The sequence below is a fragment of the Aythya marila genome, assembly GCF_965140915.1.
Source record: "Aythya marila genome assembly, chromosome: 1".
Taxonomy (NCBI): Eukaryota; Metazoa; Chordata; class Aves; order Anseriformes; family Anatidae; genus Aythya; species Aythya marila.
The window spans coordinates 82,349,004-82,418,486 of NC_139042.1; the positions used below are offsets into that span (position 1 = coordinate 82,349,004).

The following is a 69,483-nucleotide window of genomic DNA, read 5'->3' on the forward strand; positions in this document are numbered from 1 at the left end:
TTATTAGTTTAGAAAATGAAGTTGATGGTTAACAGAAACATGCATGTATCTTACTTCTTGACTGGGATATTTCACTGTATAATGTCAGAATTGTTTCTTTAGTCTGTCAATGCTTACTTAAATGTTTTCCTTTTTGAGAAACCTCATGAGCACAGATATAACTTCCCTCAGGCTCCTAAAAGAAAAATATTTTTCTATAATGGATCAAAATGCTTTAGCATAATGCAAGCAATGTAACACAATTGAAACTGCAAGTCAACAAAGGAGTGGTTACAATCTCAGCTAGCTTGAAATAAGACCAGTTTTTACAGTAAGAAGTTAAAAAATACATTCCCGGAGTTTTGCTTCAAATTACCAGGTAATAGCAACATATTGTAATATGTTTGGCAGTGCAAAATTTTGCATCCTTATATTAAATTTAGCTCTATAAAATACAGTTTCTTACTGAAATTGTGAAATAGTGGGCTAAGGATACTAAGTATGTGGTTAATTAATTATCTTCATTTGAATTGTTTGGCAAAGAATATGAAAAGTTAGGCTGCAGTGCAAGATAAACTATTCTCCTCATTCAATACATTTAGGTTTGAAAATTATTGATATTTTTTAAAAAATCACAGTTATGACTAAGGTTTAAAAATAAGAAACCTGCTATCAGACTGATTTATCTGAGGACTAACCTAGAGGATACTGGAGAAAAAAGAACACCATCTATCTTCTAACTTACATAAATTTTATTTGTATGTCTGGGCTCTTTTCCCTTAGCAAGGATGTGTCTACTGCAGGTAATAACTATTTGGTGCAGAGGCTTGATGAAAGAGAGAATTTTAGCAGTGGTCACATGAGGTTAGACAGAACAACAAAAGAAATTAAAATACTCCAGAGCTAGCAATCACTAGGCATTGGAGCCCATTCCCACTCTTGTTTTAAAATAAAAATACCTTTGCATCATAGATTTTAGAAAGACTGACAGACCTCAGGAAGTATCATCTACTCTTTGATTGTTTCTCCCAGTTTTCCCCAATCTATACGTTTCTTAATATCAAGAAAAAAATTAATCACTTTCTCTTGTTTCTACATGTACAGCTATACCTACAGCAATAACATCAGTCTGTTTCAATAGGGAATAGCATGTAAAATGTTTGATATTATCTAATGCACAGGAAATCAACAAACATATCTAAATTAGCTGGTTTTGTTTCTGTGACATTTCTGAGCTGCTAAATATTAATTCAGCTTCTGCATGCTCTCTTTCCATATAAAAGCATAGTGATTATTATCACCGACTTTTCCATCAAGAAATAATTAGCCTTGTATTAGGAAGATGGTCTCACTAGAGGCTACCAGTGACCTTGTTCTAAATTTCAGAGTTCCAGCATCTTTTAATAGCTTTGTTAGCATCATAAGAATTTGTATTAAGTTCTAAAACCTGCATTATGAATATAACCCACACAAACATTAGAACATCATAGCTTTAACCGCTGAATTACCCAAAAGCCATATTCTCTGTTGCTTTGTATTCTGTAAAATTCTTACTTACATGCTTTGACTAAATAAAATATGATGGTGACATAAAAATAACAAATTTGTTTCCACTTTCCTCCTGGGAAATTTTAGCCACTACAGCTGGCAAAGCTGATATCATAATAAAGAGCACAAGTACTGGCAGATTTTGAAGGCAATATGAATTTTTAAGCAACATGTTGATTTTGTAAACATCCTGTCTGCTATAATGATTCAGCAAAGTTGGAAAAGATATGAAAAACATGACATCGCACCATCAGATTTTGTTCTGGGCAGACAAGTGTGACAAAATAGGAACTAACCGAATCATTACTGAAATTCTGTACAGAAGACCATCCGTCTTTTTCACAAATCAGGGTAATTCAAATCGAGAACTATTACCTTTTTTACTCTCACAACAGGTTTCTTCTGATGAAGGCCACCCCCATCAGTAAATTACATCTGCTGAACAATATTACATCTCGCCTTCAATGGTCAGATGAAGAGGCCTCACCAGACAGACGGTAAGGAATTTTGCTGTTGTATCCACCTGGCCCAAAGATGAACAAGAACGAGGTGATATACCAGGGGATCTGGGGGCTTAGCACCAGACAAAGCAATGTATTTATCTCCTACAATAAAGCATGAAATTAAATTGCAGCTGTGCAGGTGTTCAGCTCACACACAGCTATGATCCCGCTATGGGAGCAAATGTAGTAGACTTGAGTACAGCAATTAGTCAAAGTCTAAAAAGAGAAGAAAGACTAATTTCTGATTATTCTTCATCTAAATGGCAGATTAACAGGAAAAAAGGTTTGGCTGGGACATGAAAGATCTGCCTGGCTAGAAAGATGGGCACAAAATGTAGGAGATAAGGCAATGGGTTGGAAGAAGCAGAACATCAAGGACAAGTTAAAGAAATTAATACCGCTAGATTAAAACAATGACCAAATTCAAGGACAACTGCACCAACCTGCTGAGTCATACATAATTGATCAGTTGCTATCTTTGGTTTGTATCTGAACAGAAAATAAAAGATGAAGATTTATAAACTGTGGGTGTGAAGAATTTTGAAGTTTGAATCAATATCAAGACACTTATCTTAGTTTCCATGAGTCATAAGGAAAAAAAAATCCTTAACTCTCATAGCTCCAATGTTCAGGAAAAAAAAAAAAAAAAAGACAACTAAGAATGAATGCTTTCTACAGTGAAGATATGAATAAATCTACTAGTTATACCTATCTATCAAGGAGTCAAATATGATCTATATCAAACCTTTCTTTTATTGAATCAGATCGGCTATAGGAACATTTTTCAATCATTTGTGGTCTCCTGCCATGCAAATATTGGACCCATTCAGAGAGAAATTGTCAATAGAAATCAGTGCTGGCACAGGCAGACCACTAAAGTCCTCCAGCTGCTAACTTCTAAATGATGTTTCTCAACACAGTATCAAATCTCAAGTGTTAAAAATAGTATAAACAATTTCTGTTAGGAAATTACACAAAGTATTTTTAAAGCCTTCAGGTATTATTTTACATCCATATGAAGTAAGGCTGTGGACTAGCAATATCTTCTATCCAAGGGTAACAAAGAACCTCAAAAAAGAAACTATAAATATTAAGCTGCCTTATTCAATCAGATCAGGCTGAGCAACACAGGGGGTAGCCCTTTGAAGTGCAGTTCAGTTCTCAAGAGCTGGAGGCTGAAGCTAACAGTGGTGCTTGAAAATCATCTGTCCTGAAAGTGACTTTTGAGAACTGCCAGCCGCCCTGCATCTCCTGTGCCCACCAACCACTGGTGAGGTGGTGGAACATAAATCTTTGTATTATGGTTAGAGTATACAGGAAGATGCTTGCAGCTGACTTGCAAACTGATCATTTATTTTTATTAGGAAAAAAAGAGATGTTCTTTATGTTCCTAACATAGATAAACATTAGGCAAAAAGAAATGTGGTTTTGTTATGGATAGTCCCCAGGCACTCTGACTGACAAGGGGTAGGGGGGATTTGTAGCACTGGGACACCAGTGAGGATTCAGTTTATCTGCTGCCTGGAGGGCTAGGTGGACATGAAGCAGCTGCTCCTTACAGCCCAGTCCCAGAGGCAAAACAGAATGAGTGCTGGTGTAGCCCACTGCTATGCTGTATGCTGAAGCACCTCAGGAGCTGCTTCGCCTTCTGTACTATCAGGGCAGACAGTTACAGCAATAACCTCACCTGCTCCTCCTGTGCAAACCATTCCTGTTAGAACAGCTAAATGCCGTATATGCAGAGGAGAATAAAAGTGCTACAGGCTGTAAGTCTGCTCAACAATAAACCAAAGCCTGCTTTGTCTTCTTCAAAGTGTTATCTCACTGTGACTTACTCAAGCTAAGTGCACTTTTTTCTTAAGGGTTCAAAGCTGCCCTCCAGGTTTTGGGATTCAAAATAGATAGGTCTAATGCTATCATGTGCATTCATTTCAGGTTATGGTGAGCATGAAACAATACCCATTAGAAGGAAACTATTTATTTTGCATTCTGCTGTAGAATAGAGGTTTGTGTACCTAGGGACTTCACAGGTAATTTAAAGCGCAGAAAAGCAGAACAGCTGTTTGGCATCATCTTCCCTTGTGTGCTCCCCTCCTGCACTGACTGAGCTCTTTGTTTTCTGCAGTTTTGATAAATCCATTTGCAAGGACAGAATCCTAATGTTGTAAAAATATCCAAGCACAGGAGCTAAGGCTGAATAGCTACTCTGCAGAAGATGCTTTTTCTCATGTATAAACAGTTGCAGAGGATGCAAAGCCAAACAGCCTAGCAAGCAAGACTATCAGCTAAAATGAGCAGCGGAAGTACAAAACTAATATTCCTACAGAACTGAATTCTAGAATAACATCTAAGCCTCTCAACTTTCTACATTTCCTTTTTTTTTTTTTTTCTTTTTTTTTTTCTTCTTTTCTTTTTTTTTTTTTTCTTTCGTTTTTCTTTTCTTTCTGCTTGTCTCCTTGGAGTCCAACAGCTTCAGAGGACCTTTAGATGTAATTTCAGTTGTAATGTTCCTTATAGAATTTTGATAGAAGACTAAATGCTGAGCACTGATAGCAATTAAGAAAGACCTGTAATTTGTTTTGTCATAGATCAAGCACTAGTAATCAACAATTACTACAATTTTCAACAAAAAGCATGTACTACTACTCTTTGCAGCAGATGAGTCTAATAAAGGCATATTTCTATGAACACTTGTGCTTTTATTTACACTGCTTATATGAACAGTGACTTAAGAACAAATTTCAGTTAAGAGTCAAAATCCCATCTTTTCAGCATATGTTTTTGGTAACCAGGTAAACTAAGGCAAACAAATCATGCAACTTAACAGAATACTTTGATCTCAGTTGAATTTAAATGAAGATTGTTTTGTACTTTAACTGGAACACAGATGATCAAGAAAATTGTAAAACATGCTGCTATTGTTTTCTAGGCATAGCAAGCATCAAAGATTTTTTTTCTTTCTTTCTTTGGGTTTCACTTTAAAGCACCCTGTTTAAAACTCCATGTCTCCATAATTCTCATTACCTGATTTTTTTCCATATACTGAGATTTTTAGATAATAATTCTAGTAAGGTAACCAAAAAGATGGGCACTTGTTGTTCAAACACTCAATAAGCAACGCAATACACATCTCTGAGTGATTCAGTCTGTGTATCTCTCTTGAGCCTCAGATTTCTTCTTTACTCTGATCTTTTTGTTCCCTCCAGCAGCAATATCCAAACCTGCATAAGTGCTGAAAGCAATATCCAAACCTGCATAAGTGCTTAATGGACCACACATTTCATCTTTGTCTATCTGTTTCTTCTTTCATGCATCCTTCTCTGTGCTTGAAGTTCCAAGTAGACTTGGGTGCTCATTCTGCAGACATACATTTGCTCCATGAAAGCACCCCTTCATTTCAGGTTAAGCTACCGCATGAGCTTTTGTAGGATCAGGGCCACAGCAAGGAAGTTCCAGCCTTCCTTTCCTTTGCTTAGCTCATCTCAACACCCAACAACTTAATATCAAATACTTCTCAAAACATACCTAAAAACCCATTTGCTGTCCTCAACTCTTGCCCAACCAAGTCACATTCTGATTGTATTGTCTTCAAACTGTCAAATTCCACATCTTAGCTGGTTTTAGGTCTAAGCCTGAAATGAACTGTGAGAAGTTGCAATTTCCCTGGAGCCCAGCAAACCCCTCTAACATTAGAGCTTTTGAAATCATTAAGACTGATTTTATTTTTAGTTTGCGATGCATCATGTGCCTCGTATGGCAATATCTGAATAATCCCTTATAATCCCTTAGCTACTTCAGTAATAGGCGAAAGTTGAAGAAATCAACAATAAAACATGTTCATAATTAATTTTTTAGATGAAGATATTTGTTATTTCTATAAAAAGATGCTTATGATAATAATCCACTAACTTGACGGTTTCTTCACTCATGTATTATTTAGACATTCTGTTTGGTATTTACTTGCCAAATTACATTTAATCAGTATTATTGTGCTTACAAGGTTATTATTTTTCTGTTTAAAGTTTTGGCATGGACTTAGATACACTTGTGTGATGACTGGTATCTATCCTTTTCCAACATTCTTAGATATCTGCCCTTTTGAGGCCCACCCGTGCCCTCCCATTAGCACACACCTCAGCTGTGACTTCTTAAACTGTGCATTAGACTGCCTTGTCATAACTTCTGGATACTGTGCACTGACCTGACTACAGTATGACGTTTTGCTTTAGTCAATCCTTTATCACTGTATGTGTGTGTGAGGAAGAACAAATTGTAGTAAAAAGCATGTATCAGTATCTCTGCTACCTCCTGAACCATTTTCAAGTGGGAATCTTTAATCATGAATATCATAAAATAGCAAAATGAATTGTCTCCCTTAACACTTTACAGTCTGCAACAGTTTTATTCTGTCAGAATATGTATTTTGCTTTTCAGACACCAGAAAAATATCAAGTGAAATTATGTGAGTGAAAACAGTGGGGCTGGCAGTACTGTAGTTCACTCAAAGTATCTTCCACATTCCAGAAAATTCTAACTTTTGTTTGCTTGCTTGTGATGAGCTTTCCAGTAATAAAATAGACTGGACTCTTTAGTTGCATTCCTTTTTATCTGCACTGCCAATTTCTGTGCAAACTCAATAAAATTACTTTTTCTATTTTATATGGCATACTAAATAAACACTGAAGAAAAATCTAATAATGTTACAAAAACTGTTTATGTACTGGATCCGTTAAGCAGGAGGCACTGTGTCCATTTTACTATGCCTGCTCTCAGTGAGACTATGTCACTACTATAAGAACTCATGTTCTTAACGTATATTGCCCTCTATTTCTTCCAAAGATCACAATTAGAATATATATATATTTTGTATATTTATATTAAATGAATGTTGGTCTTTGGAAAAACTTGACATTTTCAATCAATAAAGTCTAGAATTAACCATATTTGCATTGCTCCTCAATGATTTTCAGCTGAGTATAATAAATTGGGGACCATGGCAGAAGAGCCATAGCCAGATCTGATTATTCCAGGGCTCTGTTGATGATTTCGTTTAGATGCAGGGGACATCCTAGAGTTGTCTATGTCATTGTACAAACTATATTTTGACTGCATGTAGGGCTGAATACATTTTGTGTAATTCTGCTTTTACGTTGGAACAGAATCCTTTCCAAAGTTCTCATAAGGCATCAGTTAGCAGCTCCCACCAAAGTGTAATGGCTTAAGGACAATGGAAAATCTGGAGCTTGTAGGAAAAGCATCTCCAAGCTGAACAACAAAGAAATTCACCACACAGACAATAAGAGAAGCCAGGTATGTATTACTAGCTTTCACTAGTATAGCAAGAGAAGCCAGATACGCATTACTAGTTCTCATGCAATTGGCAGTCTAAGGGACTGTCCAGGGATGGACTCCCATCTTACAAATGTAACAAAATCTAGATTTTGTCTCCCTTTACTTGCTGGCTTGACCTACCCATAACCCTCAGCAATGCTATGCTATTAGTGAAAGTAGGGAAGCAAGAGAAGCAAGAATTTCAGAGCAGAGATGCTTTTCTTCTTGCTGGTATTGGTAAGTAAAGCTCCCAGCAGCAGTTGTGTTAAGGACAGGGTGAAGATGCATGTACAGAACAAAGAAAGAGCTGAAAAATAATGAAAAAGTGACTGAAAAATGGCATTAAACACATTTAAATTCTAGCAAAGGGAAAGCTTGTCTTATATTTTGATTCAAAGCACAGACACAGGCACAGCTCTTGAAAATACAACTTCTACAGAGCTTTCTGTGTCGAAGTGCTGGTTGTGGTTGGTTTTATGAACCTTCCTCAAAACAGTTGTCCCACAGCACAGTCTGTGAACCCACATATGCACTAGAGCTGAAGAATGGATGGAATAAGCATTTGTAGTAGAGAGGCATAATCTTTGAGAGAGAGTAATCTTTGAGAAACTGAGGCCAGTGATACTTTATCTGGAGCATGCAGGGAAAGGCGGACTGGAAGCCACCATCTGCAGAGGGCTCTCCCACCACTGGCGTCTTCATTCCTAAAAAAATCTTTAGAAATAATGGGAAAACTGAGGATATGTTTTTTTTGTTTGTTTGTTCGTTTGTTTTGAGGGGGGGTAGGTTCAATTTCACAGTTTGTATAGGCAAATAAATACATCTTTTCCTTATTGTTTGCCGAATCCATGTACTTGTTTACCTTTGGTGCTTAAACTTGAGTATTTGAACTAGGGAAGGATTCAACCAAAGAATCCAACTTTTATGACGTGACCTCAGGGCACGTCTCACTCCTAGTAAGAGTGAAGGCATGCCTGAGAGCAGCGAGGGATCAAGAGGGGCACAAAATGAGAGAATTTGCGTGATGGCAGGCAGGGAAGTAATGTAATGGTCTGGAGGGTGTTTGGCTGAAAGGCACCCACAACCAGCCTCACACAAAGCTTTATTTGTGTCGTGAAATTTGTGTTAAATGATTTCTGGAGGCACTTTAGTAGTTGAAGTGAACTTTATTACTCCCTCATCAGGGAAACGCTTCCACGATCTCCTCGAACCCCACCACGGCGGAGGTCTGCCGTCCCCCGCCATTTTCTTGATGGCTCTCTGGGAGCTGCGCTTGGGTGGCCTACCCCCAACCTTCAACAGGCAATGTGACGAGACCATGCGAGCACATCACCCTACCCCTTCATGAAAACAAATAAAGACAAGAAATAATAAATAATAAATAATAAATGAATAGCTGAGGTAAATTTAGAGTGGGCGGGACCGGCTGGGGCACAGCCCTCAGCGCTGGGGGGGAGGGGCGGGGGGACGTCCCCCCTCAGGCGGGGCGGGGCGGGGCGGGGCCACGGAAGGGAAGCCCCGCCCACTCGGCAACAGGCCACGCCTATAAAGCACATGGCACCGCCCCCTGCCTTACGCAGGCGCCATCTGGCTCGCGTCTGGCAGCGGCGGGAGGGGCTCGCCGTCACGCCTTCACCCGCCCTTCCTCCGTTGCCCGGAAGAGTCCGTGCGGGCGGCGCAGCCGGTGCGCGAAAGTTCCGGGTCGCCTTTAGTTCCGGGGGGGGGTTCCTCCGTCCGAGCCGCCGCCGCCGCCGCCTCCTCTTCCTCCTCCTCCTCGTCGGGTGCCGCCATGATCCCGATCCCGGTGGTGGTGTGCGTGCTGGGCGGCTGGTGCGCCGTCTACCTGGCGGACACGCTGCTCAAGGTGAGGGCTGCGGGCGCACGGCCGGGCGGGAGCCCCGGGCCTGGCGCAGAGGGTCCCCTTCTTCCCCCTCCCCCCACACCCCGGGGACCCTCCCGCGTTTAATTGATAAATGTGCTCTGCAGAGCCTGTGGTATTTCTGACGGCATTTCTCGGAAATTTGGGTTAAAAGCAATGTACGTCTCTTTCTGGAGGCTCTTAGTGCACTGGAAAAAAATATCAGGGCCCTACGGAGCTGCCTTTCAAATAAATAAGTCATAAGAGGGAACTGTCTATCCTTCAAAGAAATAAATCCTAAAAGAGCATTATCAGCCTCATCTTTTTCCTCCATATGGAGTAGGAAAGGTTTAAAACCAAAATATGCCACTGATATTATATTTAGGAATGTGTAAACCAAGATATGCCATCAGCGTGTCATTATATCCAGGAACGCATGTGTGCACTGCATGAGTTTCTTTTATATAATATATATATAGATATATAGATATATATGTATATGTATTAACGATCGATATCGACGTGAGGCATGGATGGAGTTGATAACTTTGTATCCAAAACAGGACTTGTGATCGTTAAATATGAGGAAAACACCAAAGGAAATGCTCCATCTCTAATTCCTTCGCTTTTTGAAGTTTGCATTGCAGTCCATGAACCGGATCTGCTTCTACCGAGTGCAAATGGGGCTTAGCATTGCTGCAAAGTAACAAATGTTCGTTTTGTCACTGGTGTAAAATCCAGGGAAAAATGTTATAAGGAAAGCTGAGTTTTGGGTGATGAGGGAACTTGAAAGATACTTGGCTCCCCCTGCTGCTAATTGTTATGGAGCTCAGCAAATGATGAAAGCTGTTCTTGTCAAATACTAGTCTGTACGTTTTAATGATGCAAATGACAACAACAACAATAATTTATCTGAAGATTTTTCAAGTTTTATTACACCAAATTTAATACATGTTATGTTGAAAAAGGAAGGGGAATGCCTAGAATGCTCTAGCAGGCAGGAGAGTCCAGGAGTTAAATTTTAACTGTGATGTTTACCTAGAAGTTGACGAAGGTAATTAATCATCAGGAATGATGTGGAAGCTGTTGGGTTTCTGTGAATTTATTGATGGATCTGATGTCAATACATCTCAGTGATAAGTTTCATTGTGAGTACCGCTAACAAAATAGAACTTGGATTAAATAACCAGATTTATATAATCAGGAAACTCATGTTTGTTCTATTGCTAGTATGCTTAATCTCCCACCACACTCATAACCCTAGATTGCTAGCAACTGTAGCAAAAGTTAGTCCCAGCTCAGATCTCCCATTCCGTAAAATTTAAGTACACCAAAACGGCGCACAGAACACGAATTAAAAATATTAGAGTGTTTTAATGTATTTTTTTAAAAATATTTTTGGCAAGAAAAGGATGTGTGCTATAACTTGCAGTTGATGTTTATTCTGTGTAAATTTGTTCAACGTTGAATGTCTCATGCTCAGTTTTCTCTTATACAGTTTTTCTGATTTCCAACATTTTTGGGTGGCAGTCTCAACCCTTTCAAACTCTAGTATGAAAGGAGGAACTGTGCGTATGTCTTTTTGCATAAATAAATTCACGTAATATTGCTTAAATTACAAGATGTATTTGCATTAGCAAATCAGCAAGAAATCAATGTGGGACTTGGAAATGTAAGCCCCTCTTGTTGCTCTTTACTGAAACACTGATACAAAAGTTTCCCAGCGAAGTTCGGGTCTTAAAAAAGGGAATCATGTAGGCAGACCCCTGAATTCCTGCTCCCCAGCATGCTAAATCATCCCATTTCATTCTGCCTGAAGGATCAGGGATGTGAAAAGGGTGGAAGGTTGTCCCTCCTTCTGCTATCAGAAATAAAAGATGCATTAGGCTCATTCAGTCAAGGTTAGCCTTCAGCTTTTAAGGTCAGGAAGCTGAAATGGTTCGGGGCTCTCGAACAGACTTTGTCAGCGCGAAAGAATGTTAAGGGCTCCTGCTTGCTGGCAGATAGTTGTGGAGCTCCCGGAGTATTCAGCAGACATCCATTATTTTGAAAGCTTGCATAAATAAAAAGGGTATTGCTTTTATAGTGAAATTAATATAACAAAGATTACTTAGAGCTCAAGCTAAAGAAGCCAAAGTCTGTGAAGGGGGCTTGAAATGAGATTTAAGGTACCAACATACTTCATACCAGGGCGTGAGGGTGTACCTGGTAACGTGGTGATCCTATTGGGGAAAAAAGGAATGCAGTCATTTACTCCTTTAAATTAAAGGGATGCCATCATTTAATGGTTATGAACACCACTTACTCAACTTTTTTTGAGAAAAATCCCAAAGGAAAATTATTTTTGGTGTCTTTTGGCCAAAGTATTGGTCAGTAATCTTGTTATTTCTCATTAAAAAATGCATATTTGTTTATGCCTTGCTGGTACAGTGGAGCTGTGGTGTGGTTGCAATGAATTGGTGGGATGCATTGGTGGAATTTCTAGGGGAGAAGTTTCTAGATTGATTTTGCATGTGATAAAGATAAGAGCTATTTTTGAAGTGCCAAATTTCTATTTCCAGTTATAATATTTGTGAGTTTTTTGGTGGTGGTGGTTAGTTAGTTGTTGGTTTTGGGGATCCCGTGTGAATAGGATGTTTGTTTCCTTAAGTCCCAAAAGACGAATGTACTTAATGTTGTGCATATTTTTGCTCTTAATTATTCAAGATTATGCGAGGAGGCATTTTCCTTGTTTCCCTGGCTTACGTATGCTTTGTAAAAATGGAATATTCCTTGTGGTCTCTTCTGTTACAGCTAGGCTAGCAAACCCTGATATGGTTGTGGACAACGTAGTGGTGTTGTAGGGTAAGACCAGTGCTGACTAGGGGATGCATTATGATGAGAACTTCTGTGTTTGTCCTCAGCTGACTGAACAAAAATCTTAGTGAAACCAGTAAATTGAAGAAGGAATTCATGCATAAACACATGGGTAGGAAGGATAAAATGGTGTAATAGGTAATAAATGAATGACGAGCAAGTGGCTCTGGCATCGTGGAAGGCCTTTTTAGTGCTTGAATTTTAGTTAATTCAATAAAATGAGAAAGTCTATGGCTGTGCAAGATGAGCTGCTTATTCCCCACCGTTGCTGCGGAAGGAAAGGAGGAATGCTCGGAACTTGGCGAGTTCTAAATTTGTTTCACCAACAGCCAGAAAGTTGTGAAGTTCCTTCTGGGGGGGCAGAGGGGAGCCCCTTGTGAACTGCGCATTCCTGATGTCTTCAGTAGATGCTGCTGCTCACAGGGAAATTCGGGAACAATGCTGTAGTTCAGACAGCTCTGAAGACTTGTCTGGATTATGTCAGACACACTCCTGCCCTGGGAACAGCCCAGAGTCAGAAGGCTCACAGCTCTGGTACGCTTTTCCTCAGCTATGAATTCCTCCTTCACCTCTAAGGAAAGCTGTCCTTCAGCAGGCTTTCTGATGCTAACTTCCACGAAGCAGGTTGAGAGAAGACCAACACCACATACTATAAAATAACAATCGCAAAACTACTTCTCCTGGGCTATAATATTAGATACTACTGTGGTAAACTATTAATTATATAGTCCATAGGTCGCATTCGTTGCAAAGACAAGTTGTGAAGGAAATATTTGGAATTAGCAGGAAGGAGTTCCAACAGTATCTCGAAATGCTGGAAAATGATCGTAGTGAATGAAATCACTGTTGCAATACATGGTGATACTTTTAAAGTCTTTTTGGCTTTTTGATGGTGTGATCAAATATTTCAGAGTCTCTTCAGTCACAGTGTTTGAAAAATAGACCTCATTTTGACCCTTGCTAAACAATACCCACGTTTCTGCTCCACATCTCACCAATGTTAGAAACAAGCCGATGCCAAATGAAAGCCAACAGATTGTGTTTTACTTCGTTGCAGTTTTAAAATCTTTTAACTTTTACGTTTACTAAAATGTAATTGCACATAGAAAAATACCATCAACACTTCATTCCTTAGCCTTCTGACCAGGCAGGTAAAAATTACGGAAAGTGATTTAACGCTAGGAAGGATGATACAAGGTTGCAGTTGCCAAATAACACTGGATGGCTGATCTCTCTTCCATTTCTGAACTTGTGATTTGCGTCATAACAGTGGTGTAGCCTTTTTGTATTACAGGTCACACCTATATATCAAAATATAAATAATGCACAGGACATGTACTTGAAGTTATACATCTGTCTTTATATAAATGAGTCTGATTTGCTGCTTGGTCACATGATACAGAATCTTCCTGAAAGTTTTGGGTTAAACTAACTTTCCATTGTTTTGCAGTCATCCAGCTCTTTGAAGGCATCTTATGAAGACTGGTTGCTGACCTATGGCTTGAGCATCTCTCCTTTTCACATGAGATGGCAAACAGCTCTCTTCAACCACCAGTTCTACAACTGGGGGAGATGGAAACCCAGATTTCTCTATTTATGGTATAAATTCATGATTTTTCTTTTCTGTCAAATACAGAGGCAGCAACTATCACCACATCTGTGCTTTTCATCCTTACAGGTGGAATGCCTAGATGTGGTTATTTCTATAGGCTAAGGATAAAACCAACCAAACAGGGTTGCTGTAAAGGTATTGTGCCAGCATAAGTCTATGCCCTCTGCTAAAAAATCTACAGCTAGATTACATATGGGGATGCTGTAAAACAAGACATCTATAAACTGTATTTTTACCTGTGGTTTGAGCTGTTCATAGGTCTTAAGTATAAAGCTATTACATATAGTACTCTATAGAGGTAGATCTGAAAGCAGCTTCTCATATCCCAGATCTGCCCATTACTGTACACCAAGCTTTCCCCTGATCACTAGAGTTTACAAATTATCCAGAGACAGTTGTGCCCCTGCTGCCAATGATTTCCCAGACATTCAGCAACTGTACCTACTCAGAAGGACATTGCTCTAGCTCTGTCTTTTACCTGCCTGCACCTTTCCTTGCGAAGATTGCACAGACTGCTGGTAACGGGTAAATAAGCTGGGTGTTTAATATGGATGCTTTTGGACTGATTCAGAAAATTATTGGTGAATTGCCTCCATAGTGTTGTTTTATATCCACTCTGAAAATAAAAATAAGTAAGGCTTGAATTTCTTTTCATTTCCTGTATTGCTACCATTAGTAAGATAATTGTGAAAGAGAAGTCTGCTTCATATTGGTTTCTCTAGTATCTAATGGTTTTACTTTGCTTTTAAGTAGTTCTGTATCAATCACAATTTTTTAATGTGTATAATTTATTACAGTATAATGTTTCCATCGGTCTCTTTAATTAGCATTACAAGTGCATATTGCTTAAAATAAAATTGCTAATTTCCAGTGAGCCTTATTAAGGATGGTAAGAGAACAAGTACGTGATTGTGAGAGGAAGAAGGACTGGTAGTAAATTGAAATGTTGCAGCTAGAAAATAGACTTTATCACATCCTTCAACTATTGAATTGTGTAAAATAATAATAATAATAATGGTGAATAAAAATTCACCATTAGGTGAACTAAAGTAAATTGAAATGATTTTTCACACTGATTTAATGAAATGTGAATGGGTGAGAAGAAGAATGTGTTTTAAGTAATTGATTTTCATCTGGTCTTGCATTTGTACCTTTTAATTTTTCTTCTTTAAAGAAGTTTGAGTCTCATTTATTGTTCTTTAGCACTTTTTATTGCTGGTGAGGAAGATGCAAAATTTATTGAAAAAGCTTATATAAATATGTATGCCACCCCATCACTTGATCCAGATTTCTAAATATGTGATGGTGTGGTGCAACATGGTAAATTATACATTGTAAAGTTATGTTTTTATTCATAGCTAATGGCAAGTTACATGTGTTGGGTAACTGAATAAAAAATAGAATGCATAAGAACAGCATAAAAATATTCGAAGATGAATCGGGATGTGATTTGGATGTCAAACACTAAACAAGGAAAATATTATGTATTATTAAATACGTTACTACTATATGTTATTAGTGTCATTGTTTCCTTTAGCTCATATTTAGGTACTTCCTTGTTGATGAATTAATAGTAGTGGCCCTTGGTAAGTTTTGCCCTATGAGCTTTATGTGCGAACTTAAATATCCAGAAAATATGCACGAGCTTCCTGTGCCTATGTACTGCTGAACTATTTGCCTGTCTTTGCAGGTTCAGCATGGGAATGGTGTTTGGTATAGTTGCCATGTTTGGCTCTGTTATTCTTCTTGGAAAGACACTGATGCAGACGCTGACACAGATGCTAACTGAGGCACCAAAAGCCCAGAATGATCGTATGCTGCAAGTTGTGGTAAGTGTTCTCTCCTCAGGTCTTCATTTGAGGGCTGTGAACGGATACTAACCAACTTCTTAATGGGATATATGATACTTAAATCCTCCCATGCAAGAATAACCTAATTGCTAATATTAGTTTAAATAAAACATTGGTGGTTTGTTACCAGCCTTAAAAATGGAGGGTGGAGGTAGTAAAGAGAGAGGAAGACAAATGATTGCAAATATGTGAAAGAATTTATATTAAATATTCTCAGAAGTGAGAACTGGTTGGTAATTTTGAAAGGTCTTAAATTATCACAGTACTAAGAATACAAAACAGCAATAAGAATTTACCTTCTCTGAGCTGTGCAGTGTACAGCCAGTGATGGCCTTGAAATCTGCAAAATGAAAAACCGTAGGAAGAGAAGAGTTCTCATTTATTACAACACAAAACATCAGCGGAGAAGGAGAGAAATGGAAAGACCTTTGTGTGATTGTGGAAACAAAGATTCATTAGTGAGGAGATCGTGTGTTGTTGGATTGTTCAAGGACCTCTGCCTAATTTACAGTGTGAAATTGAGTGTTCTGTTTCTGGCAGTATCTAGTCAAAGGCCTAATAATTTATTTAATTGATTTCTGATGCTGGACAATAGATTGTGTTGTTTTAGGAAGAAATCCTGAGTTTATAGAATAGGAAAGATTGCAAATACTGTCTTTATATCTTGCATCAAAATACATAAGGCAGTAATGGAAGTAACATTACCCTTACAACAGGTTTAACCTGGAAAGGTTCCTAGCTAACCTTATTTCACCAAGAATGCTGTCTGGCTAGAATGTGTGGTCATTTTCCAGGAAAGCAAAAAGTCCTATAAGATTGCTCTGCCTTCTACCATATGGCTTAGAGCAGTGGTACCCAACCATTTTGCTCTATTGTATTGCTCAGCTAGTCTAGGAAACAGCAGTTGGGAATCGTGTGCTGCCTTGACAGACCTTCCCATAAGTGCTAAACTGACCGTATGCCACTAGACTTAAATAAATTGCATGAACGTGAGCAGCCTGATCGTTAGCATGCATTATAAACTCAGTGTATTTGGGATGGTTTGGATTTGTTTCACACATGTAGGGTGAATGCAGCAAATGCAGTATGTGTTGGCAAAAGTGGTAACCTGGGAGAGAACTGCTGGTACTGCCACTGTAGTCACCTGGTCCACAGCCTGCTCCTGAATTATCTCCAGAAGCAGGCAGGAGGGAGTGGGAAGTCTTGGTGGTATGCTGTGTGTCTAGTAGAGCACAAATTGAACATGGGACTGAAAACTTCTTACCTGCCAACAGGGTCTGTGTTAAGCACGTCTTGCATTCCAGAATAAGATATAGCTCTCTTATATTTTCATTTTTTGAGATCACTGCATGAATCCATCCACTTTTGTGATGCCAAAGTAAAGTAGTCGTTTGCAATGCTCTGCTCTTCTGCAAAAGTGACATAAATAAAAGGTGAGCAAAGTGAAGATGAGCTTTAGCAAGTAATCTGGTCTGAACTATGAAAGCAGAAGTACTAACAGTTTCAATGTGGAATGGATTCCGCAATGACTGCTCATTGGCAGAATTACTGCACTCTCAAACCAAGAGCAGAGATCAGTACTGAAAAAGATAGATTGTATACAGATAATGTAATGTCATGTAAGGAGATAAGGTTACTTCTCCTAAGGTGACCTGTGTGGTTCTTTTCCTTTTGTTTTGTTTCTCAACCATCACAGTTTTGTAATTCTGCCTTCAAAGAGTTTGAGTATTCTATTGACCGGAATGTGGTAGCGTAAGTTGGCACTAAAAGTGACCCAGGTGTGGTTGCAAAGAAGTGAAGAAGAAGTGAGGAGGACTGTCTAATCATTTAAATTAGACATCAATATGTTTAATAATTAATTGACTGCCTTGGAGGAGTGGGTTTTTTATTATTATTATTTTTATTTTATTTTAATTTTTAACTGTGTTTTAGCCAGCCTTTGGCATAAATCTGCTTAGCCTTTATCCTTCCTCTTTGGAGAAAGGGAGTTACACTTACGTTTTATTGATTTAGATTTTTGGACCCATCCTTTTTTTTTTTTTTTTTTTTTATTCAGCCATTTTTATCCAATGTACCCATCTGTAGATAACTGGGTTGTTTTTCTTTAGCTTCCTCCCCTTGTGTTGGTTGTCTATTAGCAAAAGTGGGCAAGAAACAGATCAGTTTTTAGGAAAGGACCTTTTTTTTTTTTACTAAAGGCATTTCCAGAAGACTGTGAAATATGAGGTGACAATGCTTCTTAACAAAATACTGCGTGAATTCTTCACAAGACTTAGCTCCCTCTTTAGGTGTATCTTAACCTAGCTTCTTTGACATGATATGGGAAAGCACTCAGTGTTGTTTTCTAATGTGATACAGTCACGGTGGTATTGCAATAGGAACTTTTGCTATAGCTGTCTGTCCTCCCATGCTCCTGGAGCAAAGAACCACTGAGAATGCCAGTTAACTGATCCAGTAGTGCCACCAGCTAATGCTTCAATGCCAGCAATGGAAGCCTCACGAGTGAAGAGCAGCTGTCCTCATGCAGTGAGGCACAATCATGCCAGTTAAGATAAATATCTTGGTCATGGTCACACTGAACGTTTGTTGTGAAATGATTCAGTGTAACACTAGTGAAGACAGTTCTCCAAAGGATTTTAGCTAGATTGTCTCATCAAGCTGTTGCAGAGTTCTTCATGGATAGCTGAATGCACATAATTGAGGAACAGGCCAGGACTCAATGAAGGTAGGGTTGGATAGGGTCTGTTCAGTTGGATCTGATGCCTGGAGAACAGCAGCCAGGAGCTGCAGCCTTTTGTGTCACATGAGGTCGTTTTTAGAGGGTCTTACAGGCAGGTCAGAAATGTTAGCCCATCGCATCTCTTTTCTGCCCTTGGATCACAATTCATGCCATGTGCACAGCAGCTGTTAGCTCTGGGGTGCTCCATGCCAGGAGCGTGGGGAGCAGCAGGGCAGACAGGGCAACTGTGCCTGAGTCAGCAGCACGTCTTCCTACTGCAGCCACGGCAGCTGAGAGAAGGTGGGAATTGAGCAGTCCTCATCCCTGTCCGATGGAAAGAGGGGAGGCTTCCTCCTGACTGGCTTTGGAGCCTGGCTGGAAGGAGCTGTTATCTCATAACTAGTGCAGAGAAGAGCTTGGGAACGGTGGGAATCCACAGCCATAGGAAGAATTGGGGGGCTGCATGTTATGTCCTACATCAATTAAAATAACATCTTCATTGCGAGTGCTTTTTTTAGTGTTAATTTGCCATATGCAGACTGCCAAAGCTTGAACAATAGACAGAAGTTACTCTTTTTTTTTTTTTTTTTTTTTTTTGATCTTTTCAATTTGGGGTGGTGTCACGTGAAAGAGACAAGAAGGTGAAAGAGAGAAGAGACACTGACAATTCCAGTTTTAAATGTATTACTTTTTTTTTTTTTTGAAGGGTAGGTCTCAAAGATCTCAATAACCGCATACAATATCTACAGGATATTGTAAACTATTGCTCACAGTGCCAAACCTGTCTCATTTTAGCTGAAGTCTGTATTTTTTTATAAACTTCTGGAACTTAATATAGAGTAGGGCACGCTCTGTCATGGTTGTGGGGACTGAGGAGGGGAGGGAGAAGGCTTTTTCACCTACAGAGCTTTTCAACCTTCAACAGAAGAATATATATTCAGTGTATTTTAAACTAGATTGACTAAACAGAGAGAAGAGGTACAAACCACTAGTGCTGTGTGTGTGGCTCCTGCTGTGTTGGTGGGCTGAGAAAGCTGAGTGAGAGCAGCAAGGTTAGAGGCAGGATGATTTGTCTTTGTACCTCTTGGTTTCCTAGTGTGTTTTGTTTTGTTGTCATGCCCACATGAACAGGTGCCTGGTGTAAATTTGCCTGTCAGCCAGCTGACCTATTTCTTCTCTGCAATCCTCATCAGTGGTGTGATACACGAAGTCGGCCATGGGGTGGCAGCTATTCGGTAATACAAACTACTTTTCTCTTACTATGTGCCAAGAAAGACTAATATTCCAATTACAGGTGAACATTGTTAGCATTTCTTCAGTTTATCTAGAGAGTCTGTTTATTCTGTATTTCATAGCAGCTTCCTTAGATTTTAAGTCTGGAAGGATGTACAAGAAAGGACAGAGTTTTAATACAGTGCCTATTCTACTGATCATGAGACAAGACTTTTGCTTTGTAAATATGCCACGCTGCATCAGGTTTAGTAATTCTGCTCATAATTGATCTTGTTTTTCATACAGTAATTTCATTTCTGAAGCTGTGGCATTTGAAGAGGACCTGCATGCTGTTGTAGAATGGTACTTTAAAATAGATTTTAAATTAGTTTGTTTAAACACAGCTCATGAGTAGCATGTGAACAGCAGTAACTCAGTCAGATATGATTTGCCCTTGTTAATGTCAGAGATGTGTTAATTTTGATCACAGATGAATTTCTTAATGTCACTGTTAACTGTGATGATTATTTCACAAAGATGTTATTTGATGATTAGTCAATTACTGTTAAACGACACTCCAACATAAGAGGGTTAAGTGGTGGTTATCAGAACTGATATTCAGGTGTCCTCCACATTTTCTGGGGACATCATAGGCATTATTTGTCCCATGGGCATGAAGCCCTAAGTTGTTTCACTAATTTTCTTGAGAATAAGAAGTCGTGACTGCATTTGGACCTGTTACAACCTGTTTTATAGCAATGAAAGTTCTCAGTCAAAGGAGTGATGTGGGACCCTGTGTGTTTCATATACTCTGTTTGTCTTTAAGCTTGGTTTCTGTAATATCCAGTGGGTTTTTTTTTGTGGAGGATGAAGCTCTTTGCTCTTGCTCATCCCATGACAGGAAGAGACAAGAAAATTTCCTTTCTCTTACAGTGCCTTCATGTGCTGCTGGCTAACTGCAGAGAATCCAGGAGTAACTATGGAGCTGTTTTTAACCAGAATTAATAATTCTTATACCTTAGTGGTATGATACTTTCACTCAAGATCTGGGGCAGTGGCTCTGAATATTCAGCTTTGGGTTATGTTTTTGTTAAAAATTGATTCCCATCTAGTTCAAGGAGAAAAAAAAATTGGATTGTCCATTGTAAAATTACTATCCATTAAAATTTGGGAGATTATTTTTTTTTTTCCATTTACAGCAACTTACTGCTGCTGTTTTCTCCTTGTCCTTTTGTTGTGTTGTGTTTTTATGTTTTTGTTTTTCTCCTAGTACAGATTGGGTCTATAGTGCTATCAAGGTCCATCCTCAGGCTTTACTAAATAGCAGTGCTATGGGAGAATTGTATGACTACTGTATATAATAATAATATTTTATGGTACATCATTTTGACTCCCTACATACTTTCACCAGCTTCAGTTCAAGGTAGTATTGGCTATGAACTACAAAAGCATAAAATACTCAAGCCTTAGCTTTGTCAAGGCTTATATCAAAAAAGCCTTTTTCTCCTTCTCTTTATCCCTTCTACCCAAGTCATGAAATCTGGCATGGGCAGGAGATTACCCTTACTAATCTTTAGTAAGGGCAGTTTTTATGAGTTACCTGCAGAGAATTCATGTATTACTTTGTTCTGATTTGTTTTGTGTAATTTTATGTCTTCTCATAATTTTTTGTCTCCTTTTATTGTATATGTGCTTCATTCTTGCAGCTGGGATTGTATGAAAAGTGACTAAATATAATGCTTTGCCCAGTGTACTGTCACAGAAAAGATATGAGATTAGCTGATTTGTTTGCAATAATTGGCTTGAAACGTGATTGTCATGCCTTTACAAGTCCCTTCTGAAATATCTAGCTTCGTAAAGTCTTCACATAGATATTCCAAAAAGTGCCCTTTAAAAGCAATTGTGAAAACTCTGAAACTGTTATCTGTATGACAGTGTCAGCTACTAACATATTTAAATAGCATTTGTCCTTTTACCCTATTGACTTTCAGATGACATTTCCCTCGTTTTTGTACGTTCACAATTTACTCTGAATTTCACTTAGGACAAAGAGAAATGATAAATTCCAGAAATCTCTAAGCATTCCTGTTAAAGGAAAGGCATTGTTTTTCCAGATTATTTTTCATGGACTATTTTGAAATTCAATAATAAAGGTTGCCATTTTTTACCTAATAGACTCCCCAAATGTTAAAATATATGCTAAAATAAATATTACTTGAAAGCAAATTTACTTTTTTTTTTTTTAATATTTCATGTGTTATTGCCAGGAGGCAGAAAAGAAGTCAAAGTTGAGCATTTGTTTTTTACCAGCCTTATAAATGCATGTTGTTTAAAAGTGGCAATTACAGGAGAAAATATCCTCTAGTTTAATTATCTTTCCATCCTTCATGTTAGGAGGAATAAGTTAGTTTGATAAGTGTAATTTTAATTATTCTCATAGTCCAAAATGTGTACTATGCAAAGCCTCCCAGTTTTTCATTTGTTGTGTGCAATAACTGCTCTTCATTTTTCTTTTCTTTTTTTTTTTTTTAAGAGAACAAGTACGATTTAATGGATTTGGGATTTTTATCTTCATTGTCTATCCTGGAGCATTTGTGGACCTCTTCACAACCCACTTGCAGCTGATATCACCAGTACAGCAATTAAGGATATTTTGTGCAGGTAATAGTTTGTGCTCTTATTAAATCTCTCCTTAGCACAGTTACTTATTATCATAGAATAATAGAATATCCCGAGTTGGAAGGGACCCGTAAGGATCATCAAGTCCAACTTAAATCCAACTCAAGTTCAGCTATTCTACAGGTATCATTTATAAATCCTTGATAGAGTATTGAAGGTTTAAAATGAAGAAGCATAAAAGCTTCTCTTCACCTAAAGGTGATCCTTCTGCTCTGAACATGAATTGTGATGTCAGAAAATCGTTTTGATCACTGTCCATATTGTGCTGTCTTCTGGGGGAGATAATTCTGTTTCTAGGAACATAAATTAGTATGAATTTCCTGACTTGAAAAATGTTTTGTCCTCAATCAAGCTCGGAATAGTTGTTCATATGGTTGGGAAAAAACGTGGTTTCTGACCACCTTTTCCCATTATTATAAGCTCTTATATCAGCTCAGGTGCAGAAGTTCCTTTAACTTTCTTTGCATATCATATGGCTTAAATAGTAAAACATTGGAGCACAAATAAATAAATAAATAAATAAATAAATAAATAAATACTCAGCCAGAAGACTGGTTGTATGAGAACATGACTTGCTGTCACAGGTGAATACCCTTGAGCGACCACTACCATCTTCTGCAATAGGAGCAATCTATTATGTGATTTTCAACAATAGCTTGAACGACTGTCAAAAAAGTCTGAGTTACGTTGTTATGTAGGTGACTGTATTTTGACAATGCTATCAGAAGGAAATAAAAGATAAATCACAAACATCCAAAGAGAATTGCAGCTTACAGCTCCAAATAAAATTCCAAGTGGTTTTGATTTAATGCTTTTTGTACTAAAAATTCCTTGGCTATTGTGAAGCAGAGCTCAACTGCTGTGCAAAGCTAGACTGAGACTGTGTTATGCTTCCTCGTTTGCTTGTATTATTGACTTCTAGAGAAAAAGGGGCTTCCCAACCTATTGAAATAAAGGCAGAAAAAATATCATTTTTGTTTAGTTCTTGATTCTGACAATTTTCTGTTGCAGGGGGCAGTAGAAAGCAGCCAGCCTGCAGTACTGTGTATGTGGTAACACTGTTTATAAAGAGAAATTATAAAGAGTATTTTAGACTGGGCATACAGAAGCATTTAGCAAAGCTTATTTTCAGGTTTTCATAGGTCAGGTAAATGAAGGTAAATGCTAGGTAAGTAAAGGTATCTATATTCCAAATACCGTAATGTACCAAAATCATTTGCTGCAGTAGGCTAACTTTTATGAAGCCCTTTTTCTCAAATTAGTTAATTTCCATTTTCAGCTAGTGTGAACAAAACCAGAAGAGAAGACGTAATTTTCAAAATGAGTTGTTTACTTACATTCCTGGGAAATGATCTAGAAAAATGAGTTTATAAGCTGCAATAAAAAAGAATTGCTATCATGGCTTTGATGACAAGTAAACACCTATAATAATTTTTGGGAAACCTGACATAGGGAATGGAAGGTAGGAACAAGCACTTTGCAAGGCTCTTTAGCGTTAATGGCTTGTGATCAATTTGGTATAACAAATACATGCAGGTTTTTATAGCTAGTGCTATGTGTAGTTTATTACAAGGATGTTTGATGTCAATAAAACGTGGTATTTGTTAAACTGTACTCATTTATTTTTTTGCTAGAGCAGATGAATGAACCAATTATCAGGTCTTCAGTCTTCTGAAGATCTTAATTTACAGGGCAAATTTTTAGATTTTTTACTGTAGCTACACGCAAGAACTAAAAGAACTAGAATAGAGAACCACACTAAATATTCCTTTTATAGTCCACCTGTACTCTGAATTTTAAACAGTATATTTGTTGTACAGCAGATGGCATCATGAGTTCAAGAATAGCGAATGAGACTTGTGATATTTCTAGCCTTCATTGCATACCTAATAACTAAAACGTGCTTCTGTGCAGCCCTTGCTTATAATTAATTTAAATATATATGTTATTTTTGAGATTATTTTTCAGATAATTTATTTCAAAATGTTTTGTCTTTAACAGAAAAAAGAGCTAAAGATTTTCAAAGCATATTTTGAGGTGTTTTGAGGGCTGTGTGAAGTGTGCCTTTTTAAATATAAAGAATTAAGTTTCCAAGGATGAGGCTGTTCTAGCAAAATGAAATGGATGGTATACTCATCAGTGTGCCTCAATAGGTATTCTCATTTCAAGGCTGTTTATTTTTCTAGGGATCACCTGGGATGAATTTCAAGCCTTTCTATTTTAGACTTTCCTGCTGTATTCCACACAGCAAATTGTGTAGATTATTGTATTAAGGCCCATGTTTTCCTAGCTATTGGAGTGCATTTTTGTCACCCTCCAGCAGTTCCATCACCTCTTTTTAATTAATTTATTTTTTTCCCTCCAGCTTACACTCTCTAGTGGCAACAGTGTTGCAAGGCAATTTTGTTTCTGTCTTAGATTTTTATACTTTGTTAAGCTGGAGAAAAAATAAAGTTTATTTTTAAGATAAAAAGGTTCAAACACTTAAGTTCAAATATTTACTTAATACTTCTGTTGTGTTTGTGTGCGCATGCATGCGTTTGTGTGAGATAAAGTTTTTCAGCATTCAATTTTCTTTATCTATCTAATTATCTTTCAGTGAGATACGATTAAAAACTTACAGAAAGAGAAATCACTTTAAGGAGTATCTATTAGTGGAAACAGCAACAAACTCTTATTTAAAGCACTTTAAAAATGTTTCTCATTTCTACAGCATCAGAAATGTAAAAGACTGGGTGGCATGTAAAGATAAGCAGAGGAAATAAGAGTCTGTCATGGGTTATGACTGCTGTATTGTATACAGTGCAAGAAAGATAAGCTTAATATGTTTTTAAATACATTTATTTCAGTTCCTGTCCTGTAAGTGTACTGTAAATATAGAATTGAATCAAACCATCTTAACAAGATGAAGCACTGTGAGAAGGAAATAAGGAGTCTTGGACACTGAAAAGTTTTCCTGCATAGGTCATACAAAATGGTTGTCCAAGAGCACAGAAGGAATGAAAAAAATTGTATAGTACTAGATGTTGAAGGAAAGCAAGCCTGCCTTATGACAGAGGTTTGTTTCATCCTGTGGAGAGCAGCATACTGTAAAGATTGCCATTAGAAATACATTGGCAAAAATAATGTTAGGAATTGCTGATTGGTGAACTTAGTTTCATGGTGTGGTTTTCCTGATTATCTTGTAAAAGAAGCCATTTTTCAAATAATTTTCTAATCTTGTTTGGCATATATACAAGTAATTATTGATACAACAGGAATAACTATGAAAAAGTACTGAATGTCAACTAAAGTTTAAGCTTCTTACTGACAAACAGAAAAAAAAGCATTCATATACAAGCCCGTTTATTAAGATTCTTCAATTCGACAGTTTGTTGGGGTAGAAGGTGACAAGTAATACATTTTCTTTCCACTAGTTTTTTAATATTTATGGTTCTTGACAATTGTGTGGATAGAAGCTGTAGCTTAAAATTGATTAGAATTGACTCATATTTTCTTCAGGGTGCTCTGCCGTGAATTAATTTTTCATCCATTCTTATAGTAATTATTTCAGAAAAGTTAATTAGAAGTTAACTGTAAAATCCTGCATTTCAAAAAATACCTTTTTATTATTAATATTAATGTTTTATTTAGAAACCTTCTTCCTTTTCTTTTTAGGAGTGTGGCATAATTTTGTTCTTGGTGTTGCAAGTTTCATGGTTTTGTTTCTGCTGCCAGCCATTCTTTTCCCTTTCTATTACACGGGTGTTGGGGCACTTGTCACAGAGGTAACAGAGGTAAGAAAAGTTCTTTACTGATTTCATATTATATGGTTTGTGATTTGAAATGTACGTGAGTCTCTTATTTTCGCAATTAAATTTGGTCAGTGCAGCACTCTTCAAAATCTAATATATTGCGCTTTTTGTCTGCTTGAAGTTGCCTTCTCGATATCATGTTTTTTAGTGGTAGTAAATGAATGGACATGGCATGAATAATTACAGACTACTAAGCATAGTATAAGACTATTTAGATATTTGAGATAACTTTGCAGGCTTGTTTCTGTGGGGTTGTTTTGTTCGTTCGTTTTTGATTTTATTTGATTTGTTTAGTGCTGGCACCAGGTAAATCTACTCAAATGTGCCTTATAACTCTAGCTTATTGCTATCTGTTTTTAATGTTAAAGATTATTTTGATTTTCATGCATCTTTGGTCAGCTGGAAGCAAAGCAGAAGTAGACTGAGTTTCTGGAAAGGAGTGATTTTTTTCCAACTTAATCAAATACGGAACTGTTGAAGAAGAGCAGAGCTGAAAGGTCTCAGTCTTTCTTGGGTTTAAAACCAAACTGCTATAACTCAGGAAAAGAATGACATTTACTGTGCTTTATACTTACGACAGTCTAGGTACACCCTGCTTTGTTGGAACGTTTAGGGTACTAATTCATGTTTCTTCAATTTGAAATGATAGGAGAAAACACATCACCTTGTATGAAAATAATTGCTCAGATTTGACGAGGTCCCTTGAAAACGCTTGGAAACTTGCCCTTTTTTTTTTTTCCCTTTATGCACTAAATAAATTATTCTTCATGGAGTATGTTTTTTTTTTTGTGATACTCTGATCATCAGTGAAAATAATCAGTTCTAATGGAGCCTAAATTTTTCTGTTTCTCTGAAAATAATGTCCTAACCTAAACATTTCATGGATGTTCAACATCCATTCAACTGTAAGCAGATTCTTATAGTTTCAACTATAGCAACATGACTGACCTCAGTGTTTCTTCTCAGGATTCTCCTGCCAATGGACCAAGAGGTCTCTTTGTGGGGGATATTGTCACTAATCTACAGGACTGCCCAATCTATACTGTAGAAGACTGGAATTCGTGTCTGGGAGATATTTCACAGAAGTCACAGATTGGCTACTGTATAAATACAGCCACCCTACAACAATTAAGCTTTCCAGCTAGAGGTATGATTTTAGGTGCTCTCTTTGTTATTTGTTATAATTTTATCACATCTTACAGACTACTTTGGATTTAGGATTTGTTAGTGGGGCAGACTTCTCATTAAGTTGAGTCTGCTGTCTTCTCTTAAGCAGTGACCAATATGCCATTCCTTATTTGTGAAATAAAAGGCAGGGAAGGGATGGATAGAAGAAGTTCTCTTGTCTTCCAGTTATCCTATACAAATATTCTGTATGATCCGAGTAATGGAACTTGCCTCTTTTAGATATTGTATAACTTGGTTATTAGCAGTAATACAGTTATCTTCTCTATTTTTAGTTCAGTTCCATGGATCAAGTCAGTGATCTTTTGCAGCTGTAAATTCACACATCACCTTACTGCTTTGATTAGTGTGACATTACAAATTGTGTGGCTTAACTCAATGATGTGCTTTATTATGGCCACTTCTTGTGATGTTTCTCACTAAAGAGGTTTTATGTTTCATTTGCTTCTTCAACTTCACAATGTCTTTGCCAGTTAACTTAGCTTTGTCTGGACCGCACATATTGCTTCTAGAAATCAGTCTGTTTCCTTCTGTTTTCATTTATACATAAGAGTGCTGTTGTTGTAACAACTTACCCCTGAGAAACAACAAAAAAAAAGTGAACTAAGCTATAACAATAAACAAAAATTAAGTAGAACAAAAATGAACAGTCAAGTTAAATTGGCTGAATGTCTTGCAACATGCCCTACAGCTTTCCAGAGTTTGGTTCATGCAAGCATCCATGGAGACTGAATTCCAAAGCTAAGGGACTGCAGCTTAGCAAAACCTATATGATTCTTGGAGCTTGAAAATTGACAATGCAGTTTTTTCATCATACTAGGACAGATGGGTCGGGCAGCTCAAATACTTATATTTTTGATGCATTATAGTTGTCATGTGAGACTGAAAAGGTAGTATTTTGATTTTTTTTTAATATGTAAGGAAAGTAATCTTATAGCTGGAACTAAGATAAATACTTAAACTGGAAGCTAGTGGAGTATGGGTAAGAGCCTTTTAGATATTTAAGAGTTTGGATAATCCTTCTGAAAATGAGGGCAACTCTGGAAATGTTTACAGCTGGGCTGGGATGGCAAGTAAGAACCTATTCTTAGATGCCATAGCTGTATATTCTGAGATTCTGCTGTTTTATTTGTAATTCTGCTATTTTATATGTAATTTCAGAGTCATAGGTAATAAAACTTCATATTCTGCAACTGAACCAGTCCTATTTAGATTGGAATACCAGGGACTTAGTACAGGAGACTTAATGTTTCATCCAAGCTTGGTTTGCTGTATTGTGTTAGCAGCCCATTGTCCCACTGCTGCATTCTAATCAGACCAGTCTGCCTGCATTTTCAGAGCCATAAGCCTCCAGCAGTGAGAAATATTCCTCTGAAATTAAATGACTCTTTTCAATCTCTAGCAGCTGTTATTTGTCAAAATCTTGACAGTTAACAACTAACATAAATGCAGAGTATCAATAAAAATATATATAGCAAAAGGACCTTATCTACTTGACAATAAAATAAATGGAGAATAAAATATTTGAGTATGAAGCTAGACAAAAAAAAACAATGCCCCGGGGATCTTCTTGAAATTTAAAAAAAAAAAAAAAAAATTTTTCAGTGCAGTTCATAAGGGAACTAATTTCATGGTCATTCACTATTCAAAAATATATGTTGGCTGTTTTAGGGTACTTGAAGGAAGGATTATATGGCACAGTGCTTACACCTATAAGCCCCAGGCATAAAGCTCCATGTTAGTGGACTGCAGTTTATGCAGTGATAAATCAGCAACCAGTATGTCAAGCATGATCTAACGAAGGAAGGTACTGCAATATTGCCATGACACAGATTCTTACAGTGACTGTTGGTTTGAATTGTTCTTTTGTTTGTTTGTTTTAAAAAGCTGTTGCTGTAGAGTGAGCTAGGTTGTATTAACTAACAGTATCCATAGAAGGATTCTGCACCGCACTACTTAACTGGGTTTTAAAACATCATTTATTCACTGCTGCAGCTTCCAGTGCTTGGAAATCTTTCAAAAACTGAATCCTGTAAAGGCTTTTGTGTTTCAAAGAGGACATCTTCAGTCTTAGTTATCTCAATAGTCAGCCAGTGAAGTCAGTACAACAGGAAATTTCTATGCTAGCGCTTAATGCAGTTGGAGGCAACAGCCAATTATTTTTTTTTTGTAATTCATAATGCTCATAACATGGAAGTAATAGATCTGCCAGAGATTGTAAAGATGAAAAAATCAACATGTGACATGCTTGAAATCTGTGTTCTTAAAGTGGTGAAGTTTATTTCTAGTTCTGACTGAACCACAAGTAGAGTCTGTGAATCACTGTAATTCTTGAAAGCTACAGAATGGTTGGTCTCTTTTATTCAGAGACTAATTCAGGAAGTTACTATGCTATAATATCATTCTTTTTATCTATGCCTATGTTCTTTAGTTTATAGAAGACTCGACGGCACAGTTGAATGTTGTAGTAACAACAGCCTCACTGACATTTGCTTTTCATACAGCAATAGCTTGGACAGCCATCTGGTAAGTTACTTAAAGTGCTAATGCTGTTTGGTAAATATGAAATTGTTTAAATGAAACTAGAAATATTTACCAACATTTATGCAGCATGCCCAAGTGCTTAAGAATATCTACAGTTTGTATTAAAGGTTAGTATGTACATTACTTTTCCCATTTACAGCTTACAAGCCAAAATATTAGTTATAATTTTTCCCATGATTAGTCAAGGAGTCTCTGGAAGAACCAGAGAAGATTTTATACCCCTCATTCTTTAGGCAGAAAGATACTTTCCTCATCTTCACTATTTGATGCAGAATATTGGTGAGGAAAAAAAAAAAAAAAAAAACACTTTTCAGAAGACATTAAAATGGCTTAATTCCCTTATTTCAATCTTTAAAGGTAACGAACACTACAAGCAAAGTAAAGTACCAGATTATCTGTTCAGTTATTTTTTGTGAAGTCAGCAGTGCTGTGCTGCTCACTAGATAAAACTTAAACCATGCAAGACAAGTTCCTAGAGAATGCCAATTTTTTTTTTTTTTTTTTTTCAGTAAAGCCTCTATTTGATTCCTTTTTCACCACACTGGTTTTCTTTAGCATGTAGAAACATACAAAGTTACAGAGTAGGATTGTGTGTTACTCTCATGAAAATATAGAAATGTTTCTTAAAACACATGATCTGTATTGACAGTGATGGAGTATTTTTAATAGTTCTGTTTAGAAGAACAAAGAGCACAAGTTTGAACTGTGTAAACTTTTCTACACGTGCCAGTTTGTTACTGTTTTAACCTATAGGATAGATACCTAAAGAAATAGAAACTTCTGTTACTACATCTGCTATAGTTACAGATTCTCTGTAACAAATACTCCTAACAAATGAACAAAAAAAGCAATATCCAGTTTGTGGTATTTAGTCACTGAAAACTGAGCACAGACCAGCAGTCCATTTGAAATATGACAGTGGCTGGTAACATCCTGGAGCTCAGCAAGGTTTAATAAACACTGCCCTACTGAGCTTTGACATTCTTAAGCTCATAGCTGGTACTTAGGAACAGCGAAGAAATAAAAGCATCCAGAAGCCTGTGACCTTCAAATGTCCTTGGCATGGCTGTGAGTTTTTGGACAATTATTTTAAATAGTTTATGCAGTGCTACACAGCAATATTTGAAAATGTGCCCCCTCCCACTAATTAGAATAGAAGATCTTGTATTGAGGTTAATGGAGTGTATGACACCCATGCAGCTATCAGGCAGCATAACTGTCAGGCTAAGAAGCAAGAAGATCCTCTTTTGTCTTTCCTAAGGCAAACAACAGATGAAGAACTTTCCTTGCTCGTGTTTAAGAACAAAAGGAAAATTGTCATGGAACTTTTACGAGAGACACGAGGGGGAAAACAATTTCCTGTTCCTTTATGCTATTCTCTGCTTGGCCTGTGGGGAGCAAGAAAGATCTGGTCTTTCAGCCTGCAGAGAGTGAATGAGTGTTACATAGGTAGGACCTGGGACGTAGCACTGCACCAGATGCTGTATTTGTCTAGTTCAAAATGGTCATTTCACAACCACTCAGTCAGTGCAGAGTGGTTGATTGCTTTCCTGAGTGATGAAAGCAACCTGATCTTCAGCCTAATCAATGAAAGCTGAAATTTCTTAAACAGGTAAGTCAGTTGTACGTTGATGAAGGCCCTGTTTATTAGAAATCACTGACATACATATAGATGCCTTGTAACACTTGTTGTGTGTGTCTGTAGCTCTTTAAAAAGTTACCTTTTATTGTGGTACATGCGCTATCTTTTCTACATTCCACTAAAAATGGAATGACAGGTTGAATGTATATCAGGTAGAGGTTCCGTAGGATCTGGAAAAAAATAATCAGATTCCAGCTCCTTGTGGGCTAGTAACGTATCAGTGAGATCTTTGCTTTAAAAAGGAATGAATAGTACTTTTATTTCTGATCTGTTGGAAAATACCTTTACATTTGACAATCTTTTTAAACACCCTTTGCAGTATGCCTGTCTACCAGCACGAAAAGTTATCGAGGCCAGCAAAGTTTGTCGAACCAACATGGACTGCCAGAAGGACTTTGTTCCAAGCTTTTGTGTGACTCCTTCTTTAGAAAATCAAACAAGGTTAATCAGGGTAAAACATCCACCCCATATTGACATGCTGTTTGTAGGACACCCTATGCACCTACAGTACACAGGTTCGTATTACTTATTAAAGCAGTCCAACAAAAAAGTTCTAATATGGTTTACTTTTCCTGGCTGCTTGAACAAGGTCTTGGAGCACTCATCAGTTAACTTATTTAATGCAGAATCCATTTCTTGTTACAGCCAGTGGAGAGACATGGACTACTCAGGCCTAAAATGAAATGTGCACAGTGCAATGAGTTACAAAGGTAATAGAAACAATATGTGATATGAGATAGTTGTTTATTCAGAAAAGTATAAAAAGGCTGTTTCTATAAAAGATACCATTCAGCTTAGTCATGGGAAACAGGCACCTGCATTTTGCTAACACATACGCTTCTCAAAATGCTGTTGCAAAATCTCCAGGGCATCTTGCTCCAACGCCTTTCCTGTAGTATTAGCACAACTGCTTAAATCACTCCTAATATCCAAGTACCTATGACAGATTCCCATGACTACTAAACCACAAGTACAATCGCAACATAGTTTTTTCCAAAAATTTTTTTTAAGTGCCCTAAATTAAATAGCATATAGCAGTTTAATTCCTTATTTTGAAATGGATTATGGCTTTCCTTTAGACAAAATTTTATCCTTGAGTCAGATATACAAGGAAAAAGTAATTCTTTTGGAGCAAGTACAGGAAGAATTAACAAACTTGTCTTCATGCCTACTTAGTAGCTTGAGTGGCAGGGTGAAAATGAGCTTCAGAAGGGCTTAAAAAAGTATTAAGTGTTAACATACTGTCCCTTTCTGTAAAGAACTTGTCTGTTACTCAGACAGCTGTACCTCACAGGGAGAGGTTTTGCTTCAGGCATCCTGAAGTACCTCTTTAGCAAGGCATTATGCTTTTCTGAATTAGCATTGGAATTTAGTACAAAAGAGCTTTAGAAACAGTGATGAAATCTGGTTGTGTAAATCCTCTAGTGTTCTTGCATAAACATATCTTTTGTTAATCTGCCAATCTTTATCTTTCTGTGCTGGTCTTATTTTGATACTCCTTGAAAAATCAGGTTATCTATTTGTACTTCTTTGCACCATAAGGCCATTTATAAGTGCAAAACAGGATTTCTTTACTTGTTATTTCTGCCCTTTTGCCATTCAGGAAGAAAAACATTGGTCAACTGTGTGATATTAACACACGGTTCTATATTTGGTGACATCTATTCCATATGCAAGAATAATTTGTAAGAATAGTATTTGTTTCAATACTTGTTTTAAGTTCCTTTTCTCAGCCCTCTAGCTTAACAATACAAACTCTAGGTATTCAAGAACAATTGATACTGTTCTCTTTTTCAGTATGTTGGAATTTTAGTCAGTGTTTCCTACTACGTGGTAATTCTGCAAAGCAGTCAGACCTGTCTGTCATTCCTTTAGAAATGAGGAAATAATATTATTGGATTTATCTAGAGAGGTAGTTCTAAATTAAGAGATCACTGTGTGAAAATAAATAAATAAAAGCATATATGCAGGGATATAATTTTAAAATGATTTACTGTACCCTGGGAACTGCATAACAAATGTGTTAGTTTGAAAGCTAAAAGCTGACTTTATTACAGAATTTGCTGACATGCAACTAATGCTCTATGTTCCCCTTGGAAAAACACCAGAGCTAAAGTTAGTTACAGGAGCCTGGCCTGGGCAGCCGGTAGTCCAGCTGCAGTGTTCCTTGCATTCCAGTGAAACAACTTTGATGTATTTCAGACTTACTTCGCACTGTACAATACTGGGTTGGGGCTAGCAGATTTTTTTTTCTTTTTTTTTTTCAGATGTGACAATCAGAATGTGGTAACTATATATATATTAAAAAAGGGAAAATATTTTTTCTCTACTATGTGAATTTTTAAATAGAAATAAATGGAAATAATGCCTTATTCTTTTTCATAGCCTTCCTGCTTGCAGGAAACATTACTTTTTAGAGAAGCACTACATTTATCATGCAACCTGACAAGGGAGTTGCACGAGTGTGTACTTGCTCTAGTAGTGCCACTTAAGTTATGTTTGAAAAACGTTCTAGGTTTATGCATGTATTATTTTCTGCTTAGGCTTACATTGCTGCCACGGTAGTCCTGGTTTATGGAGGAACAGAGATTATTTCATATTTTCATTTGAAGCCAATTTCAGGATACGATATTTAAAATATAGATAGATACACACACATATTAGCTATTTATAAGAAATAGGCTGTGCGACTAACTGTTTGAGATTCCCTGAATCTGTTAGTCCCTGAAGTAAAATATTATATCAAAAATGATTTTTGTTAATGTGGATTAACATCTATATTTAGCTCTTGTTTTCTGTCTAAAATAACAGTAAAGAATCACACTACTAAATGAAATTACACTGCTGGAGATATGACTGAAACTGAAGCAGAAGAAATGATTAGGAATGTACATTGTTAAGTATGGACACATTGATTAATCTTTTTAATTGGCATCCTCTCTGTGAAAAGTCTCTAATGTATTCTAATGTAAATTCATACTGTGGGTTTAATTCATGTGGTATTACTCAAGACTTTCAGACTTTTCTCACTACAGGCCTGTTATACTCTAGAAGCTCTCCTTATGTTGGACAGAATATATGTAAGGTAGAAATGGAGTGCCCTGTTATTACTGTTATGCAACTTTGCAGTATTTCTTAGTTATTTTGATTTTTTTTTGGTTGTCAGTTTTTATTATTATTCCTTCATGCAATTTCTAGTATTGCAAAATCTTGACTTCCTTTCGTAAGTGGTTGGGAAAATCTGGTGACTAACATTCACATTTGGAATTCACACTCTTTGAGGGAAGATCATATCCCTCAATGTTACTGTACCTCCATCACCTATCAGAAGAGGGATCAAAAAGTTGCAAGATTTTCTTCATGAAAAGAGATGGAACTTACCTAGTACAAAACTGGACCAGCATCCTATCTCTGTTTTATCAAAATCTTTCCCAAAAAAGGCACTTTCTAGCTCTGGGGAGTTTATTGGTCAAGAGTCATAATCTCTGATGAAGGTCTATCTGGCAGAGTCAGGTTTCTTATTCTTTTAACACTTGTTTCCCGTTATTGTTGAGGACAGTAATTCTTTCTATCCAAATGTAAAAGGTCTGTTCGTTTTCTTCTGGAGACCATACAGAAATGTCTCATGCCATACTTTCTTTCTCCTCCATAGCATATGTTGTCTTTTCCTCCGTTAAGAGATTTTAAAAATCTTGTTGGTCAACCTAGTCACTAAATCATTTTATCAACCCTTCTGATTAAAATTGTGTCTGATGTGCACTCTTCTTCATATTTGCAAATGCCATCTAGCATTAGCCAACAAAGTAAACGTTAATTCCAGGTCAAAGAATTATTCATTTTGAGTGGGGAAAACAATGACTGTTTTCTCTCACTCAGCTTCATTGCTGTTCACCTCTTCTCAGCAGTGTCTTTTGAAGACATGTATGAAGAACATTATTTCTATAATCCTTATCCCTCAAAGGGCAGGCTTGCCTCGTGCCATTAGGTTTGATTCATTACAGCCACTAGATTCATTGCCTCATATTTCAGAGTCTAGACAGCATTTCAGCAACTTCCTGAAGAGTTTTGTGGTGCTTTGGAGAGATTGCTTCAGCAGCCAGGTTTGGAGTTTTGATCCAGGTCTGGAGGCTCTTAGGGACAGGTAGTTTGTCGTATCAAAGAGGGAGGGAGATCGGTGAACAATTCTGAATGTAGGCACAGCTTCGGAATGGTGACTTGTTAGTAGCCATTAGGTGTTTGTCAAGAAGCAATCAGGTTTTGCAATTACAATATATTGCAGTGTATGTCTTTTGAAATCTTTGAATATAATGGCTGTCTCAGCCATTTTGCTGTTTTAGCTCATGAACAAGATGTTTGATCAGATGTTCTGATACCAACCTTCAGCTTAATGAGTTGTTTGTCTTGGATATCATTTGACTTCGATGCCTCTGGCTTTCTGAGCTGGATTGTGCCTAGGATTTCTGACTGTATGTTCTTCACTCAGTAGTCCAACAGACTTACTTATTTGCTCTCAGACCCCTAAATTAAAGGTCTTTCTTCAGCTAAGGTAAGAGAGAACATGGTTTTCAAACTATCTTAGTCTTGCTGAGGCACTTCTGGTATTGGGAAGTTCTGTGCTTGTTGTGTTGCCACACCAAAACCACTCTTATTTTTGGGACCCCTTGCTTTCCAGGTTTCTCCTTCCCACGGTATACTTATTTGCTGTACTGTTTCACTTTTTTGATTATTCATCACAAGGGCCTCAAAAAACAGAAGTAACATTAATGCAGCTGAGCGGACCAGTTCTTAGCCTCATGTTCCTTTGGAAGTGTTCTTTCTCCTCTGTTCTGTTCTTCAATTCATTGAACCCGAAGAAATCTGATCTGCTAACAAAGATACATGAAGCAGCAATAATGGTGTGTTACGTATTAATGCTGCAATTTCCGATGTTCTCTTAGCCTATGTTTTTAGAATTTCTGAGCGGGTAGGTTAATCTGTTCCTTTCCCAAGGGATGTTACTGTTAGAGTAGGATTGTAACTCTTCTGCTCAGTACTCTAGTCAATCTGTTCTTTGAACTCTTGCTTTCATGTATCTCTGAGGAAACGGTATTTCTTATGGATGTATTTTTTTTCCTCATGTAAGCAGGGAAAATTCAAACCGTTGTGGCTTGCCTCAACTCTGTTCAAAGTTGTTCTTCAGGGACAGAGCGACTACTGCATTTGCTGTTCAAGCTCGTTCTTAAGGTGATTTTCTGATTCTACCTGAAATTACCTGAGCCTCTTTACTCTGGGGATAAGAGTCTACCATGCTCATGCTCGGAGTGGAGCTTTATGGTAGGAAAGGAGCCTCTCTTTCAGTTATCACAGAACTAAGGGTTTCAAACAGTCCCTGAAGCTGACAGACTCAGACAACCCAGGTAGAGCATCCCTGTAGTAACAGGATGGGAGATCTCAAGCTAACTTAGTTTTCTTTAAGGATAAAGTCTCTCATAAACATTTGACATGTGGTCAGCTGAAATTTCATCTATACCTTCAAAGAAGTTACAGTACCAAAGAGTGTTCCAAGGTCATGTGGAGTTGACAGTTCAGTCTCCCAGTGCAGAAGGAAGGTATTTATTTATACAAAGGGTACTAAGTCTCATCTCCCAGGCTTTTTTGTTGCAGTAAGTTACATCTTGATGTCACCTAAGGTATCATCTGAAGGTAAAAGAGGCTGTTTAACTACTGGCTAACTGGTGTTAAGAAGTGTAATGTACCTGTGTATCATTTCCCAGCCTTTGCTTTCTTAGAGTTACTCTGGTGTTCTCCTCCCTATTTGTCCCCTTTCCATGCAACGTGAGCTAAACTTCAGAATATAGTAATCTTCTGTAGGTAGTGCAAGAGAAAAAATTTGGGGCCCTGAGAGAAAGTACACATGTGCACCCACAGTATGAATGTATACATGTGGACAACATATGTTGAAAAAGCCTGGTAACTATAATCTCATTTTATATGATTTTTTTTGGGAAAGGACTTAAATTACACCATATGGTCTTTATGACTACAGATGTCCAGTTGTCTCTGAAAATATACATCTACATTTACTAAAATCATACTAGTTGTATTTTGTGGTATGATTTTACTATGTTAGCATGTTTAAGAGAGATTTAATGGCTGCACTGTGTCTTTTGAAAACAAGCCAAGCAAAACCATATTCAGATTGGCTATTCATGCTTGAAGAGCTGTCATATAAAATGTGTTGTTTTTTTTTTCTGTAAAATAAAAAACTCGAATTCGTAATATTATATTTCTGCAACAGCTATTGATTTTTTTTGTGTTACCTTTATGTTTTCATTTCAGTAAGTCTCAGCAGTTTTGTACCACGACATAACTTTCTAAGCATCGATCTGCCTGTGGTGATAGAGACATTTTGCAAGTATCCTTTGAAGTACGTTTGTTCTTTTAAGACAAGAAGGAGACTGTTTAGAATTTAGTGAGCCAGCAAAATTTCAGTTGGATATCATTTTAGACAGGATGCTCAAAAACATTTCTGTAGAGTTTTGACATCTTTATCCCATCTCTGCATTGATTATTGTCCATGTGCCAAGCCAGGAATGAAATCTCCCACTTCCTTGTGCTTAGCAGGATATTTTTGGTCATCTTTTTTTGACCAAAAAAAAAAAACTCTTTCTTAATGGTGATTTTTAGCAGCTCTGACAAGAAAGTCAAAGTAATCCTGAATTTATGGCAGGACAAATGTTACTGCTAGCTTTGATATGTTAGAGTTTTATTAACACCATTTCTGAGCCATTATGCTGAACTAAATAACAGTGTGTGGATGTTCACTTCCATTCTTATTTGCTGTTGTTGTTGTAGTTTGTTTTTGCTTGTTTTGTTTTTGTGTGTTTTTATCTTCAAGAGACAACTTGTCCTATTCAAAAGCTAGGACGATAATGCATTTAAATGTGTTTATTAATGAGTGAGATCATATATATACTTGGTCTTGTATATGGCTAATCTAAGACCCTTAACCTTAGAAACTGAAATGTTTATGGGTAGTTAAAATACAGTTAAGTAGATTTGTCCATAAAAGTATAGTAAAGATGCTACCTATAAACTTCCCTTTTCTGTGAACATGCCAAGGTTCACACTAGTCCAGCTTCTTTCTGAATCGTGTCTTTTTGTCCAGCCGGTATAGGATGAAGGTAAGTAGTAATGTTTGCAAGGCTTTACTAGCAATAGAAATGATCTACCTTTGTCTCATTCTCACATGCACATGCATGCACAGAAATGCACTCCACTTCCTGGCTAACAGGTAAGTAGGAGAAGAGGCCAGATCTCAAATCATATTTTAGCCGTGTGCCTACACCAGTAAGGGAGTGTTTGGAAAATATTTCTAATCATTATTGCATACTTAGGTCATAGGTCTAGAATACCTTCTTACTTCAGGTGTAGTGTCAGAGCTGTAACCATGCTCCAAAACCGCATGAGGCAAGGGAGGAAGATGGGCAGTATTAATTGTGGTTTTGCTGTCTCCTGCTTTTATCTGAGTTATGAAGAGCACAGATTGTTAAAGCATCAAATGCTAGTGCTTTTTTATTACTTTAAAGTAAATGAACCCATAAGGGCAGTTCTGTGGGCATTTATGTTATGGTTATATTATATATAATTTATATGAAACAGAATGGCACCTAAAAATAACCCTCACGTTTCTCTCTGCATACTAGAAATAAGAGGTACATTTTATATTAAATTTGGATTTATATTTTCTTGGATTTTATTCTTGATCCTTAACTAATGTCAATCAGATACCTAATTTCACTGTCAGGAGCATTGGCAGTTATCAATGCTGTACCCTGCTTTGCTTTGGATGGCCAATGGATATTAAATTCTTTCCTGGAAGCCACTCTGAGCTCCTTGATTGTAGAAAAACAAAAGAGAGAGCTTGTTGGCTTTTTAATTTTGCTTTCTGGTAGTACACTTCTGGCTGCCAATGTTGCACTGGGACTTTGGATGGTGACAGCACGATAGAGCATTGGTTATCCATCAATTCTCACAGTACACGGAGAGAATGAATCCATTGCCTTTTAAAACATGTTTGTACAGAGATTGAAATGATTCCCTTAAAATGACACTGAAAGAAAATCCCTGGTCGCCGCTATTGTAACTTAAATCTGTACAACGTTGTGTCTGTCATCATAGGAAGACTAAGAAAAAGCAGTATGAATCTTGTGTACTCTTTAAGCACTGCACTAATTTTAGAGAAGTTGCATTTTAAAGCTTCACAGGAAGAAGCCTAATTTATTAACTTAAATCTCAGAATAAGGGAATTATTTGGCCTCAAACATTTGTAAAGTGGGAGGAAAAATACACTTAGGTTTTATTTTATAATCTGAACAATTAAAAAAAAAATCTGTGTGGCCTCTGATCATTTTTCAGTCAGCATAATCTTTATTGTCTTTGTTCTGTATTTTGATCTGATGTTGTAGCAGACTGCACTCTAGGAAGCCCTTAAGTCTCATCTCAAAATGGTGTAAAGCTAAGTAAATGATTACCATGTGTTAACGAGGGGAGACAGGCCATATGGATTAGTATCTTTTCAGCTGGCCAAAAGACGAAGCATCCTCAGGATGTAGATTGGAAGTGCCAATGTCTGTTGAGAATGAGGTATGTGGGAGGATAACAAAGCCCACATGTTACTTACACATTCGGTTGTATATTACTACACACGGCTGAAGATATTTTCAATATCTCAAGTCAATATTTCAAGTTTCAATATTGAAATATTGAAATATTTCAAGTCAATATTTCTCAGCAATAGTGAGACAATAAATGAAACTTAGTTTCTGAGTGCTGAAAAATGCTGTGCACAGTTATTGCTAAGTGGTAAATGTACTGGTTCATGTACTCAAAAAATAATACTGTTATACCTGTTTACAGTTAAAAGTGAAGCCTGTTCTTACAGTGTCCATCTTCTGATTCTGTGCATGCAATATGCCCAGTAACTCACTGACATGTCTCTGTCTTTCAAAGGTTTGTTTTCATTATAATTCATAATAATAAGTTCATAGAAGATTTTTTAGTTTATAGAAGATTCATTATAATTGAAGAAGCTTAGTTGAAGCTGGTCTCATATTCTTCCTCTAAACGATTCTGATACGATTGTGAATCTATTTTAAGATGTGGCTTTGCTTTCTGAACTTAATATGGACCTTGTACTTGTTTTTAAAAGAACAATGGAAGAATGACCAGTGTTTTGCTGACTGAAGTATGTCTGACTTATTCTGAGACCCTTTAAGTCTGTAATAGTCTCAATATGATTATACGCTTTAAAGAAAAAAAAAAAAAGCTCTGGTTTGGAATCCTGTATAATTGAATCAGGGAAACTTTGAAAAATACTCTGCAACTTGTAAACTGTATAATGCTCCCACCAGGAGCTGCAGCAGCTCAGAGTTCCTTTAATGAGGTGGCCTTTCCATTCAAGAAGGTAGAAGCTAAGCTAATGGATACAGGCCTGCACAGAGCCATGAAACTGGTGCTTCATGACTGGGTTGATCGTGGCCAATTCGCAATCATCTAAAACAGATTCTCTTGGCAGTAGAGGTAGAAGCCTGGGTAATTTCAACAGCGGGGTTGGGTGCTATTCCTGGTGCTGCTGCATGGATTCCTAACTCCGATGTTTGCATTTGGCCACTGATGCATTACTGTATTTTTGCACAGGAGCCTTCACACTTACTTAAGATGTATTCTGTTCTCTTAAGATGACACAAACAGTAATGAGAGACGTACTTGCTAGTTTGTTGCTGTGTTAGTTTACTTCTCTCCAGTGCTGTCAGAGGCTCAGCTTTCTGAAGTTTACCTCTGTGGGGTGGCAGGCCTGTGCCTCTGAGTTTCAATCATTTCAACCCAGGCTTCTCAGCACAGATCCTGGTAAGAGAGAGTAGAGTAAATCCTTCAGCCAATCAAGCAGGAGTGCTTCCCTGTGGGGACTATTAAAAGTCACAAAGTGCAAGAAAGGAAAAATAAACTAGCAGACACTGCCAACAGGCATCTCTTTCTTCAGGAGTCACATGGTATAGTATAGGTCAGCTCATCATCGCTCTTACTAACTTGCAGAAGTTTCAGAGTACCCATTCTGATATGCTGTTCTTCCCTCTCTCCTTGGACAGCAGTGACATGAGCGGCCTGGCCTGGTTCTTACTCAAAGCTTGGCTCTGAATGGATGCTCTAGAAATCTGTTCACTCACCTAAGTAACTACTTACTAATCTGAGCTCTTCCTTTCCAGGCACTGTGCCACTTTCCTCTGCCTCTGCGTCTTGTCCAGTTGACGGTGCACAAAATTAATTTGCACTTTAGGAGTTTAAGTGCAAGTTAGTAAGAGAGGTTATTTACTTTTCAAAAAAGCTACTATTTATGTATCAGAGTTGCAGTGCTGTCTTACTCTCTAAAGGAACAACAAATGCATCTAGGATGATTTAAAAAGTGTTCTGTGGAAAACTTTTCAAGTTAGATGCTTTATATATTCATGTTGACTCCAGCTGCTTGGGACAATCTGTTTAACATTGTACTTCTCCTGACAATGGGGAAAAAAATAAATAAATAACATACACAAGATACAGCTACTATACAGAAGCTGGCAGGTTGTTCCTCGTTATTTAATGTGCTACCAAAATATAATGTTTTACCAAAAGAATTTATTTTACTTCACATAATCACAGAAAGTCACTTATGCTAAATAAAACTTCAATCTGTGTTTGACCTCATAATCAAAACAAGAGTGGAGAAGACACATTGGTCATGGCTTCACCAAAACAGACAAGTTAGCACACTGTAAAGACCCTAGATAACGTCTGTGGTAGAGGTAGTACTATAAAGGTTTAAAAATATTCATGGGTCCATTTCTCCATATACTGGAATTCTACTGAATAAGGGTTTATGTACATATAGGTGCTTTGAATCAAGGCTTTAAGCAAACTGGCATCACTTCGTATGAAGGGTGACCCAGCACATATCTTGGATTACCTGTGGGCAACAGGAATAGTTAAGTTGGACCACTCTCTGCAGAAAAAGTTGTTGGTTTCAGTGGTTCCATTTTATTTTTTATATTTTCCATTTTATATTCCGATAAACAAGTGCTGTTTTTTGCTTACATCTAGTTATTGGGAGTTTTATTGCTGTTTTGTTTTACAGAAGGGCACAGAATGTTTTTGTGTGGTTTTGATTTTTACTCTGGGATATTTACAATGTTTCTTCTATTTATATTTTTGTAAAAATTAAAAAGAAATCTTTCCTTAAAAATAAAATATTTTCAATTCTCATTCTAATTAGCCCCTCAGAATATACCTTATTCTTTAATACAGAATCTGTCAATGTCATTATAGAGGATAATGACTGAAGTGTAAAACAGAGTGCTCTTAAAAGATTGCATTGATACTACTATATATGTATATACTATGCTTTTTAAATCTGTATCAGATGGAAAAAATAATGTGTAACATTAGGAAGTGTTGTATGCTTTTACTTGATAATTGTCAGAATTCCTTAAGTGTAGTCACTTGTTCTGATTTGTTTGTTTTATAGTTTTTTTATATCAGCAAAGACTTCCATAGCATGTTCTGATAATGCATGACGTGATGTGATAATGGGTAACTTAGCATGTATGATGTTACACGGTCATTGTTAATTTAGGAAATGAAAGCCAGCTTGATTCATTACATGTTAAATGAAAGAGACTTCTCTAGAAAAATTACAGATAACTTTAGACTGACTAATCTGCTAGCTTATGAGTCAGAGTGAAAAAATCTATTAACTCATCCTTTTGAATTTAGAATGAAACAACCAACTGTACTGACATTTATCAGTGTGATGATTCTGATTTTTTTGTGTGTATATACGTACATATACATCTATATACACACACACAGGTATATATGAGTGTGTGTGTGTACATATACATATATACATACACAGCCACAGCCTATATTGCAGCTTTTTTAGGGATAACTTCTGGCAGTCCTCTATATTCTGCAGTGTTGGCATTTTTCTTTCACTGTATGAATTCCTTGGCTTTCTCTACATTTTAAAATCGCAGCTGTGTTCTCCTCCTGTAACCGATCTATAGGGATTTCTTATTAGAAGATGTGGAATGGACATAATGTAACCACAGCTGCATGAGTCCTGTTCCGCTGATGTTCAGAATACATTTCCTGCCTTCTGAGAGGCCTCAGCTATAGGCACAGTAAACAAAGATTTCCAGGGCACTTAAAAGAGGTTGACTTCAGAATCTATCAATCTAAATGCTGCTGGTTTTGCTAATTTTGCATGGTAACTGGGATGAGTGAGACTGTGTAGAGTATACTGATGAAACCTTCCCATGGCAGCCTGGGTGTTCCAGCTTTCTTGAATACCTTGCTACAAGATAGATTTTTGTTCAATCCAAGTTTCCCAGTAGTTTCCTATACACTTTACAGGATGACAAAGGGTGCCCTGTAACAAATAGATTTGATTTTTTTTTAATAAATTCTGTTTATCTTCTTTCTATCTGAAAGATCTGCATTTTTATCTGTATATTATTTATGACAAAAGAAATGACAGATGAAGAAGGGGTTGGAAGGTTTATGTAGCCTAGACAGTATTTAATTGTTTTTAGAAATTGTGATTTTAACTCTGGAAATCCATAGTTCTTTGTAGAATACATATTGTGTACACTTGCATTCAGATCACTTCCCACAGCTTTTGTCTTGCGTTATCTTTGTTCTTGTGACCTTGTGAGTAAGGAAGCTCAATCTAACTCAGGTAAGATGTAGTATTAGAAGTTTTTATACCCTTTTTATCCTGAACTGCATGTAATGCTACATACAAATGTTGTTTAATGTAGCTGTATGTACCTGTGGTACATATGCTATATCAATGAAGCATGTGTGGAGCATTGTACTAGGGACTGCCAGCAAACAGAAGCTCTGGGAATCCTTCGTGTTCCTTGGATTCATCCACTATGATCATTTGAAGAGCAGATGGCAAGGACTAAGGGAGTGAAGAACCTCAGTTTATGGCAGCTTTATGAAACCTTCACACTGCTGACCTAGTGTGAAAAGATAGGGACAAAGAGCAGGATATGACACTGCAATTCCAGTCATTCCATTTACATCAGCATGAAATGTGAAAAGAACTTGTAATTAACATTTAAGAGCATGCAGATAGATTTTCCAGCCCTTCACTGAATCATTCAGGGAGATGCTCCAAGTTTTTTTTTTTTGTTGTTTTTTTTTTTTTTTTTAACTTTGTTGTTCCACTGATGAATGTGTACTGAACAAGTGGTTGGGGTAGTTGTAGTTTACATATTAAAAAGGACTTGGATATTTCTCACTTGTAGGTGTTTATCCTGGATTTGTTTTGTGGCATACCATAACTGGCCTTCACTTAGTAGTTTGAAAGTTCAAAGTCTATTTCCAAACCATCGTAGGAGAAATCTGATTTTGTCCTTCCCAAGTTGGAATATTGTTAGTATTTTAATTCCTCTTTTCCTTATATAATTTAATGTTTAGATTTTATTTGCTTGGATAATCTTATCTGAAGCCTGTCAATAGAATATGTATTGTTTTGAAATTCTTTTTTTTTTTTTTCCCCTCTACGTAGCCTTATTTTTCACACTGACTCACAGCTGTGGAATGTTAGATTTCTAGACCGTTTGTTACCACTATGTATTGTTCACGATCATGTTTTTTTTAAAAGAAAAAAGGGGGTAGGGGGGAAAAAAGCTTCATTTTGAAAATGTCAGTTAACAAATATATGGAACGCTTTGAATAATGTATTGTGTTTTTGTTGTGCTCTTTTTCTCTATTTAATCAACCAAACAATAAGAATTGTTTTCTATGTATGATAAATATATCCTGCAAATAAATTCATTGTTTGATTGTTCATGTGTTTAAATCTGTTTTTAAAAATAGGGTAAAATGACATAATCCTGTGTTTATGGCAATTACTGTATTCCATCTCGTTTTCTCACACTCCTCATATGTAATTTATATCATCTATCTAGGTGCCTACAAGCTTACCACTACCCTTTTTATTATCTGACCACCTCCTAAAATTAATAATAACTGACAAATTGCTTTCTCTTATTTACCAGCTTATCACAGTAATTGTTTGATTTATAATAGAAGTACATCCAGACAGACACCTACATGCTGTTCCTGAGCAAAGTAGTAGTCAAAGCAGTCACTGTAATGTGACAAAGGTACATAGTGACTGCCTTACAGGAGCACAACCTTCTTGGAGTATCTCATGTGTGAATCTCTTTTGGCATTGTGGACTTTGTTGGCGTATTTTGCAGTGAAATATTTGCCATGGGATTCCACAGTCAAGGTAAGTGAAACCACTTCTCCAGGTGTTAAGTTCCTGCTATGGGAGGAACTTAAAGTTTGGATTGTTGAATGACATCAAAATGATGCTACGTGTTACAACCTTTAATGTGTGTGTACAGGCCAGCACAAAGCTGGGCATATATTCTAGGTAGTTCTAAACAATTTTCCTTAAGTATCTAGATGCAATTTGTGGCTGTTAGTATGGTGTAACCAGACTGTTTAGCCTCATTTGAGAATGAGGCTTTATTGCTACGTTTCTTGAGCAAACTCATCTAAAGTTATCCAGGTTATTTGCACTGAGAACTAAATTGTCCTTTGTTGCTTATTGGACAAGCTGTTACTTTATACCAGCAGAGCTGTTTCAGCAAGCATGGCTTTGTTTCCAGATAAAAGATTACTGTGAGAAGTAGGCACAAAGCACAGACCACAGACAAATTGGGAGAATTTCCCAGGTAGGTCTGCATGCAAGCATTCTTCTGAATCCTTGCATGAGGAGATGGCTTTCATATTTATGAAATAATATGGTAGAGACAATAGTTTATTTATTTATTTTCATTAAGCTTCTAAGAGGGTCCTGAAATTTTTCAGTTGGTTTTGGAAAATGTTATCCCTTATTCTAATTATGTATGTTCTGTAGTCTAGACTAAAAAAGTCAGTAATATGCTCATGTTGTCATGAGGAATTATGACTTAATCACTCATATAATTTAAGGGTAACATTTAAAAAGGTATACTGTATTAATGTGTCTCATTGCTGGCTTTGCTTTGCTGAGCATGCCAATTTGAATTACCAAACAGAAACATTCCTAAACATCTTTATAAGGTTTGTATGCAGTGAACTCATTTAAATCTTAAGATTTTTGTGACCGTTTGATTTGAACTACGCAATGAAGTGGTGCAATTTAAGATTTTATTCTAATTTTATGGTAAACTAAGAGTCTACAATATTCATGAAGCATAAGCAGCAGAGTCACTCAGGCCTCTAATAATTTCTTTGTCTCTCTTTCAACTCAAACAGATGTGGGGTCTGGTGCTTACTTTGATATTTTTAAGGCAGCAGTGTTGTTGAAATACAGTTGGATGTACCTACAAATTATGCAACTCATTTTCTATATTTTTGATTAATTATTGGCATCTGCCTTTTTTTCTTGTTGTTTGCAAATGTAGTGGTGGCTGAGTACCATCTATCTAACCACCACTTCTGGCATTCTTGAAAATATACGGCTGTACATACTTTTTCATTTCCCCTGAAAGGAATCATTTAAACAATAAAGGAAAACTTCTCATTTATTAATTGCAACCCTTTTTACTTGCTATTATATTGGGAAAGTCTCTGTGTTTTTGTCCATTTCATAGCTCTGTGAGGATCTCTGTTAAAATATTACCTGACTATTTATTTATTCATTTATTTTTTAAGCATAAATTCCTCTAAACCTTCTGCATTTGCTGCAGTTACCCACACAGGCATCTAATGTGGTATGAGATATCCTAAGGTGTCCTTAGGTTAGTAATTTGACTTGGAACAATGTTTAAGTTTTGAAACACATCCCCCGCTTGTCTCCATTTGCCTTATGTTGGTTTAGGTCTTAGGGCTTCTGAAACCTACCCATGGGGCTGGCAGATGAGGCTCTGCTGGAGATCAAAGACATTCTGGACCAGCAGCTGGATACTAGGAGGGACTACCTGAGGGCATTTCCTATCATGCCAGATACTTACATGTGGGCAACAAATCAACTCTTACTCTTCCCTAGAATTTCTTTTTGTCTCATGAATTAAAGTGGAATATAGGGCTTTTGGGGTGAGTTTTATTCGGCATAAAAGTACATCCAAGCTTTCTGGTTTCGCACAGAATAACTCTTTATAAAAGTTATGGCAGCAGGTAACACACGCTCTCTTCCTGGTCTGGACCTTAGGACTGGAAGCAGCAGAAATGAATACAAGTACTGCAATGAGTACTAAATAAAAAAAAAGGTTTATTTCAAAAGAAATACCATGTTTCTCCAGGTATGGAGTGATGGTAGCAGAAGTGCACAGATTTATGGGAGGCAATGGAGAGGCACCAGGTGGAGACAAGGCTGCTCAAGGGGGAATATGATGATCCAAGTGCCACAGTGGTGCACCTGGCTTCTTTTTCTCCCTTGCAGATCCGAAGAGGTGGAGATTCAGTTAGGAATGGGATAAAATTTGGGAACAGGTGTAGCAGAGAGAGGTTGTTTGTTCATTTACAGAATCCGGATCAGAAAGAGCACATATAGAGTGTGGTATCAAGCATTTTTAGAGCTAAACTTCAAATAACACTGACAAACTTCCATTGCTGATAGTTACTCTACACAAAATAAGATCAGAGACAGAATGAAAGTCTGTACTTTCATACGGCAGTTCAGGGCATTTATATTGGCAAGACAGTGCCCTGCTTGCTGTGCATGGATCAGGCCTGATCACACTTCCAGTAGCTTGTGTGTGAAGTCAGAACTTTCATTTTGTTTCCCCATTCCTTCTCCTATATGACTTGACCTCACAGATGCAGTTACTAAGAAAAAATAATCCACTTTTATAATGTTTTGCCCATTGGCTTTGTTTCCATTCCTGCAGCTATTTGAATAGCTAGCATAAACACGGCCAAACCACCTGTATCTCTATCGCTGCTGCAAAATCAGCAAAGTCAGATTGTGAACATGCATTGCAAACCACACATTCCTCAGTACTTACCTCTTTTATTACCAACAAACTTTTTTTTTTTTTTTTTTTTTACGACGACCATTTACTGTTCTTCATTAGATGTCTGAGTTTATTCCCTGTAAATGTTCTGTGGGGCATTTATTATGCTTAATGCTGTTGAAGGTAGAAACACACAAAACAGAATAAAACACGCATACTATGCTTTTTGGAAGTAGACAAAATTCTCCATTTCATTTACTGGAGTGATATGGATGAGTTGGGCATATATCTTCAGCATTTGTCTTCAAACTAGAGAGAGTACTTCAGTACTTAACCTAACTGGCCTCTACAGACCACTTTAACTACAATTAAATGCAACTGAGGCAGAAGTTAAAATATCACTGAAATAGTTGTGAATGCTTTGGCATATTACCAACCAGTATTTTTTCATAGATGTGCAGAAGCCCATTGTTAACTTGAGACTTCACCTAACTAGGAGCTGCACAATCTTTTTAACCTCCATTTTGTATCTTGACATGAAAATACCAAAAGCAGTTCTGAAGAAAACATCTCAGCTTTCACTTACAGGGTTACTTAGAAGGAGGTTACTTTTAGCATGTGCGATAGTAAATGTGATAAATTACTCTGTTTGCATATATGTGATTCTTTCAGTTCCTCTCCTGTACTCCATCCTAAGTCAAATGCTAGTTCAATGCAAGTTATTTGCATGAGCTTTTACAGCTGTGCAGTGTAGTTGAAGGCATTAATGCTGCAGCCAGATTGGGAGTCCAGGTTTGGTGAGCTTTATTCATCATAGGTACAGGGGAAAAAAGCTAGAAAGTGAATATAGCTGATTAAGAAGGGAAAATCATGAAACCAAATTTGTTATATAATGAGGTAAAATAGCAAGAAAAGAATCCAGGAAACGAGTGATCATAAGGGTTTTAAAAATGATTTTTATTATTAATTGCAAACTAATAAGCAAATAATAAAAATTTGTCCCTTAAATGAAGGCCTACTTCTAGATCAAAAGGGTGCTTTGAAATGCAAAACAAATCTCTTCTGCCATAGATTTCCATATACAAACAGATGCTAATTTGATAAGCATTCAGTTAACTTTTGCTGACCTGAACTTATCATCAGCTTAGATAAAAATAATGATTGTTGGTGGCCTTAGAAAGCTGTGAAATACATAGGCTGTAGCCGCAGGGAAGAAAACTGAAATGGCTTCGTCATATCGACAAATAAGAACTTGCAGTGAAGAGAAGTGGTTCAGCAGCTATATGTGGGCCTAGGGCTTGAAAGTCTCCAGCTGGGCAGTCTGTGGTGCTGCACAAACCCTGTGTGACCTGGAAGGTCTGTTCTAACCTTGATGATTCCATGGTTCTATGTTTCTATGACCTGGAACAGAGGGAGGTAGAAAAGAGAGAGGTAGACCAGTGGAGCTCACTAGGCCCTACGGTGAGGACCTTGCTTGCCCTGAGGTGGAACCCTCGTGCTGAGGCTAGGGGTTGAGCAGGAGGCACTTCTTGACTGCACTGGTGAGGGAGAGGTGGTGGAGTCCCCATCCTTGGAGATGGCTGCCCTGGGCAGTCTGCTCTGGGTGTCCCTGCTTGGGCAGGGTTTGGAGCAGGTGGCCTCCAGAGCTCCCTGCCAGCCCCAGCCATGCTGAGAAGCACACCACTCCTCTCACCTCAGAGGCTCAATCAAGCGGTTGGCTTCAGTGGGGAAGCTTTAAATTGAGCATCCCACAAAATGCAGCAGTGGTTACATCCACGTTTTTAAATGCTGTCTGCACAGGTAGGAACAGGATATGTTCCTAGGAAAACACTCTGGATACAATCCAATGACTATCCGATGACCTACTGTCCAGACTGTTTGTATAAAACCATAGGTGAATTTGAGGTCTTGGCTCAAGGACAGAGCCAGGATGTTTTCTGGAATGTTTTAAATTCAGTGTGGTTTTTGGTTGTTGCTTGCTTTTTAATCTTCGCTGTATTTGGTTTGGAGCATACAGACTTTGGTATCCAGGGCCTTTACTTCTAATATCACACAGCAGCGTGTGTGGGGAAGCTTCCTCTAAAGATACGTATGGGCCACATAAGAATGAGCTTGTTGGAATGTTGAAAAGATATTGTGATTTAAAATAAAAGGATTGCTATTATTTTAAAGAATAAAAGCTCTTTAATATTTGATTAGCCATTTTGCTTTTTTCCAATGTCCGCTGAGATACTTTTTCTACCTTTAAAATACCATAAATTAAACTTTGTTCACAGCTTAGAGAAGGTTTTGCTTTGGATATGGAATATATGAACAAAGGAGCTTTGAGATGGGCTTCAGCTACTCTAAATGTTTGACCTTGATGTATCAGTGAGAAGAAATTGTGGCAAGTTCAGTGCTGATAAAAACTTGCTGTTCTCCAGCCATAAGGAAAACCATCTGTCTTAAGAACAGCCTAAATAATTAACCGGTCAGGCATCTGAAATTAGAAATTTCTGCTGGTGCATCCCAGGCTTTGGAATGCTTTGCTGTGAAATCCGACAGTGCAGTAAGCCAATTATACCTGCTATCAGAGGATTGTAGGTCCAAATCAAACCGAACCTGTGAAGTAAGCCCTGACTATGATGCTCACATGAAAGTTTAACCAAATTATGCATGAGTAGTAGGACTGTTATCAATTTGAAAATAAAAAGGGCTCCTTTCTTCCATCCATGCTCAGGGATGATCTGGTTACACTGAAGTCAGTGGGAAACATTCAGTCCCTACATGAAGTGCAATGTAAAGTAATGGTGGAATAAGGTGACTAACAGACTAAAGAACAGTGACAAAATGGGACCTATAAAGGCAGGAAAACACTTTTCTTTCCTGCTTCCTCTATCTGCAGACTGAAGCAGAGGTTTTTCCTTGCTTTAGTTAAACAGTTTGGCAAAACCCCTTACTTTGCATGCTATAAAACATTGGTTTGTACTTCTAAGCACATTTGTAAAAGTTATTTAGTCTTGAAGCATGAGGATGAAGCAATCAAAGCAGTTTTCTCTGCTTTGGACTCTAGCAAGTTTTCAGGGCTACTGGTCTTCTGAACAGGGTGCTGCAACAAGAGAAGAATTCAGGGATTCACCCGCACCTGGCTTGAGTCACTTGCTTTAGGCATTTGGATAGTCATCTTCTCCTCCCTCTGCAGCCAATAGAGAAAGAGATGCCACCATAGATAAGCCATCTGAGGAGCAATCATGTGGGAATGCTTCTCACCCAACATACTATAGATGCACCCTGAGTACACAGCCCAGGTGCAGCCTGCTCTGCTGTGATGCTGAAAAAAGAATACATTAACAAATGTGACTGCTCACAGCACCCAGACCAGTAGTATGTAGTATAATGGGATAAAATACTACCCACTAAAACTATACAAACAACTTGGAACCAATGAGTATTAGCCTGTCTTATTTCTTCTGTGGTCTGTGGCGTGTGAATGAATAGATGTTCACATAAATAATCACTGGTTTGTGCCTGATTGCCTTACTCAAAAGGTTTTCATTCATGCACACCACATTCCTCTACAGAACATTTTAGAACATGTTCTAAAAATGGTAAGTATCTGAATCATTCCTGATTTGAAATACTTCTGTCTAGCAAAAGAATATTAAATTTTATATATGTCATTAAGACCACTGAAACACGATGATGAGCAACTTAAAATTGCTAGGTATCTGGCATTATCAGTCTCTTTTATTCTTAATGTAAAAAATGCAACAAAATGACCCAGAAAAGTAGACAATAATGCTTAAAAATATTGGTGATGAAGGTAGTGGTTTAGAAATCAACATAGCTAGGATAGATTTAGAAATAAATGAAATGTATGCCTAAAGACAAGGACTCTTTGTTAAAAGTGTGGCATCAAATGGCCACTCTCCACATTCTACAACTCTGTTGTAGTTGTGAATAGTTGGGTTATTGTCTACAGAACAGCGCACAAGCCTTTTAGCCATCTTTCTGCAAAGATCATGACTGTGAAAGGGAAAGCCACTCAGAAATACATCTTCCCTGCCAACACGGATTACCACTTCCACATTCATTACAAGTTTGACACTGAATTCACAACCTGTATTTCTTCTACCTCCTGCCTTTTCCAGCAACGCCTCCACCTCCCCATCTTGACTTCATCATCTCACTAACAAATCCTGAACCACTTCACAGAGTTATTAGTATCTGACTGGCTTTGTTTAGTCAGTAAAAACACTTTTTTTTTTTTAATAAAAAAGTGAGAATTTATCAGCAACCCCTGAAGTCAGGGAGGAAGGAAAGGAGAGGGAAGGCATCTGTGTGTTTTGATTTTTAGGAGTTTTACTTGTCGACCTTTCTGTTCTTTATATCTCTTTAAAAGATATGACTGTGAGGATATTATTTTGACAGAGTGTTTACAGAATTATGACTCCCTGACTAAATATGCTTAGTTTGCCAGATGTGGCATCTATTTGAACAGCTGCACTTCCGATTGGGGTTTATCAGCAGTTTATATATACCAGTATATATATTTTAATACTATACATTCCTTAATGCTTTACCTCCCTAGAGAATATTTGGGATGCTAGAGTAAAAACTGGATTTGTCTTGAAAGGTTATTTGCTTTAGGAAGAAGGAGATTTTGCAGTGAATAAGCATTAGATGCATCATATAAAGATTTGGTCAAGATTCTGGGAAGTGACCGTTGAATCCAGAGAAGTTTTTAAGGTTTTCATTCTAAAGGATTTACTTTTCCAACACAACACAGCAGAAAATCAGGGCCTTTAAAAAGAGCCAACTTGCACACCAGAAACTTTCCTTACTACATATTCACTTTTCTGTTTATATCTGTGAATGTCTGGGATTTACTACTCCCTGAAAGGAAAATGAAAAAGGATGGAAAACCTGAGAAAGGTTGCCAATAAGGGCACTGACCATATTGTTACCATCAGCTTCCTGGACAGCTGAAATAACAGCAGCCTGTTTTAACGCTCTTGAACCAGTTTCTCCGGGTTGATTACACTTCACAGTAAAGACTGCAATGCAACCGTCACCAAAAACAGCAGCACCTTAATTTTGATGCAGAATAGCTATGGTAGATGTTGAGAAAATCTCCTTATCCACACAGACTTGTTTTGGCTTCTAGGAGAACCAGTGAGATGAGAGTCCATACAATAGAGTAGTTCTACCATTAACAACTGACACTACATTTTACAAGGTCTGAATTAAACTCTCAGCTCAGAGAACTGTAATACAGGAGCAATAATATTTTGCCGATCCTTTTATTGCCGTATTTGGACTGTAAATTCTCCAGGGAGAAAGGCTTTCTTCCAATGTGAGGGTGTAACTCAGTTTGGAGAGTAGGCCCTCCAGGTACTGGAGCAAGGATGGTTTGAGAGTGGTGTGCACTGGAAAGAGAGGCTTCTGGAAAAGAGATGCTACCTCTTAAACATGTTCTCTGTCACATAGTCCAAACCCAAACAGCACTTACACATTTTGAAAACTGATTCAGTCAAGAAGTCAGCAAGAGTGCAGGCAAAGCTGGAAAAAGAGGTTGCAAACAGCAGGGAAATCAAATTGCTGGGATGAAAAAGGACAAGCAGCAGGAGGGATGCAAATGGCTGGTATAAAAAAAAAAAAAAAAAAAATTAAAAAAATGAAGTGTGTCTTGGGAAAAGGAGAAGAAAGGAAAAAGATCTGAGAACAAACAGTGCATCACACAAACCAGCTTGGCAAGTGACTGAAGTTTGTATAGGAAAATCAAGATAGCTCCACTAATTTCTAAATAACGATTCAAGATGCTCAGATGAACAAAAGGTAATAAGGTGAATTAGGTATCAAAGAGCTACAGACAGAAGCAGGGCTGGAAGAGCATATGGCACATGAAAAGCCAAGATGGTGGAGAGAAAATAAATGGGAGAGCATTAAAGAAGGAGGTCTCCAGTCAGTAAACATGTGAAATGGTGATTGTGCAGAAGAAAGGAGAATGGACCTGAAAAGACACGATATTCAAAGGAGAAATGGGAGAGATGACTGGGGCTTGGAACTGCAGAAGGTGTATAAGGATTAAAGAAAGGTCATACAGATTTCCATTGCTTTTCCTTCATGCAGAGGTACCTCATCTTATTTTGTCTTTTCACCTCCCTCTTGTTAGCTAGCACTTTTGTATTTACACCACAGGTGTGTGACTTGTTTTTAACAGATGTTATTTCAAGCAGCTTGAAACATGACCTTAGGTTTTATAGCAACCTTTTACCAAACCAACACCTCTTCTCAAGCAATTTCCAGTTCAATCCTGCCATGCCCAAAATACTGCATGATAACATCTTTGCAAATCCTACAGAAGAAGCACAGGGCCAAAACAATATGTATGCATCTTATTGCTTCTCAGTTTATGTTTTCTTAAAGTCAGTTTAATCCCACATATTTAGTTGTGTAAGCAAGTAATTTTAGAAAATTAAGTAGGAATTTCCCTGTGTGTTTATGACATGCCCATAATAATAGATTTTTGTTTGCAGTTGAATATTTCCCTGAAGTGTTTACTGATTAAACATTCAAGGCACTCAGGAAATGTGATTGTGGGCTTGACTGCAAGCTAGATGAAGAGAGAAAATGTCATTGATTTAGTGGGTTTCTAGGATTGATAAAAACAGTCCAGAGTCTGGATTGTGAATAAATGTGTACATGTCTGTATTACTTTTGAAGTGGGAACTCTTGCTTTCATGGACAGCAACATTTACAAGACATCTAACTTCTAAACAACTTATAAATAGAACTCTGAACAGCTGCAATCTACAGAAGGATATACTGTAAATGTGTTACTTGGGGTCACCATTCAAACAGCCTGCATATAATCCAGGCAATGAAATATGCCATGCACGATGTGTTTTGTATGAACAGGACTAGTCTGTAAATAACACATTCACTGACATTTGTTTCCAGAAACCAGTCCCTAAGAGTTAGGCTTCATGAATTATTATGAAGGTAGAAATGAGGCTTACTACCAGAAGTATGCCTCAAGCTAATGCTACTAACAACATAAATTTGACTAGAAATGTTGTCTACAAGCACAAAAGCAGGGGCTCTTCCCCATCAAAAAGTATCTTTTCTGTTTTGAACAAAGCACATGCAAACTTTTAAAAAATGTAATTTTAGCTTTGCACTGTCCATGAAAGAACAATAAAACTCATTCAAAACAAAGCCACTTTGTTGCCAAGTGGTCAGTAGTTTAAACAGTCCTATATGCTTAGTAATAATAGACTTGTCAAGAAATTTAAGAAAGACACTGCCTTAGGTTCACCCTGCAAAATCATAATGACGCGGTCTCGCAACTGGCAGGAAAGATCCAGGAGTAGGAAGGTTGACCAGACTGCATTTTTGGAGGAGCTGAATACTTAGAGTAAGGTGCCTGCTAGTATTTCTTCTGACAGCCTTGGCTTCCCCTGCAACTCTGCTGCGGATCCTCCCTGCTTTCCCCTATGACACGTGTTTCAACACCATCAGAAAGTGCTGCCATGGATAGCTTTTCTGCAGATCAGACAGGCATGAGGCACTGATGCCATCGTTCATGCTCACTTTATAACAGGATAAGCTTTTTTTTTTTTTTTTTCTTCTTTTGTCTTTTAGGGCCAGGTCCTTTAATCCTGCTGAATTGTGTCAACGCAAGGCAGCACATGGGAAAGCAGAGTGGCAAGCTGCTCCTGCCCTCCTACAGGGCTGGAGCTGGGGAAGGCCTGGCTGCATTGGCTGCCCATAACGCAGAGGACAATTGGTCTCATCTTCCAGGAAAGCCCTGGGCTCCTCTTGTCATCAGCTTGCAGTGGCATAGCACAGTGATGTCAGAGTGCAATGAAATCTGTGGAAAAGGTTTCTAAAAGAATGGAGTCGGGCAACTGCATAGTTTTGTTCCAAAAAAATCTGTTTAATATATAGGCTAGAGTTAAGTTATGTGGCTTTGTTTGACATAGTCAAACATGGCTATTACAGAGAGAATGCGTCTTGCCTTTTCCTGAACCACTTTCATTGCAAAATCTGTCATTCATCATACATTTGGTCAGAAAATGAATTAATACTCCTTCAGATTAGCTCCCACACACTTCCTAAGCAAACAGTAGAAGTTAAAGGCTGGCAGTTTGCTCCTGTTTATTGTTGCATGGGGCTATATTAGTGTGAGTATGTGATGAAGAGAAGTACAATAGTGTATACTTTAAAATAGGAATCAAGAGGGAAATATAATCCAGAAGTTTCAGTTCAGCTGCCTCTAATGTCTTTTCAAATCAATGTCTTCTGGCATTGTGTGGATTTGGCGAGACACCAACCTGAGCTCTTTAGGCATAACGAGAGCCAGTATTGTAGACTGTGACAGATGTAGACCTTTAAAACAAGGCAAAGCAGAAAAAGAAGTAAGGAAAAAGTGAGCATTCAGAACAGAGCAGCTTGTTTCTTGAATTCATCAGAGTACAAACTCAATGCCACTGTATCACTGCCTAGATCAGAAGGCAAAACTAACCACGATTTCTAATTCCCTGCAGGTGTGAACCAATAACATTCTTTCTGTCTTACAACTGAAACCCGGCACAGTAACAATTCCAACAAAACACAGGAGCCAGACCAACCTAATTTATTTCTGATGCCTGCCATTTGCTTTAAAAATAAAAGCAACCTCTTTGTCAAGTACAACTGAAAAATCGAGATGTTTCCACACCAGAAATTATAAGATTATCCGTTCCTGTACATTTGTAATTTTGCATGTCATGCTGGTAAAGCTGGACTTGAGGGCTTACAGGAAATAAAATAGCTACGTGCTCTTTTCAGGATTCATACACACACAAAGGAAGAGTCTAAATTAATAACCTTAAAAAAGAAAATACAATTGCATGCTATCATGTGAGATATTTGAAGTTATTAAATTACAAAACTGTAGAATTACCCTTCCTTTACATAGCTGAGCAATCCTACACCTTTGTTTATTAAAGCAACTGACATCTTCATTGCCTGTACTTTGGCATACAATTCATCAAACAAGTTTTTATCTTTTAACTATGTCCGGACAGAGGAAATCAACAATGGTTTGATTTTTGTATAAGAAATTATTTTGTTCTTTCTCTATGTTGAAGTCTGCATTTCTCTCATTGTTTTCAGCCTAGAATTCCTGCCTTTGAAAATTCTACTCGGGCATTATCAGCATAGTGCGGCTACAGTTTCTATTGGAAATACCTTTAAGTATTTGACAATGTCGCTTGTTTCTCAACTCTTTGAAGAAAGCCTTCCAGAATTTTGAAGCTGAAGCAAAAACAAAACAAAACAAAAAAAACAATGCAAACCCAAAATATGTTGTGTTTGAACTTTGCATATGGTAAGCATTCCTATCGGGTTAATTTTCTGATTTTCTCGTATTTTAGGTTAACATTGACAGCACTGTATTCGTTATATTAATGCTGCAGTCAAAACCTCTAAGCAAACTTCTTGTTCTCCTTTGAAAAACTACTCAGTCATTAAAAATAGCTACACATGCCATTCTGTGTCCTGCAGAAGTTCTTTCAGTTAAAAATTAAATGTCAGAATGGTGAAAAAAAAATGGAAAAAAAAAAAGATTTTTTAACATAGTGGTTAACTGACAGGAGAATATCATATAGAATGTCTGAGAAATTGTTCAGATAATATAGGGCAAGTATAGAAAATTCAGGTGGACTATCAAATATATTCTTCACAAGTGAAATTTACAGTTAGCTGTTGAATTAGTATTTTTTTTATAGTCACTATTGAAACAGCTGGTGTCCTCATGGGTTTACAAACTAGTAGAGGAAGCAAGTAGTTAACACCACGTGTCAGAAAGACTCTAAATTATCCAAGGTGGAATAATCAGTAGCAGTTTAAGAATTAAGCATTGATCTGACTCTCCTCTCTAATTAGAAGACAGGATCATTCTCTTAAAGTTTCAACTGAGACATTTTATTAAATGCACCAGCAGGGACCAAACACCACAATCAATGACATGTTATTTGACAAACTTCTAGGTTGCAAGAACACATAAGTTTTCTGATGTTGAAGACAATGGCTGTTTTAGGCAGAATGTTTTTATGTTAATTCCAAAAGCCATTTTGCTTAATTAGTGCAAACTATTACTTTATTGGGTTCTGGTGAATTTTGATATCAGTCAACAAAACACCTTCTACTTTCATCTTTTACTTTATTAATAAGTTTAGTATCTTTTAATGTACATTTTGGAAGATTAACTACATTTCTCTGTGTTTCTCCAAATTTGGTCAATTCATTGTAGCTCTAATTGTGAAACTATTTAGGTGAGATATAGATCATTCACTTTCAATTATATTGCTGACTCTATCTTTTGATTTAATTACCTCGTATTTAAAAACACAGATTTATAATTAGATGCTACCTGGCAACATCTTAGAGGACCTGCCTGTGAATAACCATAGTCCTTCCAACTTCTTTCTGTGATGCCTTTAATAAACTCAAAAATGGTCTGGCAGCCAAGAGACTGAGATCATGGCCTTCTGAGTTGATTGGTATTATCTTACTGTATTGTTTTTCCCTTGGAAAAGTCATCTCTCTTTCCTAAGCACATGCTGTTTCTCATTTACAATAGAAAGTGAATGGAGAAGTTTGTGCAAAAAGTTTCTGCTAAGGAGAAAACTTTTAAATCATCATTGCTCTAGCCTCTCACATGGCAATACTTATTTCATGTTAATAATATCTTGGAATAGAAGGAAATAAATTTAGCCTGTGAAGAGCAGTGTCTGGACTGGCATTCACCTGAACTGTGAATAGAGAGAAGAATACCACAATTTGGTCTGTTTTAGATATCTGATGCAGGATGAGATGAATCTGATCTTAAAAATGGCTCTGCTGACTGTGAAGGCAGTCAAGACAACCAGATCCAATATAGACTTCTGCTCTGTAGACACCTGAAAATCTTTATAATGATGATCTTCACTCACAGAGCTCACAGGAGACTCTAATGTGGAACAGCCTTCCTGCACTACTCCTTTAGTCTTTTAGGCAGGTACCTTTAGTCTCGAGATCACTTTGAGGAAGAGACCATATTGTCACTTAGAACTTATATTGCACTTGCAATCAAAAGTGTGACAGGCAAGATGGTAATACTTCTGCTAATAATCAAAAACCTGATCTAGTGAACACACACTAATACCCCTCATAGAGCTATGACAGTGTGCATGTGCTGTAATTGTAGCTAGTATGATTTGTCAATGTGTACTTGAGCTCTTTGTTCATTCTCCCTGGTCTTATATTTTGAATGCAGTTATGTACACTTCTGCCTAGAAAGTCAGATGGCCACGTAAAAGAGTATAACTTTAATCCTGCCTGCAGGGCACCAGGCAAAGACTGAAATTCTGTCTCTCTTGAAATCAGCAGTAAGTCTGTCTTTGGTGGCAACAGCTGTTCACACCTAGAGCCCCAAATCCAGTGCATAACACAGATATGATAAAAAAAATGCACATTATCATTTACCAGCATTTCTTACAGACTGCACTTCATAGAATCACAGAATGGTTTGGGTTGGAGGGGACCTTAAAGATCACCTGGTGTCAACCCCACTGCCATAGGCAGGGACACCACCCATGTCATCAGGTTCTTCAGGGCCTTGTCCAATCTGGCCTTGAACACTTCCAGGGATGAGGCACCCACAGCTTCTCTGGGCAACCTGTTCCAGTGTCTCACCACCCTCACAGTGAAGAATTTCCTCCTAAAATGTTATCTAAACCTCCCCTCTTTTAGTTTAAAACCATTCCCCCTTGTCCTATCATTATCTGACCAAGAAAAAGTTGTTCTCCATGTTTTTTATAAGCCCTCTTTAAGTACTGAAAAGCTTCAATGAAGCCTCCTCTTCTTTAGGTTGAACATTCTCAGCTCTCTCAGCCTTTCGTCATAGGAGAGGTTCTCCAGCTCTCTGATCATCTTTGTGACCCTCCTCTGGACCCCCTCTAACAGCCCCACATCCTTCTTGTGCTGGGAACCCAGGCCTCGATGCAAGACTCCAGGTGAGGCCTCATGAGGACAGAGCAGAGGAGGACAATCACCTCCCTCAACCTGCTGGTCACTCCTCTGTTGCTGCAGTTGGCCTTCTGGGCTGCAAGTGCTCACTGCTGGTTCATGTCAAGCTTTTTGTCTACCAGAACCCCTAAGTCCTTCTTTGCAGAGCTGCTCTCAGTGAGTTCTTCCCCCAGTCTGTCCTCATGTCTGGGATTGCCCTGACCCAGGTGCAGCACCTTGCACTTGGCCTTGTTGAACCTCATTAGGTTCACGTAGGCCCACTTCTCCAGCCTGTCCAGGTCCCTTTGGATGGCATCTCTTCCTTATGCTGTATCAACTGCACCACTCAGCTGGAGTCATCTGCAAAATCTCATTGAGGCATCACCACTCAAAAAGGAATTAGAAAGCATAACTAGAAGGAACAACTTTCTGAGAAACAGTATTGTACAACATGTATATAAAGTAAGTGTTACTGGTCTCTGTTGCAGGTAAAATACATTTTCCACTGCCCTTTTCTTAAAATCTCTCTCTCTTTTGGTCATCTATTTTACTGCCTCCTGTGCTGGCTGTGGATGAACAAATAATTCCTATTTTAATCAATCTGTCACCCATTCTTTGTGCAGGACTCCCTTCCTTATAAACATTTTGATCTGAAGAAAATAATATTTCCCTCATATTATACAAGGCTCGGGTTACAAATTATCAAGTTATGCATACTTTCCTGTAATTTAGTTTTTAAAGGTATAAAAGCTGTCAAGAAACTTTCTCTCCCTATTATTATTTTAAGATTTCACTAGTCTGATTTCATTTTTACATCATTTCAGCTGTAGCTGCTCATCTAGATCAAAAGAAATGGGAATGTCCTTCACCACAGAGTGCTGTGACAAAAACTGTAGGGGATTTACCTGTTCAGTGTGTTATTTTGCAAACCAGGAGCTAACCTCTCACTAAAGTTACCTGCACAAAATAGGAAATGATAAAATGGTAGACAAGATGTGACTTGGCTGGATTAGGAAAACAGCATTACTGGTTTTGTGACTGTAATTATTAGGAAATGCAAGCCAGAACAGAACTGAAGGAACTAGCTTTCAGTAATAGAAAAATTACTTTATCACTGATGGAAACCAGTAGAGGACTATCCTAAGGTTGCAGCTGTAGCACACAGAGCCACCCTTAGCACTGCTTTGCTGCCCTCCCCTGAGCTTGCCATGAGCTTTACATGCAAGGAAACCAGGCATCAGAATCCATTTTTCTTCTGTGTTCTTTTTGCCTGTGAACCACAGATAGCTGGGTCTACAAGTCACCAGCTTGGAGAGGTTAAGATACTTTAACTGATGCAGCTATCAAATGTAACTTAGGTCATAGAGGAAGACTAGCATTAGCAAGCCCTCCTGATGTCAGAAGAACTATATCTGGAATATGTGACAGACAGGATGAAGAAGGTGGACAAGTCAAGAAAGCCCTTTTATTGCTGTCCGAGATAGCGATCATCTGATGTGGAGTTGGGATCACTTGATGAGCTGACTATGGATCAGCTGATGACAGGGGATGCAGACAGAGTGGGGGATGTCATCTGATAGAAGTTATAAAAAGGTTTCTCAGGGTCTATTTTCAAACTACAAAAGGGACTGGTTATAGGATGTGGCAGTTCTGAGAGATGACACATCTTAAGGAAAAGCTTGATCCCATTTTGCTGTGACATGTGATGGTTTGGGGGCAAGACTGCTGGAAAAGCAGTGTTCATCCAGCCCTTCCTTGTGTTTGGTTTGGGGAGGGAAGAAATATTAGCTGGGATTCTGGTGAATTTTATTGTATAGTCAAGAGAAACATGGAAAGAAGCTGTGTCAGGCCTGTGGCATTTGGGGAGTTAGGAAAAAAAAATACATATTATGTGTGGGTGAGAGGCTGGACCTTGGGCTAAGGTAGAATCTACTGACAAGGAGGATGCTGGTGAGGAGGCAAAGGTGAGGAAGCTCCATGGCTGCTTCTCAGTGTTATCAAAATAATTTGTTAGTATGTCAAGCTTGAACCGCAGTTACTAAGTGTACTTGTTGCAGACAGAAATAATATGCATTTCACTCAGAAGAGAGAAGCAGCAATAAGGTTTATTGATATAGAGATTACATAGAGAATCTTAACTGTTTGTCCTGTGAATTGCATGCTCAGCTTCTTGGCATCTTGGTTGTGTTAACATTAACATTTGTGCTTCCTTATTCATTAAAAAGTCTTTGTCAATTGGTTCTTAAGGACCAATTGGAATTTTATACTTATGTAATTTTATGTATATGTATATATAGATGTAATTTTATATATATATAATATATTTATAGGCAGGCCTGATACCTTCTGGGCAGTACTTGTTCTTACTTCAGGCCTTGCAAGTACTTCCTGGGGTAAAGAGAGGGGTTGTTTTCCATATGCTCCTTCCTTTCATTGTTACCTCATTTCTGGAGTGCTACAATGAGACTCAAGATAATGCCAGTAAGCTGATCATCAATCGCAGCTCTGTGAATGCCTAGGGATAATGCTTTTCTCCACAATTCATCTCTCCATTTTTTAAATTCTCTTTGCATGGGTTTACATTTATTTTCCTTTAATTTATTTTCTGTTCCTTGTTTCACGGGTCTTACTTTATGATCTCCTCCCTGCGGCTTCTGATTTCAGTTTTCAGCTGGCACATTGTCCCAGCCCATTTCACGGCTGTAGTTAACAATGCCATGTATTAATACTTCCCATGTAGGGAGCTGCTTGGGAGGCTTACTACCTTCTTTTTCATTATATTCCATCACTTCATGTTTTATCCTGTTTTGCAACTATATAGGGTTTAAGAATTGCTGGGGCTCCTCTAATCAGTGGTTTTAGTATTGTAAAATTTACAGTAGCAGACAGTGGGAAACTATGGGTTCCTCGTTCATGTGTGGCTTGTATGCAAGCAGCTTTTGTGATGGCTGTAGAGCTCACTAAAAGATTTAATGGGGATTATGGAGGGCTTTCTTTGCTCCCTGGTGTCTATTCCCCCAGCCTAATAAGCTACTAGGCTGGTGAGAGAACGGGGCACATCTATTGGGTTGAGTCCTAAATGTAAGACAACTCCTGAGCCTGCAGCCATTTGCTTCATCCTCACTTAGCATTATTTGGTCACCACCACTTAGCCAGACTTGCCATGAGTATTTAGACCCAGTTTTGCTTGGTTGTTTGCTATATTTTTCTTGTAGATTTGCCAATTGCAATGGATCCCAGGGGTGGTTTCCATAATATGTTGCAGAGCACCACCCTGAGATCCGTCAGTTCTTTCTGTTTTAACAATGGGTACTAGCTTCTAGTACTGTTTAACACCTTTATCAATGACAATGACAGTGGGACTGAGTGCACCCCCAACTAGTTCGAGGAGACTCAACAGCCTGGACATGGAGAGCAACTTTTTGCTCAATCAGATAATGATAGGACAAGGGGGAATGGTTTCAAACTAAAAGAGGGGAGTTTTAGATTAGATGTTAGGAGGAAATTCTTCACTCAGGGAGTGGTGAGGCACTGGGAGAAGTTACCCAGAAAGGCTGTGGATGTCCATCCCTGGAGGTGTTCAAGACCAGGTTGGACAACGCCCTGGGCAACTTGATCTAGTGGGTGGCATCCCTGCCCATGGCAGCAGGGTTGGAACCAGGCGATCTTTAAGGTCCCTTCCAGCTGTTCTAAGATGAATCAATCATGATTCATATTCAGGAGGATCTGAGGGGAACAAAGTGTCATCTTTTTCTGGCTTGCTATCATCAGGACACACCCAGATGTCTCCATCCCACTCCTTAGGGGATACTATTAATTTCTTGATCTGTATGTCTTTTTTTCCAAATCTTTTTTTTTTTTTTCTTTTTCTTTTTCTTTTTCTTTTTCTTTTTCTTTTTCTTTTTCTTTTTCTTTTTCTTTTTCTTTTTCTTTTTCTTTTTCTTTTTCTTTTTTCTTTTTCTTTTTCTTTTTTTTCTTTTTCTCTTTTCTTTTTTCTTTCTTCTTCTTTTTCTTTTTCCTCCTTTAACTGTTTCTGCAACTGTTCAATTCTTAAAGACAGTAAGAACTCAGTTATTTTCCTTCCTTCTCTTCCTCCCTTTACATTCTGCTCCTTTCTAGCTCTGTTCTCCCTTGCCTGATATGTAGCTTCGAACAGGTACTCAGCATTTTGTCATGAGCCCGTTCTTCTGAGAAGTTGGGACTTGGGTTCACTCCACACTTTTGTATTTGTATCCTGCTGACTACACTGGTTTGCTGTGGATGGAAATAATATGCACTTCATTCAGAAGACAGCAATATAGTTTATTGATATAGAATAATGATTTAACGAAGGTTACATGACTTAAAGGTTTGATGATGGTAAGGTAAGCCTGATTATAACTGGTTGATACATTTAATCACACACTACTTAAAAGGCATTATATACTTCATAAAGACAATAAATAAAAGAAATTAAATATGATATAAAGACACTACATAAAAGACATTGCATACTACGCTAGGCAGGGTTGACAGTGTCATTAGTCATGAAGTTTAGGATGGAGCTCCTTTTCCCATTCCAAACTCTGAGGAGTCTAGATATGACTGGATTCTACCCTAATCCTGACCTAAAGGCTTATCACCAAGGAGACCCTCTCGTTGAATAATGAGAATCAGAGTGGAGTTTCTATTGATCCTCTGACTCTAAGGAGGGAGTCTAGATATGATGGGATTCTGTCCCAATCCCAGACTTAGTGGTTTATGCCTATAGGATTAGATACATTACACAAATCTTTTAGTTATCTAAGATTATAAAGTGTGATCAGAAGCGCCATTACAATGTGTTAGCATGCTATTACATATGCCGACTGCAGCGATAAGGATCCCCTCAATACAAGGAAGTAACCTTGAGAGCCATCCTGACCCAGGAGAGAGACCCTGGTGTGCAGCCTGCTGTTTTGTCAGGAGAGCTCAAAGGGCTCTTGGGCTGCTTGTTATTTATGGGGCAAGATGACTGACTTATGGTTATACTGTTTACAAGCCGATCTTGGTGGGCGCGTTGCTCAAATTAGCCCTTGGCTGTTGAGCAAGATGTTTAAACATTAGTCTCTCCTGTTAGTTCCTCCAGTGTCTGTTCTGAGCCAGACAATAACTAGCTTTGTGGCCACTGAAAAAGGCTTTGCAATTATCCCTCAGATGCTGAGCAAGGTCTTTGGGTGAGGCAGGCAGACTGAAAGGAGGGGGGGAAGCAAGGGGAGCACACCGTCACAGTGCTAACTCAGGCCAGGTGTCCCTGAAGACAGAGGTGTGCAGGATGACCAGGACTGTGGGGCTGCTGAATGTGAGGTCTCACCTCCATAGTGAGCAGTCTCTGCCCTAAAGACTGGAGTCTGGATCAACGGAAATCCCACCGTAAGGGTCCAAATACAGCACTCTGGCTGGTCTCCAGGAAAGGGTTCTCAAAAGGCAGAGTATAATAGGTGCTACAATTTATGGTAGCATTCATTTAAGCAATTAACTCTTATCTGAATTTGCGAAAACTTCCTGAAATTGTTCTCTTATTCTATGAGGTGCCTTATGTCCTATGATATAATTTGACTACAATGTTCTTGTTTGTATAACTTAAAAAATAAAATAAAATAAAATAAAATAAAATAAATCTTTACTCATCTTGTAATCTACTTGAATGTGTTTCCTTGTTCAACTCATACTTGTTTTTCAAATTAGAAATTCTTCTTCTTCTTTTTTTTTTTTTTTTCATGGTTTCTAGTAAGATGTAGGCTCTGCAGTACCTCAATTTAGTTTGAAAGAAATAGTTTGCTTTTTTTTTTCTTTCCTTTTAAGTCTAGAGCAATGCCCTAGCAAGTCTACATATTTGATTGTGAGCATCCAAGAAGAGGGAGATAAATTTTATTTGTTTTAGTAAACAGTAACATGCTCAGACACAAGAGTAGAAATACAAATGAAAGAAGAAAATTCATTAGAATTGTAAGTTCTAGTTTTCTTAGCCATATTAAACAGATGTTCACCTCCTGAAAGCATTGATTTGTCTTTATAATAAGACACACCGTTTTGCTAAGAGGTGAACTTCATCATTCATCATAATTCTTACCTCAAGCCATTTTCTAAGAACAGACACAAACTTACAAGACCCTTTTTTCCCCGTTGTGCTTTTGTAAAAGGAAGTGTCCATCTAGTTTTTATTTTCCATCCCTCACTCTTGCAAATTTACTGTTACTTCTATCAATTACAAGCAAATACTAAATAATTAGAGCTGTGGCAGTGGTTTTTTTTTTTTTTTTTTTCATTTTGTTTTGTTTTTGGTGTAAAGTTTGGGGTAAAAATTGACAAAAATAGTGAAAGCAATTAAACTGTTTCTAGAAGTCTGCATCAAACTCTAAGTTTCTTTTTGTTTCTAGTCCCTGCTTTTCCCATTTTGTTACTACTTTCTAACAGTCACTTCAGCATGGAGCTACACACTAGCATGTTATGCTGCTTATTTAATTGTACTGTATGAATTACTCTGCTTAGCACGAATTGATTAATGTTATTTTGAATATAAAGAATCAGGTCTGGGGAGAGAAAAGAAGCACTAACAAAAAAAAATGTGAACTATGTCAAACAACATGAGGAAAAAGCTTTTTTTAGAGGCTATTTCTTTGCTGTCTATGATGAAGAAGTTGTTTAACCTCATAATTATAGTTAAATTCCTGAAGTGAACTTGAGGTTGTGGTAGTTGTAGGTGAAATATTTTCAGACCAATGAACACAGGTGGATGTAGCCAGGGAAGATGAACTGGTAGTCTGTGATTAAAAATAATATTACGTTCTGCTTTAAAAACTTGGGTGTTTCAGCTGGCGATGAACCTGGCGATGCAGGCTAAAATGCACCTCTAGTGCAGATTATTGCATACAATTTAAGGTCTTTGTCCCAGCTTTTTTCCACTGCAAGATTGTTCTCTTCAGCCGATGTGCCTTAGCTTATCTATCAAAACTCCCTGCAAAGGGTAGGGCCTCTGCCATTGCTATTCAGAACAAAGCATTCCATAACTGGGCAAATACTGGTGCATGACCGTTTTTTTTCCATGTTGCACTTGCTTTTGCAGTCTCTACGGGCTTCAAAATGTGCATGTAACCTTACACTGAATAAACTCTTTCCATATAGCCTGTGCTAATCTTAACACTATGATGTCATCCAATCTCCACAGTATTGGTGAAGCCTGTTTTAATATTCTAGCCCTTTTGATCTTGTCTCGTAAATCAATCCCTCAATCTCCTTAATTATTTTAATTGCTCTTCTTTAAATTCCCCTTCAGTGTAATTTTCTAATAGGAAGATTCCCCAAAATATCCCAGGCATGACCTAGTTAAGTAGTAGGCAAAGGTAAGTCATGCCAAAGGAGCGGAAGAGAAGTCTGTTAGTTCCTTCCTCAGTAATGGGATCTATCACCTGGAGGCTTAAATTCTGTGGGCTTTCTGCTGCTGCTGCTCTGTAAGACCATATAAAACAAGTGGCTAATAACTGTCCTTTAAAAACAAGTTTAAGAAAGACTCTATACTATTCTCTGAAATAATCCATTAGCTTTTTCAGCTCTTCAGTTGAAGTCCAGTGATTACCAACCATAAAAAAAAAAAATTGAATATGGTAAGATGACAGTTCTTTTTTTTTTTTTTTTTTTTCCCCACAGCAAATTTAATTAAAAAGATGAAAGATGATGCTCCACCTGTCTTCTAGTAGCAGTCCACAATGTTTGGCCTTAAATAGCAAAATTGATGCCAGGAAAATATCTCCGAGACAAATTGGAAATTGGTGTTCTATTTTTTTTCCCCAAGGAAACATGGTGAAGCTGCTCATGGTATATAAGGCCATAATTGAGCTAGGCTTCTGGCACGTATGAACAAATACTTGTAGGTACTTGGGTGACAACATCACTATTACCTTCTTCTGACTATTCCACAATGGAAAGATAATGTAATTAGTTCAGCTAAACAAAAGGCTTTGGTTATTTCTTTGTGGCCACTGAAGTCTAAGAAAGGAAAAAAGAATTCAGTAAGCTTCTTTATGTAACAAGGTACTGAAACAACTACAGCCACTGTAAGTAAAGGTGAGAGACATAAGAGATCATAAAATACAGGAATCTTCCTGGCTGCCTTGTGGCAGCTGCATGTCTGAAAGAAAAATCAGCAGAAAGACCAGAGAAGGGAGCAAGGAAGAGTGATTTATTTATTTATATATTTATTTTTAAGGCATGGCACTAAGAAAAAGCAGGAATCTTGGTGAAATGGCAGCAAGTACACCCTATCTACTTGCATGTGGGGATGAGGGATTATATGATCCCCTGTAACATCCAGGATTGGATCAAAGATATTTAATGGGAACCTGCAAAGGCCAGGTTTTTGTCTAACTTTGGCTATTTGGAGACAGAAACAAAACAAAACAAAACAAAAAAACTTCTTATGGATTGGCCGAGTCAAATTAACACCACCTGACAAAATTGTAGTTATTGCAGATCTGTAGACATCCACACTTCTTTTGATACAGGTCACCAGTGAATGTTTTTGCTTTGGTCAGGGTGCATGTGGAGTTGTACAGTTCTAAATGAGGACAATATATGCTTATGTTGAAAAAATGTTACTGCAACTTATGGAAATAATGATGGTAGTACAGTAGCTTGGGTGATAATGATTACTTATAAACTTCTTTTGTTAAGGGTGTGGAATCACATGAAATCACTGATGCCACGGCATTGTTCAAATTACATCTCAATCCTGCCAAAACCTCTACAAGGAAGGAACCACGAGCTGTAAAATGTGCAATAACTGATAACACTGAACACTAATCCTATCACCAACTACATCTAGATAGTGCGTTTCTGGGTTTGTAACTACACATGACTGGTATAATTTGTGGCTTCAATGTGCAATTTTACAGTTATCCTTCATTAAAAAATAAATAAGTAAGACTTGAAATGAAGGGTTTTAAGGATTCTCTGGTGAAGCCAGCAGCACCCTGCCTGCTCAGCACGGGCCTTGGGCAAGGAGCAGCTCTGCAGCAGCTGCGTGGCCCCTGCGCTGTTGGAAGCTGATCCATGGCCTCAGCGCTGGAAGACCACTAAGGGATTTGGGGAGCGAATTTAATCTGAAAGCAAATCGAGACTGGTCTTTATTTTTTATTTTATTTTATTTTGGTTTGGTTTTCC

The 69,483-nt window shown here is 37.7% G+C and overlaps 1 protein-coding gene across 4 annotated transcripts; it reads left to right on the top strand.

Annotated features, from left to right (window-relative positions):
* The first annotated feature begins 9,029 nt into the window (after positions 1 to 9,029).
* MBTPS2 (membrane bound transcription factor peptidase, site 2) lies at positions 9,030 to 45,119 on the top strand. Of its 4 annotated transcripts, none has more exons than XM_082784914.1 (11): positions 9,030 to 9,225; positions 13,526 to 13,674; positions 15,378 to 15,516; positions 19,388 to 19,491; positions 22,002 to 22,129; positions 25,805 to 25,923; positions 26,908 to 27,088; positions 29,558 to 29,652; positions 31,632 to 31,827; positions 37,631 to 37,706; positions 39,079 to 45,119. In XM_082784914.1, exons 1-11 carry the CDS (start codon positions 9,151 to 9,153, stop codon positions 39,299 to 39,301), a joined length of 1,485 nt encoding a protein of 494 aa, XP_082641040.1. In that variant the 5' UTR covers positions 9,030 to 9,150; the 3' UTR covers positions 39,302 to 45,119. The 4 variants fall into 4 exon arrangements, with proteins under 4 accessions (XP_082641040.1, XP_082641041.1, XP_082641042.1 ...); XM_082784915.1 differs by lacking the exon at positions 39,079 to 45,119 and adding an exon at positions 31,958 to 32,022 and having other exon boundaries at positions 9,032 to 9,225; positions 37,631 to 37,730; XM_082784916.1 differs by lacking the exons at positions 37,631 to 37,706; positions 39,079 to 45,119 and adding exons at positions 31,958 to 32,022; positions 34,124 to 34,154 and having other exon boundaries at positions 9,032 to 9,225.
* Positions 45,120 to 69,483: the final 24,364 nt, after the last annotated feature.

Coding starts and splice junctions, on each gene's coding strand:
- MBTPS2 (XM_082784914.1), top strand. CDS start 9,151: ATGATCCCGATCCCGGTGGTGGTGTGCGTGCTGGGCGGCTGGTGCGCC. Junction 9,226..13,525: donor TGGCGGACACGCTGCTCAAG/GTGAGGGCTGCG, acceptor ATTGTTTTGCAG/TCATCCAGCTCTTTGAAGGC. Junction 25,924..26,907: donor TTGTCACAGAGGTAACAGAG/GTAAGAAAAGTT, acceptor GTTTCTTCTCAG/GATTCTCCTGCCAATGGACC.